The sequence below is a fragment of the Dipodomys spectabilis genome, unplaced genomic scaffold (genome assembly GCF_019054845.1).
Source record: "Dipodomys spectabilis isolate Male_0828 unplaced genomic scaffold, ASM1905484v1 ptg000110l, whole genome shotgun sequence".
Classification (NCBI taxonomy): Eukaryota; Metazoa; Chordata; class Mammalia; order Rodentia; family Heteromyidae; genus Dipodomys; species Dipodomys spectabilis.
Window position 1 is genome coordinate 3,827,259 of NW_024870787.1, and position 72,089 is coordinate 3,899,347.

General features: G+C 37.1%; 1 pseudogene; it reads right to left on the bottom strand.

Moving 5' to 3' along the window:
* Window positions 1-35,309: 35,309 nt before the first annotated feature.
* On the bottom strand, window positions 35,310-35,409 carry LOC122114783 (annotated as a pseudogene).
* Window positions 35,410-72,089: the final 36,680 nt, after the last annotated feature.

The window sequence follows — 72,089 nt, forward strand, 5'->3', positions numbered from 1 at the left end:
ACATTTAGAGTTGTGTTCAGACTCTATTGTTGAAGCCAGAAAGGGAAAAAATCATGTTTTTCTTCTTCCTTGAGTCACTCTGATTTACTTCATGTATTTCTGAAAGAATAAAATTCTGGCTTTGAAGCCTTTTCCTTGATATCCACAATGTCTCATTCTCCCTTTATTAATAGGAGAATTTGGAGAAAGGATGAGAATTCTCACTAGAAAAAGAGAAGAGGAAAAGAGAAGTGAGAAATCTACATATTTTGTTCTTGCTCATCTAAATCACAAGGTCTGGATAATGATTGTGGATGTTAGATACAGTGCTCGTGCGTGATTGAACACATTTATAGAGAATGCTAATTTATTAAAAAAATGTAATAGCATCAAACAGGAAGTGTTATCTATTTGTTTAGTACTTGTTTAGTATTTCTTAAATTCTGATGTACTGTAGTCAACTATCATAAAAGTATACAAGAATAGTAAGAAACTTATATCTTAATATCATATCCTAATATTAGCTTAATTCTTGCTGTGTTTGAGTTTTTCCTCAATTTCACATGCTATATTCTTCCAGTATATAAGTTGAAAGAAGATTCCCTCTGGAAATATGCTATTTTTATAGCTAAGGGAAAAGAAGTTAGCTCTTAGACACAGACAATGAGATAGAAATCTTCCCCTAGAAATAACCTTTCACCACTTCTGGTTTTTGTAAGCTGAAGTAAGTCACATGACCCATCTTTACATTGCAGAGTAGAGGTAAATCTCACCTACAGGAAGCTGATGCAGTACAGAATAATATGCCAAGATATGAAATATGAGAAGAAGAGGAAAAAGAAGATAAATACAATACAATCAGTCATACATGCCATCTATTATCTACCTTTGTTTCTAAAACTACTGAGATCTTCAAATCATGTCTTATGCTTGTATATTATTGGAATTAGGGAACATCTTGATGCTGAAACAGCATAAAATCTCAAAGAAAGCTGGAGAAATCATTTCAATACTGCAATTTGTTCTGCTAGGACATGAAACACTTTTATACACAATACTTTATACTAGTAACATTTTTTCCAGAACTGGATTCTGTTAATATATATGACTATCCACCAGAATAAATATCTTCATTTATCTGCATCTTGTGCAGACAGCATAGTCAAGTAGATGTGGGCGTTCATCAGTAGCACTTTTTAAAAATGCAAAAAATGTGGACTGGGAACCAATATACGTATTTTTCCAACATCACCTTCCACATCCTCTTTCTTCCTTCCTAGGAAACACACCCAATCAATAAAAAGACTTAGATTTTTGGCTCTTGAACTTGAAAGTGGAAGGAGAATGTTATGGATGTCGGAGATGACTGTTAATGCTTTTTTACATAATAATGTAAAATATTATGTAATAATGTAAAATGATAATTTCAGATGCAACAGCCCTATGATTCCTGAGGGTCTTAACACTGTACTTCTCTAGTGATGTGATAGGAATGTCAGCCTTACTGGTCTTAGTATTGCTTTCCACTTCCTTTTCTACCACTTAGCCTAAATTATAATACATAGTAATGTAATGAAAAAGTAATGTCATCTTAAGAAAGTCATTTAGGGCTCTGGTAATGTGGCTTCATGGTACAGTGATTGCTTAGAATGCATGAAACCCTGGGTTCAGTTGCTCAGTACCACGTAAACAGAAAAAGAAGTGGTGCTATGCCTAAAGTGGTAGAGTGCTAGCCTCAAGCAAAAAAAAAAAAAAAAGAAAAATCTCAGGAAGAGTTCCCTGGCCCTGAGTTCAAGCTCCAGGAATGGCAAAAAATTCATTTAGCTAGTAAATGCCAAATAAAGAACCTATACTTGGAATATAAAATTGCTCCTTCCAAATATGACCTAATAATAGTTCTTAATTCATGTACTTTACCTATATTAGAAGACAGTGTTGAGAAAAATAAACAAAACGTTTTGCTAGTAGGTCACAGAAATTAATGTCAAGTATGTGCTTAGATATCAAGTGAAGATTAATCTAAGTCTAAGTGAGATTTGGATATCTTTTTGGTCAGTTTTGACACCAAAAAGGCACCAGCTAATTAATAATTGTGATTGAAGTGAAGGAATAAATCCAGATGGAAGAAATAAATGATAATAATAACTAAATTATACCAGAAACTGTTCTAGGGAACCATAGTTGGTTACTAAAGAACTATCAAGTAGGCTTATTCCTCATTGCCTTTAGTATTCTTTTTTTTTTTTTTTTTTTTGGTTCCGGTCGTGGGGCCTGAACTCTGGGCCTTGGCACTGTCCCTCAGCTCTTCAGCTCAAAGCTAGCGCTCTACCACTTGAGCCTCAGCGCCACTTCCGGCTTTTTTCTTTTTGCTTATGTGTTGCTGAGGAATCGAACCCAGGGCCTTGAGCATGCAAGGCAAGTGCTCTACCACTGAGCCACCTTCCCAGCCCTGCCTTTAGCATTCTAAATTACTTAGGCTAGTTCTTAATCTCTGTGAGATAAGTTTTATCTCATTCTGTTTTTTTCTTTCATATCTGATCTTCTTTACTTTCTAAAAATCTCAGTCTTTCACTATTTCTCTACTAACAATTATTTATATTAAGTCCACCGATGCAGACCTCAGAGGATGCTAAAATAAGAGTCCAATAGCTCATGAGTCATTAATGTAACAACATGGAAAAGAATGACATATTTATTGCTACCTCAAATTTTCTGCAAATCTGCAATGTCATCATTTGATTCAAATTTCCATTATTTGTCTACAGTGTCATTAAGTGCACATAAATGCAAATATGAGCCGGGTACTGGTAGCTCATGCCTTTCATCCTAGCTACTCAGGAGGTTGAGACCAGAGGACGGTGGTGCAAAGCTAGCCTTGTCAGTAAGGTACATGAGACACTGATCTTCAATTAGCTACCAGAAACCCGGAAGTGGTGCTGTAACTAAAGTAGCAGAGCACCCAACTTGATCTGAAGAGCTGAGGGACAGTGCCCAGGATCAGAGTTCAATCCCCACGACCAACAAAAATATGAAATATACTTTAAGTTTCCCCAAAAGGAACTACGAAGTCAATAGTAATCTTCCCAAACAGAAAAATTTTTCCAATATGACTCAGTGCACATCCTTTTGTTGAGTTATTTAAGTTATGGCTTCTTTGCTGCACATATTCTCTTCTTTTAAAAATTGTCAAATATTGCCTTTATAATAAACTTCATCTAATATTTCTTGGTTCAAAAGAGAAGTCCATACAGTTGATGTGACTTGACTTTCTTACTATCTTAGTTCAAAGCAAACTAAGGAAGGAGAGTCTTTCAAACTCTTATCTGTAATTAAACACCAAAAAAAGCCAGAAGTGGAGTTTTGGCTCAAGCAGTTGAGTACTACTTTGGGGGCAGGTGGGCAGGAAAGACAACCATTCAGGGACAGGGTCCAGCCTCTGAGTTCAAGCACCAGAAACAGAACAAACTAAACAAACAAACAAACAAACAAAAAACCCCACATATTTTTTGGGCCCATCCTTAAAGCACTGCTTGGAAAAGAGGCTCCTTGTGCTGATCATACTCACTGGATCCTGCTTTTTGGAATCCTTATTGATATGGTGAACTCAGGACCAGAATAAAGGAATGGATATGTGGCTTTTGCATCAAGACACTCATCTCAGGAGTTAAATATCCATGCATAAAACATTTTAAAACCTCCATGTTTTTGTTTCTATGTAGTAGTACATTGTAAAACAATGTTATTTCCTTTTTTTTCTATGCTGGCCTTCAAATGGCATATTGTTTCCTTTTGTAATACTCTCACCTAGAAGTTTACAGAAAAAATTTATGACTAAAGTGCACACTCGAAAAAGTTGGGGACAGACTTTGCTTCAAGCCTTGGATTATTTCTTGTACAGTAAAAATGAGAGTACAAATTAACTTGAACTTTGTCATTTCTCTATGTTCAATTTCTCTCCTGGATTGTTTCTACTTCCTGTAAAGGTTCCTTCCACTTACTTCCAGTAACAATCTATGGTATTGCTCCTGGCAAAATGAAGGTTTTCTGGCTTCATTGAAATAACACAAAGACATCTTTGGACACAAGGTAGCACGTGTTTCAGAGACAACTTAGTAATGAGAAAATGTGGAATTTACATGGCTTATAAAATATTATCCACTTACATATGGCGGTATAAGACAATGTGAAATGTAATGAACCCCCAAATACGGACACAACTTATTTTTTCTTTCTTAGTATTGTTTCTAATGTATCTACCATGTATTATGTGATTTTTTGTTTCTCTTCTATTTTCTTCCTCCATGGTATAACCCATTTCCACTGTATTTGAGGTCGGTGAACTGCAACTTGCATATACATTTTTCTAATGTGGGGAGGGGAAGGGAAATAAAGTGCTGAAAGAAGTATAGAGTATGACCCGTTGTTACAATGAGATGAACAAGACACTATGTTGAAAATGAACATACAAGCTGGGGATTGGAGGGGAGAGTTGGGTCGGTGGGTAGAAAATGGATGGCAGGGGGAAAACAAAAGAGGAGGTAACAATGTTCATTAAATAATGTACTCATTAACTTACTTATGTAACTCTAGCACTTCTGTCCACCATTTTCAAAATAACATAAAAAAACATTATCCTGGAGTACATTAAGTTCAAATTTCCTAAGTGCTCTGTAAATTAAGACCAATTTTAAGTGGGAAGAAGGTTCGCAGAATCATTTTTTTGTCAGTGTTTTTATTGTGCATTATTACCCAAGTGTACATAAGTTAACAGAAGGAGAAACAACAGTAATAGGAGAAAGAGAAGTTCTGTGTTTAAGTATAATGGTTCAATACACTATAGAAGACTCTGCAAATGAGACAACTTTGAAACAATAAAGCGAAGGCCAGTATGTAGACCTATGGGAGTGATATGGGAGTGATATAGAAAAAGCATTACTCCTAAGTAGAACATGAAGAATGAGGCCACTCTCTTTCTTCTACTAGCTCTAAATCATGGTAGCTAATCATGCAAATTTGTAAAAAGTAGAATGGAAGAATAATTCTGGTTCCAAGCCAGTCTGATATAAGACCATGGACTTAACTGATTAAAAAAAAGGCCATGTTGAGAGAACAGGAATTATACTAGCAATGAACTGGTGGCTAAGATCACATTTCTTTTTCTTTTTCATTTCTTTTTTTTTTTTTTTTTGATGGTAGTGGGGCCTGAACTCCGGGCCCGGGCATTGTCCCTCTACTCTTCAGCTCAAATCTTGTGCTCTACCTGTTGAGCCACAGCACCACTTCTGGTTTTCTGGTAGGTAATTAGAGATTAGTGCCTCAGAAACTGTACTACTCATGCTGTATTTGAACTGCAGTCCTCAGATCTCAGCCTCCTGATTAGCTAGGATTACAGGTGTGAGCCACTGGCACCCTGCTTAGGATCACATTTCAAAGAGTGTACACTCACATATGTAATGTGTATGTTCATCTATCTTTATATGAAATCGAGTCAAAAATCTGGGCCACAGCTACAAAAATGTTTGTAGTTCAAAAGTTTATACTCCTGGAGAAATAAAACCTAAGAATGTAAAGGAGTCTGGGAAGTTCAGTTTGCATCCCGCCTGGGCTGAACAGTCTTGAGACACTATCTATAATTAACCAGCCAAAAGATGCACTGGAAGAATGGCACAAGTGATGGAATACTAGTTATGAGCAAGATTGCTGAATAAGAGCTTGAGGTTTTTGCATACATATATACATACAAACACGAACATACACACAGAGGCACTTATGTATTCAAACACACATATGAAAAAATTCTCAGATTGTGTAGTAAAGTTAGAAAATATAGATAAGACTACAATCGAGTGATAATTTTTAATATTAGAAAGTACTCAAGTGAAATTTCCCCAAAAAAGCTTGAGAATATTACATAGGTGGGAACAGAGATAGTAAGAAAGTCAAGTGATCATTAATAAAGGGATCAGATCCAGGGAGGAATAAATCAGAGACCCCTTCAGGTGCATCTGAAAATGTTCATATCCTGTGTCAAATGTTAGAACATCTTTGAAAATGGTACAGGAAGAGTCTGAGCCATCAGTCTAGTGGAAAATATTATTGGAGAAGTTCAGAATTACTAGTCTGTATCTAGATAAATTAAAAAACATACTATATTGGCCTGGGAAGATGGCTCAGTGGTAGAGCGCTTGCCTTGCATGCATGAGGCCCTGGGTTCGATTCCCCAGCACCACATAAGCAAAAAGGAAAAAAGCCAGAAGTGGCGCTGTGGCTCAAATGGTAGAGTGCTAGCCTTGAGCTGAAGAGCTGAAGGACAGCGCCCAGGCCCAGATTTCAGGCCCACGACCAGACTCAAAAAAAAAAAAAAAAAAAAAAAAACTATTGTAGCACAGTGTGATACAAACCAGGAATTCTAGCCCTCAGACTAAGACAGGTGATTAGAGAGTGCAATTACATAGTGATACATTCACTGGACTAGGTAGTATAATTTTGTCTCAATAAAACAAACCAAGAAAGGAATAAAAAATAAACAAGAAAGGAATACACAGTTGGAAGTTTGGGCTAATTTTGTCATTATGTTTTGAGAAGTCAAGTTTCCTATTGTAATGCAACTCATATATACTCCTCAGTTGTGTTTTAAATGTTCTCTTCAAAACCGAAGATTACTAGATGCAAAAGAGCTCATGATTCTCAACCAAAAATTTGAAAAAGTATGCATCATTCTGTTAGAGTCCAAGGAAATGATCAAGGATTACAAAAGCTTAAGCCTAGAGAAATAAGAAAGTTCATTTAATGTAGGAATTTGTAGACCTGGCTAAATTAGAATTTAGATTTAAAATATTTGTTTGTATTTTAATATTCTATAGGTTACTACAAAATTCTTTTTAAGTAGAAGATTTAATTTACAAATTCACAAATGAATCTGGCATTCTATTTGCCTAAAATATTCTTTCAAATGAGGTATAATTAGAACTTAGTTAATAGTTAATTCCAACAGTTCATGATAATATGAATAACCTAGACAAAGTTGCCAACAAAGTTACCCCTTTTTTGGCCCTGACACGAGCCTGTTTCAAATACTCATCACTGGTCACCTAGTCCTCAAACAACCATTTACAAAAGATGCTTTTTCCCCATAGTCTTTTCATATTGGTCCTCTACATCACCAAATTATTCTCCTTGTAAACACACGGAGTGACGTGCTCAGACACAAATTATAGTATCATTATTTACTCACTCTATTGATTGTTGGCCTTACATTTTTCATCTGTAAATGGATGTAACTTACCAGAAATATGGAAGAATATATTTGTTGACTTCTAGAGCAGGAAAAAGGAAAAGTGAAGAGTCCTCACGTTTTCCAACTTAGCTTTCAAATAAGGAAAGAGTCAATTTCAGTTTGTTGGTATAAAGTTACAAATTGTTTCATGCAGAAATAAAAATAATTATTACCTCCTGGCCCTAAAGCCTGTGTCCTTTTAAGACAGCTATACGTAAGTAAGTGTTATTATGTAAATTGTGTCATGTGTTCACAGATGTATTGAAGAACATAGTCTTAATATGTCATTGGAAAACATTGGTTATTGAATAGTATCTATATGAGAATGTTATTTGAACTAATCACCCTAAGTTGAAAACTATATCTTAGTCCATCAAAATGTGGAAATAAATGATTTTATTTATTAAAAAACAATACCAACAAGCCAGGCGCTGCTGGCTCACACTGAAGTGTCCACTTTTCAGATGCCCCCTCTCAGACACCAAGGTCCATGATCAATGCAAACAGCAAACAGTTGTCTATTGCAAGTTTGAGCTTGGTTTTCTGTGCACTCAGTAACCGGTGATGTTAAGAGGCCCGGAGCTCAAAATTAGCACAGATTTTATAGTTTCAAACAAACAAGTGTAAGGGGTTTCCACACAAGCGAGTTCACAAGCTCAGGGGGTTTCCACACAAGCAAGTTCACAAGTTCAGAGGTTTTAAGTTTTCCCTGATCACACTTCTCTTTTTCTGCTGGAACACCTGCGCAACTGTTCTCTTCCTTAAGGATGAACAGGGTTGGTGGAAACCAGTGATTTCTCTGAGAACTATTTTTCTCTTTGTCAGCACAGCTCTCTTTGGGGGTTACTCTGAGGGCAGCACAGCTCAGGGGGATTGATCTTAAAATGGAGTTAGTTCTTCACACACCTGTAATCCTAGCTACTCAGGAAGCTGAGATCTGAGGATTACGGTTCAAAGCCAGGCTGGGCAGGAAAGACCGTGACAATCCTATCTCCAATAAACCACCAGAAAACCGGAAGTGACACTATAGCTCAAGTGGTTGAGCGCTCCCCTTCAGCTGAAGTGCTCAGGGAGAGCACCTAGGCCCAGAGCTCAAGCCCCATGGCAGACTGAAAAAATACCCAAAAAACAACAATAAAAAAATACCACCAAGAAAAGTGAGTATACATTAGAGAGACTGCAGGAATAACATTAGGGTTTTTACTGTCTCTACCTGTTTATGTGATTGTATTTCTTGATCTTGAATCTCTCCTCTTGTTATTCTTATTGTGCCACGCCTACTCCGGTGGAGTCTGCTTAGCATGGGAAACCTGCTTTCAGACCTGAGAATGGGGCTTCACAGAGACCTATCTCTGAGAATGGGACTTCACCAAAGTCTACCTCAGAGAAGGGGGCTTCAAAGAGGCCTACCTCCTGAAAAGGCTGGCAAACCCCTGGGAAAGATGTGTTTCTGTCCCTGCTTTTCTTTTCTTCACTGTATAAGAGTGCCTATTAATCTTTTACTGTTTCTGCTGCTCATTGTACTTACTCATGCTCAACGTTCCCTTATTCAAAGCTCTTTCTTAAGAGTGTTGACGACTCCAACATCTGATGAGTGTCTTAAAAATATGACTAAATAAAATAAGTGCTACCCTGGAAGCCCCTCTTATGGAGGCTAGTAGACAAGTCAAAAGTAAATATAAAAGTATTGGGGATTTAACAACGTCACTTCAGCAGAAGGAATTGTTTGTAAGAGATTTACAAGAAGCTGTAGGCTGGCTAGAACAGAAAGAATGTATGACAATTGCTGGGAGAACTACTTAGGAGAAAGAACTTCCTATTACTCTCTTTTGTTTACTAAGAGACTTGCTAGATCTAAGCCTCCTTGGTGCTTACTATTAAAGAAGGAACAGGAAAGATCTTATGGGACAGGTAAGGCCTCTAAAAAAAAAGGTAATTGTTAATTGGTGATAAACATTGAAACCCATTGTATTTCTTAAAAATAGAGATAAGCCGGAAACAAGTGCCTATCAGGTGACCAACTGGTGACTACCCAAGAATGAAGCCCTGCAACAAGATTGTGTAACCTTTTGCCCTTTCTCCTGGAGACTTTTGCTATAAAAGTTTTTTTTATCCTCTGCATTAAATCACACTCAGCATCCACTCCTCTTGTGTGTGAGTTGTCTGTTTGCCATCTCCCCACCTATTCTAGTTCCTCCACTAGGTGTCCTCCGTTGTCCCGACAGAGCCGGTCCGCGGCATTATTGTATGTAATCCAACACCATTTATTACTATGATTTCACTGTGGGAATCTAGCTACAAAGATGTCTGAAGTTTTTTCCTTTCAATCACAACATTGTCATTATGCTACACTCTGGTCATCATCTTCATCAAAATTATTATTAGCATCATATGTGCTAATTATTGAAAGTCTGTTTTGTATCTATGATTTTGCTATTCTTTGTCATTATATTAATAATTTTAATGTTATCACAGTGCATGCATCCATATTAAAATTTTGAATGAAGAAAAAAAAAACTAAACCATATCAGATAACTTGACTATGTGCTTATAACAAATTATGGAATGGATTTTTGAAGCATTGCAAATTCCTAACCAATATGAATTAAGTTCCTCTCTCCCTGTCACTACATAGAAATATTTAAGAGTTTGAACAGAACTTTTCCAAGTGATATACTGTAAATGTATCTACAATATCATATGCATATCTAAAATTTCCTTGAAAGTAATAAACTCTACTTTCTATTGAAATATTCATTATTTTATTCTAGGAAACTTTTAGAAAAATAGACTATATATCTTTGAAATGAAAAAAGTCAAAAATAGTAGCATAAAAGTCTGTCCTCTCTCTCTCTCTCTCTCTCTTTCTCTCTCTCTCTCTCTATATATATAGTATAGAAAGATACATTTTTAGGGATTGTCATCAGAAATATATACATATATCAATCTAAATTTATGTGTAGAATGATATACATTATAGTGAAACAAGCATCTTAGAACATAATTACAATTTTTTAAAATTCATCAAACCAAGTGTCAGTAACTCACACTTATAATTCGAGCTATTCTGGGTGCTGATATCTTCGAATTGTGTTTGAAACTAGCCCAGACAGAAAAGTACTTGTTGGGATCTTATCTCCAATTAATCACTAAAAACAGGAGTTAGCTCTGTGCCTCAAGTTGTAGAGTGCTTTCCTTGAGCATAAAAAGGGATAGGGACAACGCCCAGGCCTTGAAAACAACATCCACAACAACAAAATATATCACATTAATTTCACAAAAGCATCTTTTAACTGCTGTGAACATTTCTTAGAAACATGAATACATGCCTTTGGAAAATGTTAAGTAAAAAGTATAGAATATTTACATCTATGTTAAAGACATGACTGTTTAGATTAAGATATTTAGGTAATGATTAGGAATTAAGAATAATGATAGGTAGGTAAAATATTGGGACTGTGTGGATTATAATGTGATGATGGGATGCCCTATTGTGGTCTGGTCGATTTGGGGTTCTAAAAGCTTCTTGTATCTGAATAGGCCTATCTTTTTGTATGTTTGGGAAGTTCTCTGCTAGGATCTTGTTAAACAAATTTCCTAGACCATTAACTTCTGTTTCTAGGTGTTCCTCTACACCCATTATCCTTAGATTAGGCCTTCTGATGGTGTCTTCCAGGTGTTGGATAGATCTATCATATTTCTTGGACTTGTCTTGGATGGTTGTATGTTCTTTCTCTATAATATCTAGGCTGTCTTCAATCCCTGAGATTCGATCTTCTGCATGGTCTAACCTGCTGTCAAGACTCTCTACTTTGTTTTTTATCTCTTTTCCTTCTAGTTGGTCAGCTTTGATGGCTTCAAGTTCTTTGTTGAAGCTCTGTTTTAGGTCTTGTATGAATTTCTTTACTTCCTTAATTTGGTGTTCAGTGTTTGTTCTCAAATCACTTAGTTGATTGGTTATGGTTTCTTTGGACTCCCATTCCTTCTGTTGGGTTCCATTCAGCATTCCTTTTGTGGTTTCCCTGACTTCCTTCAGCTCTTTGTTAATGGATTCCATGAATGCCTTTAGTGATCTTTGTGTATTCTCTACCTGGTCTCTCAATTCCTGTATTACTCTTTGATTAGCTTCCTCCCGTTCGTGGGATTCTTGTAGTTCTCTTTCCTCCCATTCGTGGGATTCCTGCAGTTCTCTTTGAGTGTTCTCAGCCTGCTCACGCCATTCCTCCCTTTCTCTTTGAGTATTCTCAAGTTGTTCACGAAAATCCTGTATCAGATTTTAAGTAGCTTCCTCATGCTTATTATATTCCTGTATAAGCTTTTGGGATGCCTCCTCTCTCTCCCTTTCACGCTCATACAGAGTCCTTTGTAAGTTGTCAAACTTCTCATTTATCATGTTTGCCAGCAGTGTTTTAAGAGCTATTTGGGAACTCTCCTCTGGATTATTCATTATCTGTTCTGACCCCTGATTATCAAGATTGGGAATTGAGATATCTGGATTTGCCATTTTTCTTGTGTTTTTCCGGCTTACTCTGCCCATTTGAGATGAAAATAGCACCAGTTTTGTGCTACAATACTATCTTAAAGCAACCATCAATCAAAGTTTGCATTTGTACAGTCAATAGTCTACAGATAAAATCTAGTTCAGCAGATACATCTATTCAACATCAAATAACTATATGTTAATGGGCTTCGAAACGCAGAGAAGAATTTGGAAAACCAGAAATTATTAGGGTTAGGGATTGATGTGGGTAAAAAATAGGAATAGATTGGTGTGGGGAGGCACAGGGAGAGTTAACTATGTCCTAATCCCAATGCAGGAAATAGGTTGGGTAGGATGCAAGTAGAGAGAGAAAAAAAAAAGAAGAAAGGGAAAGGGAAATGAAAAGAGACCAGAAAAAAATAGAAACGTAAAAATTAAAATTATTATGGAGATTTGAGATACCACCTCACTCCAGTTAGAATGGCAAAAATCAAGAACTCTAACAACAACAGATGCTGGAGGGGATGTGGACAGAAGGGAACCTTACTTCATTGTTGGTGGGAATGTAAACTTGTTCAACCACTTTGGAAAGCAGTATGGAGGTTCCTCAAAAGACTCCACATAGACCTCCCCTATGACCCAGCAATCCCACTTTTGGGCATTTACCCTAATGTTTACAAAAAAGACCACACTAAAGCTACCAGCACAAGTATGTTTATTGCAGCATTATTTACCATAGCTAAGATCTGGAACCAACCCAGATGCCCATCAGTAGATGAATGGATCAAGAAAATGTGGTATATATACACAATGGAATTCTATGCCTCCATCAGAAAGAATGACATTGCCCCATTGTTTAGGAAATGGAAAAACTTGGAAAAAATTATATTAAGTGAAGTAAGTCAGGACCAAAGAAACATAGGTCCCATGGTTTCCCTTATTTGCAATATCTAGTATATGTATGAGTCAAGTGGAAAACCTCAGATAATGTGATGTCAGGAAAATGAACCCTTAGATATGTATTTTAATGTTTTTTTCTTTCATGCATGTGTTTCTAACGCATTTATAAGATTATCTCTTTGTTACTTTGTATGTTCCTCCCCCACAGTATAACCCATGCTTTCACTATATTTGATTTCAGTATAACTTGTGGAGGAGATGGGGAAAAACCAGTTGTTTAAGGATACAGGTGGACCTGTTGCAACAATGAGAAGTACAAGTTGTCATGTCCAAAATGAGCTTTACAACGTCGGTGTGGGAGGGGGGGGAAGGGGGGGAAGGAGAAGGATTGGGATTGGCTGAGGTTGGAGGCTGGGAAGGGATGTGAAGGGTAAACCAAAGGAGGAGGCTGCAATGCTTGGTAAGAAATGTACGCATTATCCTGCTCATGTAATTGTAACCCCTCTGTACAGTATGTTCACGAATAAAATTAAATTAAATTAAAAAAATATTGGGACTGGTCTTTTATTCTATTTTATGATATTATTAAAATGATATTTGTAGTGAGTATATAAAATTACTTTTGCTTGGTATTTGAATTATAATAAGTGATAAAAAAATTTTTAAATGATATCCAAAGCAAAGGAGTATCAATTCTTTTGTAATTTCAAAACAATTAAGAAAGTTCTTGCCAGGCTAGTTCACTCTAAGACTATATTTGTTTTCTTGTTCTAGTTTTTATATGTTTGTAGAAATTCCAAAAATTCAATGGATGATGGTATCTAGGAACAGCTTCATAGATACTAATATTGGAGCCCCTTAAGTGGAATTCTTTTACTTCATTTGTTATTTTCAGAAATAAACCAAGATGATTGTGTATTTTGTTTCTTTTCACTGCTTTTGGCTCTTATCTTGAGAATACTTTTTTTCCTAGCAAAGTAGAGAAAAGCAACTGGATTGAGCAAGTAACGTATGGCTTTCATAAAATTCAGATGCATAGATTTGTGTCTTCTGTCATTTGCTAAAAGTTTCTTCCAGAAAAGGTTATCAATTACTTATAAGTGATGCATAATTCCTAGGTATTCCAGTTATCACATAGATTTTTAATTGAGTTATCTCTGTATAAATTCAAAATAACAGACAAAAAAACCTCAAAATAAACAGAAATCACATCTTTGTTTTAAACGCTGTAGTCTACAGAGATTTTAAACAACACCAAAAATATCTCTTTAGGTATTCTGCATTTTGTGTGAAGAATTTTTAACAATAGTTTTTTTTTTTTCTGACATGTAATTCACTTGCAATATATTACCTCCTTTTATTGTATACATTTTAGTGTTTTGGAAGTGAATTGTACCTTCATAGGTTTTCAAAGCCTAATTTTCACAAACTTGCATTTCTTCAAATAGATATCTATAAATTTTAGAACAGATATTAAAATAAATATAAAATTCTGTTACAGGAATTTGTCCAGCATGCATCCTCTATAGTGTGTCTTTTCAAAATTTGATTTTGGGGATTTTTTCCAGGGTCTCATACTATTCAAGTGCACTGTCAATGAACTACAATTCCCTGTCCAAACACTTTTTTTTTTTTACTTCACTTTAATACATTCATAGAATTCTAGTGAATGGATCTTATACAATTCTTTTTGAACTCTAAGACCTGAAAACTTGCTTGCTAAAATGATTGCAGTATTATACAAATCGATCATTATGAGGAATTTATCAATTTTTCCACAAATGCATTACTATATTTTGTGTCATCTTCTTATATTAGGGTCATACTAGTGAGTTTTCTTTTTCTTTTTTCTTAGATACTAAAGCGGAACTTATATCATATGCTCCTCTTATTGACTATTAATTTACAAATGTTCTTTAAAGAAATATCTTAGTCAGGAAAAAAATTATATAGAATTAGAAGATATAAAAATACTTAACATTCAGAATCATTGTAGCATTCACATTGTAACATTAACAAATATATTCCCTCTATCTGTTTGATATGCTTTCACTTCGGTTATAGTGTCCTTTGAATTATGAAAGGCTATCACTTGATAAAATCCAGTATATTCTTGCTTTTCTTTAGCCACTAGTGCTTTCCATTTAGAAACCTTTACTGATACAATGTCATGAATTTTTACGTTTATGTCTTATAGGTTTTTACATCTCACATTTAGTTTGATAATCATTTTTTATTTTAAATTTTTGTATAAGGATTGAGATAGGTCACGCCTGTAATCCTAGCTACTCAGGAGTCTGAGATCTGAGGATCACGGTTTAAAGCCAGCCCAGGCAGGAAATTCCATGAGACTCTTATCTCTAATAAACCACTAAAAAGAGAGAAGTGGTGCGGTGGTTCAAGTGGCAGGGTGCTCCCATTGAGCTGAAGAGCACACGGACAGCGCCCAAGCCCAGAGTTCAAGCCCCATGAGTAACAAAAACAAAACAAAACAAAACAAAAAAAGGATTGAGGTAGTAGTCTAAGATCATTCTTTAAATCTCGAGAGACAGTAGTGCCAATACACCCATTTAAGATATTATTTTTATTTCATAAAGTCATAGGATAGTTTTCAAAATCTATTGACCATAAAACTGAGAATTTATTTTTGATAAATCTGTTACATTCTTCTATGTGTCTGCTTTTTTAGTAGAACCATGTTGTCTTCACTACTAAACATGGTAATAAGATTCAAAGCTAGTATGAAGGCTGGAGCTAAACCATTTTACAAGATTGTTCTGACTGACCTGTATTCCTTGAATTTACATACAAGTTTATTGAGCAGGTGGAACAATATTCTACAGAGATATCTAGATGTTTGATAGTCACTCACATTTTGTACCTTGGAAAAACACAAGACCCCAGATATTATATATAGAAAAATGTATTTAGAGAGTAGTGGACACAACTAAAATTAATTCAGGAATGAGTTAAGATTTAGATAACACTGTAGCATAACAAAACTGAATGATAACAACTTGAGCTGTACAACAGAGGAGAGTGAGAGGGGAAAGAATGATGGACAACATAGGAGGTATATGTCATTGCTAAGGTGTTTCAAACAACAAAAAGCGTTCAGAGAAGAGAAGGAGAAAAATAAAGTGTCCTGAGACAAGTTTCTTTTTAATCCATCTAATAATTTGGAATAAAAGTCAGTGAAAATGGGAAAAAATAAAATAGAAAATAAAGCATTGTATATACCTATTACAATGTAAAGAAATTGTAATAGGAATATGATAATTAATTTCCAAAGAAATAAAAGAATAGTTAATCTCTAAATGGAAAAAGAATGAAGAGAGAAAAGAAGAACAGTAAAACCTTCATCAATAACAAACAGAAAAGATTGGAATTTGAAAGGCAGTGGAAATATTTTAAATAACAATAAAATTTGCTAGTGTGGATAGAATATGGATCACATGTTATCATATATAAGTTTGAAAAAGCATACTAGGAATGAAAGTTTGAAAGTCATGATTTAAAACACTATTTGGATTTTAACTAGACAGTATAGCTCAGTGGTAAACCATTGGCCTACCATATGTGAAGCAATGGTGTCATCTCCCAAGCATTAAAAAGTACACACACACAAAAACCACATAAACACACACACACACACACCACATACACACATTTGGAATATTGATATTATCATATTAAATGGAGGAAATTATCACAAATAGTAAAATATGTTAATATATGAAATCATAATATTACTCATACTATTTAAAAGTTTAGTAGAAATAAAATAGTCACAATATACTTGGATTTTAATAGATTAAGTAAATTGAAAATTAATAGAAGACATGAGAACCTTTGCAAATAAGTTTGAAATAATAAATATTTTGAAACTTTTGTCCTTTTATTTTGACAAAAGATTGATGTTACTGGTGTTTTAACTCAAGATTTAGAATATGTTAGCAAGGTGTTGTATATAACTCTAGGAATGGCTATATCTATAATCGTTTCACTCTGAATAGTTTTATAATAAGGTCTCATAGTTTCCCTGCCATAGCTAGAAAATGGATGCAACAAATTACCATGCTGATCTCAAACTTTATTTTATATTCAAGTGCAAATATTTCCAAAAAGTGATCAGGTAATGAAGCCTTTCTTAATAAACTATGTGCTTCTTGCAAAAACAGTAAGTATTTGTTACCTGTACAAATATGTTTATAACTATAAGAAAATGAATGTATTTAAATTCACTAACCATATAAAAATTAAGAAAATAATTTTTAAATATCCACATGTTAAATATTTTAAAAGCATAATATATGTTTCTGAATAATTTACATGTGTAAAAATCATGCAAAATTAAATTAACTGATCCTACAACTCTGACAAAAGAATTAGCCTAAAGAAACAAAAGGAAACATTTAAGCTCAAAATTTGAAATTTATAAAATAAAATGAAGTAGGGTCTGGGAAGGTAGCTCAGTGGTACAGCACTTACCTTGCATGCATGAAGGCCTGGGTTCAATTCCTCAGCACCACATAAGCAAAAAGAAAAAAGACAGAAGTGGCGCTGTGGCTCAAGTGGTAGTGCTCTAGCCTTGAGCTGAAGAGCTCAGGGACAGGGCCCAGTCCCAGAGATCAGGCCCCACAACTGGACCCCCCCTCCACAAAAAAAAAAAAGAAAAGAAAATGAAGTGTACTCTTTAGTTGACTTAAGTAAGTGTAAACGCTCTATATATCAATTTTATAATAAAAAATGCATGAACAAAGAATGCAAAAGTACCCATTGATCAGTAGCAACAGCAAAAGCGTCAGTAGTTCTTGTTTTGAGTGTACACAAATATCCATGGAAGATATAACAATGTTCCTTCCCTAAGAAATGTAATCATTACCTCATTTATGTAACTGTAACCCCTGTGTACATTACCATTACAATAAAATTAAATTGAAATTAAAAATAAACCAAATAATATACCAATTAAGAATTCATACAAGCCCCACAACCCTCAAAAAATGTTAAAAGAATTCTTAGAAGCCACTGATTAAAAACTTTGTAAAATACTGCTCTAAATACCCAAGGAATATACTTTGATGATACTATTTAAATACTTCAACTTCAGCAGAAAAGCAAAACGTTTAAAAACTGTTACAAAGTAAAGTAATAAATCAGAATATATTACTATTAATAATAATCATAAGACGAATTAATAATGGTAGTCAAATATGTAAGAAATGAGGCAATTTGCCATTCATTTGCACTTAATAAGTGAGAAAGAATTTTCTAGGTCTTTTTAAATTATCATAAGTTTAATGAAGAAATTATTCTGTCACATCATATGAGAATCAGATAAAGCTGATATTAGAACAAAGAACAGATTGTATTAAGTTTTTGGATGTTAATGTACATACTTATTTTGGTTGTTGGAAAATGTGGGGATTTCAACTTGGGGTATATTGTTCTTGCAGACCGGCATCATATCAGTGTTTAATTTTAGGATAGGGGTTCCCTTTCCACAAGAACATTCTCCTGATCTGTCCTTTTAGCCTTCCCATCATCAGTGGCATCAGAGTTGCACACCAACTTCTCTAGCTTGCGACCTTGACTCCCCTGGATCCACAGTCCTTCCAATCTTAGTCTCTAGATAGTGCACCATGGTGGAAATTATCCAATTCACCCAGCTACAGATTGAGAAATAAGCCCACTAAACTTTTGGTTTGGGTTCTGTTCTCAAGCCTCCTAAGTAGTTAAGAGTACACATGGGATCCCCTGGTGGCAAGCAGTAAGAGAATTTTTTAAAGCAACTAGACATATATATGTCTTAGGCTTGTGAATACCTCAGAAAAAGAATAAAAGAGCAGTGAACCATAGAGGACAGGCAGACTTTAACTTGCTACTCAGAGGCTGAATAAGCTTAGCTAGCTACTTGCGAGTCTGAGATCTGAAGACCACTGTTCAAAGCCAGTCCCATCATGAAAATACAAGCCATTATCTAAAAAAAAAACATAAGTGTAGCAGTTACTGAAGTGGTAGACCACTATCCTTGGGCACAGAAGCTGAGGAATAGTTCCCAGGCATTATCAAGCCTCAAGAATGATGAATGCATGCATGAGCACATGCACATGTGCGTGTGCATACTCGCACATGCATGCACACATACACAAACGCAAATGAGTATTTCAATGTGAAGTTCTTTATTTTTTTACCTTGCTGTAATTTATTTCCCTGTAGTAGTTCACAAATTAACAAAATCAGCTAAGGACCTATTTACATAAAATTCATCATGTTTCTCTAAAATTTACTCTCTTTTTGGAAGCCTGTTTTTATCTGACCCAAAAGTAAGTTATCCAGGAAGTCAATTCATCACTATTAAGTCTGTAGTATTAGATGATAGTTTAGGTTGCTCCTAGCAATATGATTTTGTCTAATCCTGCATCAAGCAATATATTTCTTTCCCTAGAAGAGAAACCTCTGTCAAACAATTAATAATAGCTTTTTCTCCTCTTGGCATTCATCTGTAGTTTTATTTTATTCATATATTTCATGATCTGTCTGTGTATGCCAAAGCCTGCCGTGAAAATAATAACACCCTTCTCAGTGCTTAGCATGTGTATACCATTCATAGATACCGAAATTGCTTTGGAATAAATAATGCTCACGTTGACTATCTTGAGAAAGAAGAATTTGTTTCTCAGCACTTTAGGTAAGAATTTGAGGGAAAGAAAGAAAAGGAAAAGTGAAGAACAACTCAACATATAGATTCAAATGAAACAAAACAACCCAAGAAAACACTAATTAATTCAGTACTCAAGAACCTGCAGGAAATGAAAGATTTAAAAAAAAAATCAGCTCTGACAAGCTTATGAAATTCGTGACTACATGGGAGTGCACTGTTGTGAGGACAGTGGCTAAAGCCCAGACTGAACAGAAAGTTCTGTACACAATGTCATGCAACTGTTGTTCTAAAGTACAGGAAGAATAACATCAGGTAGACTGAGGCTAAGATCATACACAAGTATGAAGTCAGTTTCTAGCTGAAAAATAATCAGGATAACTTAGGGCTGGGAACATGACAAAGTGGTAAGAACACCCATTTAAGGGACACAAAACACTCAATTCAAACTCTAATATTAGGGGTAATAAAGAAAAAAACTATGATTTTAAATAATTAGAACAATTGTAACACTTGAGTATTTGAGTAGAGAAAAATAAATGAGAGAGATAGAATGAACCTACGTTCCAATGCTTTCTACATTAGTGATAATGTTTAATGGTACTTCAGACAAAACAGAGTTACTTTGCAAATGAGCATGGATGTGCATTTGGGTAATGGAAATACTCTACACAGGTGTAAATTAAATAGATTTTTTTGGGGTAGATTGTAGTTCTTGAACTAAGAGCCTGGGTGATGTCCCTGAGCTTTTCCTCTCAAGGCTACACTCTAATACTTTGAACCACAATTCCAATTCTGATTTTCTATTGGTTGTTTGGAGATAAGAGGCTCATGGACTTTCCTCCCCAGGATGGCTTCAAACCATGATCGTCAGATCTCAGCCTCCTGAGTAACCAGGATACCAGGCATGAGTCGTAGATGATTTTAATAATTTAGTAAATTGTATAGTTACAGAAGTTATAAATTATCGTTGTAACCTGTGTAATATAAGTATGTATGTATAGATTAATGCATAGATAGAAATATTTCAACATATTTTTCCATCTACAGTAGATTTATGAAATCATCCTTCATTATAAAATAAAATGGAAACAAAAGTTAATAAGGAGCAAAACAAAGGGAATTGTTACACATATCTTTTTGTTGAATACAATATTAATTGTGAGAATCAGTTTGGGAAAACCATCTCTACTTTAGCAAAATGGATAATTGCTATTAATTCCAATCCATCTATTTGCCCATATTGTGCATCCTCACACATGAGTGTCAAAATCAAACCACACTTTTTGACTTTGTATTTAACTCACCTGTTATAATTTAGGCTATAGATGAAGTAATCAAATAAATACTAAAATAATAGTAAGCGAGGCTCTGAGTTAGAGCTGAAAAAGATTTTAAATATGATAATAGCTAATTAAGATGCATATTTTTTACTTTCACTCTGTTGTTATGTCTCTCATTCCCACATTAGGAACGTACATAGATGGTTCTCAGTAAATTATATGTACAATTATTAAAAATGTATTGAAAGAATATGGGCACAGTGTGGTTTTAGCTTTTTGAGACCTATATGGGGTAGTGTGTTTTCGAGGACTTGCAAAACGTTGTGATGGAGATGATGAGAAGGATGTGCTTATTCTGGAAAACAGGTTAGGGGATTGCTCCCAGAAAGATAGTGATGAATTCTTCCAAATGGATACAGTAAAACACTTTCACAACCATGTTCACTATTGCACTATTCACCATAGCCAAGTTATGGAAACAGCCCAGATTCCCTTTGGCGGAGAGATGGTTGGCAAAACTGTGTCATATATACATAAGTGTATTGTACCTATCTATTATGAAGACTGTTACATTATTTGCAATGAAATGGATAGATCTAAAAATATGTTAAGTAAACTAAGTCAGAGCCAGACACACAAAGGACCCATGTTCTGTCTCATATTTGGAAGCTAGAACTTTATACAAGTTTTCACAGCAATATTAACCAAATCATGCTATTTGCAGAGGAGTATTTAAATGATGTCATATTTTTTATAAAATTGAACTTTTAATCCAACAAAATTAATACCAGGGAACTATAACTTGGAAGATGTGAGGGGAAGTCAAAGGAAGGAATAAAGAGAGTTATGGAGGAAGAAAGTGAAGACATAATATTCAATGCAGATAGTATGAAACTAGAAAAAATTGAAGTGTGGTGAGGTTTTGAAGGGTAGGGAAAAGTTATATAAAGATCCATTATACATAAAAACATGATTTATTGAATGAAAATTCCCTTGTACAACTAGTTAAGATAATAAAAATATAATTAAAAACAATAGAGACATCTGATCTTAAACTGTGTTCTCTTAAGCCATGAAACAATATAATAGTTTCCTCCTCAGAAATTTTCTTTGCAAGTATTTTCCTTATAGTGACAGAAAAATGATCAATGCAATGAATATCAATACATCACATTGCACATCATAAAGAGACAATATAAAATCAGAGTAAAAATGTTAGAATTCATCACATGATAAAATAACAGGTAGAATTTGCCAAATGCTAATTGAGTGTTTTTCCAATACTTTACCTATGGTATCTAATTTAATCCTCACAATAATTGCATAAAGGGGAACTACTTACATTTTTAATTCTCAGATGATGATATTGAAGTCTTCAGAGTTGTAATTACTAGTACAACATTGCACACATGGTAACTGTTAGCCTGAGGTCCGTCTCCAAATGTATCAATTAACCTCATTCTATTTTATGACTAAAATACCAGGCTTTTGTCTACAAATTCTAGGAAAAATTCCCAGAATTATTGTGTACACTCATAATATTTCACTTTATCTTTGTTAGAAAATAGGTAACTGTAATATGAAAACTCAAAGTTCATAATCAATATATACCTCCCTGCTGAAAGGAACTGCTAAAGTATAACATTCTTGATTTCTAGGTCAAAATAACAGAAATCATATTCTATCCCTTCACTCAACACTGCACTGCCTGGGGACCCTATCTCTGTTTAACACTGTCTTACTGAAAGAATGACCTCCGCAATTCCTGATGGAAACAGACTGCAGGTCTTATACACCAATCATTTCCACAGTGTAGCTCACCTAGGTTGTTTACTATTAGAAGTTTTTTGATTGCTTTTTATACTCAACATTTTGAGAGAAAGGTATACTTTAAAATGCTATTAAAGCAAGACTGATATAAAAATCACCTTTGATCCCAGATAAATATTTTACCTTTCATGTACCCAAAAATGCAGACTGACCTATCATTAATGTTAGGAATGAGAGGATAAAAATCATAGACAACAAGACTTAAGCATGAATTAAAGCCTTTCCAACTTCTGAATACAATTGGTTTAAAAAGACATAAAGGGCTGGAAGGTGTCTCAGTGGTAGAGCGCTTGCCATGCATGCATGAGGCACTGGGTTTCATTCCTCAGCACCACATAAGCAAAAAGAGAAAAGCTGGAAGTGACGCTGTGGCTCAAGTGGAAGAGTGCTAGCCTTGAGCTGAAGAGCTGAGGGACAGCAACCAGGCAGAGTTCAGGCCCCACTACCAGACTCCATTCCCTAAAAACGACATCAATACTACTACATTTTTTCAAAATTTCTTTTTTTAAATATTTATTTATTTATTCATTGTATTTTCCCAGGAAAAGAAAGGTAAGGGAAGAGTCAGTATGTGTTAAAAAAAAAATGATTAGAAAAGGGGAAAGGAAGTATTCGGGTACAGCACAAATCAATCATGAAATAAAACACCCCAGGACTGGTATCATAAAAGCCCAAGGGAGCTTTAGTCTGCAGGGATCAGAGAAAGGACAGACAGGTACACACTTTCCCACCCTCCCTCCCCATAAATTCAAGATTTCTCACCAAGCTTTGGTTTCTAGCAGTAAACATGGCGTTACATTCGTCCGTCTCCCATTAAACAATCTGTGGCCACTTTGACATGACTTTTCTTGCACCTGTGTACAAGTTCCTGAGTGACTTGAACACACATTAATATTCCCTTTCCTGGTCTCCTGACCCCACTTTCTACATGGAAAGCCACAATTGATTTCCTCTAGTATTACAGAACAAACAGGTTTGGTCACAAATGTCATATTTGATGAAAATTACGTTTAAAAAACATGGACTCAGGGCTGGGAAGGTGGCTCAGTGGTAGAGTGCTTGCCTTGCATGCCTGAGGCCCTGGGTTCAATTCCTCAGCACCACATAAGCAAAAAGAAATAACCCGGAAGTGGCGCTGTGGCTCAAGTGGTCGAGCGGTAGCCTTGAGCTGAAGAGCTGAGGGACAGCGCCCAAGCCCAGAGTTCAGGTGCCACGACCGGACCCAAAAAAAAAACAAACAAAAAAAACATGGACTCAGGTTGGGAACAAGGTGTGTGTGTGGGCTGTGGAGAGGTTGGAGCCCTAGCGTCTTCAGAATCTTTGCATAAGTCACGTAAAAGATGAAGAGACACTCCAAGAGTCATCTGTGTATGGGCATGTAGGTTTTCTTTTGAGGGAGAAAAGGGTAGAGGATAGGGACTTATTATTATTATTTTTACCAATGAAGATCTAGTCCAAAATGGGAAATAGGGGAAGTGAGGGAACAAAAGAAAAACTAGTTCAAGATCCTCACTTTAGAAGGTCCCCCAACTTAGCATCAGATCCTTTTGTCTAGTGCATAACCTTCTGTCAAAGATGGTTTGGCTATTTTTCTCAATTCTAAAATAAGTTTGTAAACAATAAAACCTCAAAAAGAACATGGAGAAAAGACCCACACATTATTATTTACACAAACTAGGCCACCTAGCAAATGACCAACTCAGAAACTCAGTAAAGTCCTACAGAGCCTAGACAAATACAATTAACTAGAGGGGGGCAGCATTTGTGAGGAGACAAGAAACTAGGATCAGACACACATCACCCAATGCATTCTATTGCATTTGTCCTGTTTCAACACAGTGAGGTAGGTTTGTGGTGATCTCACAGCATGTAAACGAAACTCCCTTTTTCTCCTTTAGCTAACACAACACTATGAACAATTATGCAGCAGGGCAGGACACGGGCTCCAGAGAGAGGCCTTCACTTATGGATTTCCCTGGAAGCTGAGACTGAGGATTTTGGTCCTTGCTTTTTACAGAGCCATCCCTGCATGGCTAGTACAAGGTGGACACAAATCTGTGGTCTTAAAATCCAAACATATCAATTCCCATTCCTTAGAGGAAAAAAAATACACATACAGTTACTTGCACAGTTATCCCAGGCTAACCTAGTAAAGGATAGATGTGGTATATGGAAAGAAAACAAGTTCCAGAGCCACAGGATTAGACAATCATTACTAACCTTGGCTTCCTCTTTGGGCCTCTTCTACCTTGTCTGCACCACCATTTCCTGTTTAGACTAATTTCCATTCTTCCAGCGGAAGAACAAGTCATGGGGCTACCCAATTAAAAACCTAGTCTCCCATGAAACTTTTCCAAGGGTTGAGGGGGTTTCAAGAGGACCCTATGGCAGAAAAGCCAGCTCTAATTGGCAAAAATGAAGTAGTTCAATAGGCTATGCACTCCAAATGGTTGCTCTCCATGGTGATAAAAACAACAAACTCTTCCTGCTGGGCCGACCTGGAGCTGTTGCCCACTTATCCCTGAGATTGCTCATGTACCTGAGAACACATTGCAGGAACAAGGGCCTTAAGATTAAAATATATAAAAATACAAAACCAGAATATTTATAATAAGAAAAAAATTTTAAATGCACAAGATACGTCATTCGCACAGATAGTGCAGTTTGGCATCCTGGAGAAAGCGGGGACCCAAGGTGCAGTTATCCAAGGGAACAAATAAATTACAATCACATTGGCCCAGAATGGGGGTGGGGGCAGGGGTGGGGAGAAGCACAGAGCAGCAGGTTTGCAGGCATTCCCTAGTAACCCATGTTGCCTGTCATCACAACCTAATGCCTGAACCAGCTCTCCCAGCACTACCGCTAAAGATAGGGTGATGAGGAAACAAGATGTGGAGGAGAGGAGGTGGTGGAGAGACAAAAAACAAAACAAAACAAAACAACCCTGCCTTGCTCCTGACAGGCCCTCCTACCCGAGGAACTACATCTTGGGGATTTGGGCCCATGGATCTGCTGGTCTGATGCTTATTTGTTTCACACCCTGGCAAGAGAAATAGGACACATCCTTCTTTAAAGGAACAACTTGCCAATCTGGGTCATTTTTAGAAGCTGGAGGCTGGGGGGGGGGGGGAGGGAGGGGAAGCATGTAGGGCAGGTGAAGCTTATCATAAAAAGTATGCAGGTTTCAAAATGGTTCCCCCAAAGCCCCTCACTTGAATTGGGATAGATCATGATGGGATTCCTATGCATCACCCCTTCCCCTCATCAAAAGAGAAGATGGGGTGATGCTGGGACATCCCAGGCTGAGACAAATGGCAGTGCCAGCTACTCTCCAACCCATCCCCTATCCCCACTTTCTCCACTTTGCCGATTGATGCCTGCTCCTTGAAACTTCCTGCTGGCAAGAGTAGCCCCCCTGACTCTGGTGGCTCAATTTTGGGCCTCGGGGAGCAGGGCAGGTCTGTGATCTCTTCTTCTTATGTTTCCCTAAAGTAGGCAGGCTTTCACTGGGAACTGGGGACCTGCTGAGCCTTCAGTGGACAGGAGGCCACCATGTGGTTGATGCTTTGGCAGAAGTGGCACTTCTTGGGCTGTGGTGGCAGCTTGCATTCCTTGGCATGATGGTCTAGACCACCACAGTTGTAGCACCTGACTCCTTTGGATCTGCGCTTCTGCATGTTCTTCAACTTTGGCCTCCTCTCACTCCCAAAGAGAACACCCCACTGGGCCCAGTGAATCCAATGGATTCTATGCCTTTGGCAGACTTCTTAAAGATAAACTCCACAGCCTCTCCCACCCTCAGGCTCCAGAAGCGCTCCATGTGCAGCTTACACTGGTGCACAAAGACGTCCACCAGGGGGTCCAGCGTGACCATGGTGCAGGTGGTCATGGATAGGAAGCTGAACCCCATGATCATGTTGAACCACTTAAAGATGGGGGTGCTGTGCAGCAGCTGCGGCTCCTCGGCCACCTGAGCCGCATCCTCCGGCGCTTACTCCGGCGCCTTCTCCACCGCCTTGGCACAGCCACCTGCAAACTGCTAGTTGGACACCAAGCCCACGGTCATTGGCTGAGCCCTTGGTCCCAGGCCCCTGGTCGGGCTGCTGCTGGCCCCTGAGAAGTCCGGAGGCAAAGGGGAGGTTCGGAGAAGAGGCGGCTACATCTTTTTTTTTTTTTTAATTTATTTTACTTTATTTGTGAAAATACTGTACAGAGGGGTTACAATTACATGGGCAGGATAATGTGTACATTTCTTACCAAGCATTGCAGCCTCCTCCTTTGTTTACCCTTCACATCCCTTCCCAGCCTCCCCCCTCCCCCCCAGTCCCAATCCTTCTCCCGCAGCCCTGCCCCCCCCCCCCACCGAAGTTGTAAAGCTCGTTTTGGACATAACAACTGTACTTCTCATTGTTGCAACAGGTCCACCTGTATCGTTAAACGACTTGTTTTTCCCCATCTCCTCCACAAATTATACTGACATCAAATATAGTGAAAGCAGGGGTTATACTTTAGGGGAGGGACATACAAAGCAACAAAGAAATAATCATAAATGCGTTAGAAACACATGCATGAAAGAAAAAAAAACATTAAAACACATATCTAAGGGTTCATTTTCCTAATATCACATTATCTGACCTTTTCCGCTTGACTCATACATGTACTAGATATTACAAATAAGGGAAACCATGGGACCTATGTTTCTTTGGGCCTGGCTTACTTCACTTAATATAATTTTTTCCAAGTCTTTCCATTTCCTAACAAATGGGGCAATGTCATTCTTTCTGATGGAGGCATAGAATTCCATTGTGTATATATACCACATTTTCTTGATCCATTCATCTACTGAGGGGCTTCTGGGTTGGTTCCAGATCTTAGCTATGGTAAATAATGCTGCAATAAACATACTTGTGCTGGTAGCTTTAGTGTGGTCTTGTTTGTAAACATTTGGGTAAACGCCCAAAAGTGGGATTGCTGGGTCCTAGGGGAGTTCTATGTGGAGTCTTTTGAGGAACCTCCATACTGCTTTCCAAAGTGGTTGAACAAGTTTACATTCCCACCAACAATGAAGTAAGGTTCCCTTCTGTCCACATCCCCTCCAGCATCTGTTGTTGTTAGAGTTCGTGATTTTTGCCATTCTAACTGGAGTGAGGTGGTATCTCAATGTTGTTTTGATTTGCATTTGGGTGCAGTTTCTTGACCTTTATTGTGGTCTTATTGGTTTTCTATGTGTAGGACATTTTAAGAATCTTTTGTAGGGCTGGTTTGGTGGAGATGAATTGTTTCAATTTTTCTTTGCTATGGAAGGTTTTTATTTGGCCTTCAGCTATGAAGGAGAGTTTAGCTGGATTCTAAGTAAGCTCTCGCATAGAAAGCAGTTTTAGAGTTCCAATGAACAGTCCTAAGTCAGAGAATTACACCACGTGTGCGATGACAGGACAGAGAGTTAGGCCAGAGAAGGAAACCAAGGCAAGGAGACACTTCTGAGCACTTGCCAGCAGCTGCTGTGGTGGCGGCAGCTGTGGCGGTGGCGGGCAAGCACAGGCGCCATACCTGAGTAACAGAGAGTCCGGGACAAAGGAGCCAGACGCAGCAGGCGAGCGGATTCTACTCAACACCAGCAAGAACCGACAAGGAGCAGACATCTTCATCCTGCAGTTCCCAGACCAGAGACGACCCAGGAACTAAGACTCGGCGTGAGTAGAAGCCTGACCTCCTCACTCCTTCTCAGGGAGCAGAGGAAGGAAGGCCACCCCTCCCCCCCAGCACCGGTGATCTCCATCTTGGATACCGACAAAGCTCGGCGGAGCTGCTAGCTCCAACTCAGGCCTTGGAATAAAACGAGTCATTTAGCAGGTCACAAGAACTTAATGGCGGTGTGACTTGCCAGACTCAGCTACACCCAGGGAAAAGTCACCCAGCTCGGGTGCCAGCCCGAGGAGTGGGTTTCTTCACTGGGTAATCAGAGCCAGAGGCTGCCCCTCCCTCTAGCAGCCTGGACAAGCAATTGAAAAATCAGTAAACAGAAACCCTGAGAATGGCTCCAGGCTGGGCTCTGTGAGGTTTTCACAAACCAGCCCCGGAACAGCTACCAGAACCTAGCCTCATCACTGCATCCCCGTCTTTTGTAATACTCAAAGCAGATCTGTCTCCCAATGAACTAGCCTGGGAGGAGGGAGGAGGATCGCCAAATCCTGGGTAAAGCAGAGCATTTTACTGCCTGTTTGAACAAACTGACTTAAGAAACCAACCAAGCCACAGGAACACAAGCAGACCAGAGACTCCAACAAGAGGCTGGTTACGGACACAAGGGAGATACAAGATTTTTCCTACTCCTCCCAAAAAAAATCAAAGAAGTTTTTTGTGTTTTTTTTTTGTGTTTTTTTTTTTTTTTCTTTTTTCTCTTCTTCTTCGTCTTCTTTTTTTTTAATTTTTATTTTTGGTACCTTATATAAAAAAATTTTTTTCTTTTCTAAATCTTTTTTCAATCTTTAATCTTTGCCTTTTTTGATAAAAAAAAACTGTTTTCCAGAAACTTTCTTTTCCTCTTATAATTTTTGTTTTGGGGATACGGGAGTGTGCGTTTTTGCTTTCTTTTTCTGTCTTCTTTCTCTTTTTTTTTTCCTTTTAAATTATCTTTTTGTTTTTTGTTTAGCTCTACTGAACTTCTCATCTTTTTCTTCTTCCTTTCTTATCCTTTTCATCTTCTCCTCTCTTTCGTTCTTCTTTATGTGACTTAATTCTTGTCCTGCACATCCTCAAATAAACCCGTAGTTGACTATGAGACCCTATCCCCCATTGTGTACACACTTAATCCACAAATTTATTACTCAAATCAAAACCTCTAAGACTTAAATTCCTTAATAGCAGTACTACCTCTTTATACCTATATAATATTTTAAGCATTTTTATTTTTAAGTTTTTCACATCTCCTTTATATCCCTCCCCTTCTCACAATAAATTCACGTTCTTATCTAAATAGATTGTTATCCCTCTACATAATTTTATTAATTTCTTCCTTTCTATTTTTTCTGGTCTCTTTTCTTTTCCCGTTCCCTTTCTTATTTTTCTCTCTCTCTCTACTTTCATCCTACCCAACCTATTTCCTGATTTGAGATTAAGACTTAGTTAACTCTCCTTGAGCCTCCCTACATAAATCTATTCCTGTTTTTTTACCCACATCTCTCCCTAACCCTAATAATTTCTGGTATTCCAAATTCTTCTTTGCGGTTCCTAGCCCATTAACGTATAGTTGTTTGAAGTTGAATAGATGTATCTGTTGAACTAGATTGTATCTGTAGATTATTGACTGTGCAAATTCAGACTTGGGTTGAAGCTTGCCTTAAGATAGTGTTCTAGCACAAAACTTGTGCTATTTTCATCTCAAATGGGCAGAGTAAGCCGGAAAAACACAAGAAAAATGGCAAATCTGGGTTTCTCAATTCCCAATCCCGAGAATCAGGGGACAGAACAGACAATGAATAATCCAGAGGAGAATTCCCAAATAGCTCTACAAACGATGCTGGCAAAGATGATAAATCAAAAGACTGAAAGCATACAAAGGTCTCTGTATGAGCGTGATAGGGAGAGAGAGGAGGCATTCCAAATGTTTATAGGAATATCATAAGCGTGAGGAAGCTACTCAAAAGCTGATACAGGATTTGCATGAGCAGCTTGAGAATACTCAAAGAGAAAGGCAGGAACACTGAGAACACTGAAAGAGAACTACAGGAATCCCACGAATGGGAGGAAGCTAATCAAAGAGTAATACAGGAATTGAGAGAGCAGGAAGAGAATACACAAAGATCACTAAAGGCATTCATGGAATCCATTAACAAAGAGCTGAAGGAAGTCAGGGAGATCACAAAGGGAATGCTGAATGGAACCCAACAGAAGGAATGGGAGTCCAAGGAAACCATAACCAATCAACTAAGTGATCTGAGAATAAACACTGAACATCAAATTAAGGAAGTAAAGAAGTTCATACAAGATCTAAAACAAAGCTTCAACAAAGAACTTGAAGCCATCAAAGCTGACCAATTAGAAGGAAAAGAGTTAAAAAACAATGTAGAAAGTCTTGACAGCAGGTTAGACCATGCAGAAGATCGAATCTCAGGGATTGAAGACAGCCTAGATATTATAGAGAAAGAACATACAACCATCCAAGACAAGTCCAAGAAATATGATAGATCTATCCAACACTTGGAAGGCACCATCAGAAGGCCTAATCTAAGGATAATGGGTGTAGAGGAGCACCTAGAAACAGAAGTTAATGGCCTAGGAAATTTGTTTAACAGGATCCTAGCAGAGAACTTCCCAAACATGCAAAAAGATAGGCCTATTCAGATACAAGAAGCTTTTAGAGGCGGCTACATCTTACCCCACACAATTCATTTTTTCAAAATTTCTTATGATACTGAAGATTCAATGATAAACTATTAACACTTGAAAAGAACTCATTTTTGGGGGAGTAGGACACAAAACACAAGATTAATCCTAATCATTTTCAAAGACATTTATTTATACTACAAATTCACTCTTATAACTACAAAGATTCTAAAAATAACAAGCATAGTGTCACAAAGGACATAATTTAACTTCATCATGTACATTCAAAAGACTGTGCTAATAGAAAACAAAGTTATACTAATAATTAGCTCACCCAATTCACTTCCATTCTTTTATTCTATATCTTTTAGTTTCATAAAAACTGGCTTTTGATAAAATGATGCATAAAAAGGCTATATACCCATTTACATTTTCAGATTTTAACAATGTTTATTTCAGAAATGTTTTTAGCTGTATAGTCAATGAACTGAAAACCACGATCCTCAGATCTCAGCCTCAATAGCTAGGATTACAGGTGTGAGCCACCAGCACATGGCTGCTTTATTTATTTATTTATTTGTTTTCGGTTGTGGGGCTTGAACTCTGGGCCTTAGCTTTGTACCCAAGCTCTTTAGCTCAAGGCTAGTCTGCTGTTAACTTTGCGCCACAGTGCCCTTTCTGGTTTCTGGTGGTTAATTGGAGATAAGAGTCTCACGGCCTGGCTTTGAACTGTGATACTCCGATCTCAGTCTCCTGAGTAGTTAGTATCATAAAATATTCAAAGGGTTTTCAGAAATTGCAAGACTTGCTCTGGGATTTTATTTATATTGGAAAAGATATTAAAAAATCCTTATTTGTTAAAGTTGTGATAGTTACTCCCACAAAAGAACAATTAATGAAGAAACATTTGTATGTACAAAACAACTTCAAATACATCCACAATCTGGAGGTGACACATGCTTTTTGTTTGTTTTTGCAATGTATATCTAACAAACATATCCACAATATTGATTTTCAGTCAATATGATGGGATATTCAAACCTAAAAATACGGGGTTTATTATCTTAGTGTGAATAGATATGATCTTACAAAGAAAGTTATTTTCAACAGAAATCTGGAAAGTGTTTATCCACCTTGAGTTTCACAGGAATAACCAGAGTAATACCTGTTTGGTCGAGTTGGTCAAAATCACTCTATGAGTATATCTTAAAAGTATATCCAATTTAAGAGGTCAAATACATATTTTGTACTGACAGTCATCTTACAGCAATAACTCACTATGTAATTATATGTGTATCTTCTTGCCTAACATATACTAAGAACTGAAAGTGATCTCTTTTATCTAACTTAATGGTGTAAATGCTTTGATTATGAGGATGTTATTATTTGACAAATAAAATGTACAGAAGGGTGGTTCCACTCAAATGACAGGATGGAACACTGATAAATAACATTTCAACACAGCTCTTTTCAGCCTCACTCTGTCCACATTGGCAAGCAACATTGCAACCGCACACACACACACATACACAGACATGTGCGCACATGTACACACACATATACATGCATGCCAAACCCAGGGTTTATTGTATAAAAAAGTTCAAATAAAATATTAATGATTAGGGAAAATGATAATTTGCCTTATTACAAAATAATACATAATCCAGTCTCCACGATTGTTATATTTTACCTGCCTCTCCACATGTGACCACTTAATTTATTTTTAGTTAATTCATTCATTCGTTCATTCGTTTGGTGCTAATACTAGAGCTTGAACTCAGGGCCTGACTCTGTTCCAGAATTTGTTATTTTTTTGTTTTAGTTTTCTCAAGGCTAGCATTTTAATGCTTATACTACAGCTCCATTTCAAGCTTTGGTGGTTACTTTCAAATCAGAATCTAATGGACTTTTTTTTCTTGGTCTGGTTTCAAAGTACAATCATCAGATTTCATCTTTCTGATTAGCTAGGATTAAAGACCTGAGCCACCGGTGTGGCTCCTACTTTTTCCTATACTTATGTAATGCACATACTTAGATATAAATTTAAACCTGAAAGCATACAACCAAGATGTACAGTGATGATATTTTTCTGTCAGAAATTCAATTTAGTAATGTAAATTTATTCTTAAGAGCATATGCAAAAAATACTTAAGAAGAAATCTGATGATGTGTATGTGTATGTGTGTGTGTGTGTGTGTGTGTGTGTGTGTGTGTGTGTGTGTGTGTGGGCTGTTGCAATATGTTCCACATATAAGCACTGTACAGGGGTGTCCAGCCATTCACAGTTATTGCATGAATATCTGCCTTGAGCTACCAACTCATGGACAATGTCTAGTTGTCCACTCTAGGCTTCCCAATGAAGAGGGGTTTACTCACCCTCATCCCTATTATTCATATGTGTGGCCTTTTTGGAAATAGTCTCCGCTGTAGTAAGCTGCAAGGCAAGCACTCTACCATTGATCCACCATCCCAGCCCAAGTTTTAAGATTCTTGTTTGTAATTTGGTCAAAGTTCTGACTCTTTATGTAGGCTACTAAAAAGGTATTTACTAATTTCAAGTAAACACATATATTCTATTTCCATCTCTTTTAAAAAATAAAAAAATTGTTTGCTCTTTAAATTGATTAGAAGCATGGATTTTGTGGCTAGCTAGGTCATTGCACATCTGTATCTATTTTCCTCTCTCTCTTTCATGGTTCTCATAGACAATATGATTGCTCCATAATTATCCTAATTTATTTTGTTTTTATAATTTTGGTTGCATCAATTCACTTTCTGCTCTGCCATTTCCCAAATCAGCACCACATAAACAGAACCATCCAGAAGTGGTGCTGTGCCTCAAGTGGTAGAGCACTTGCCTTGATTTGAAGAGCTCAAGGACAGTGCCCTGGCCCAGAGTTCAGGCCCCACAACTAATTAAAAAAGAAGAATCTAAATACTTGATAATTCTACTAACAGATCTGACTAAAATCAGTTGAATCACACTTTTCCTGAACAATGAAGGAATAGGTCCAGGCTAGGAAAGAAGCTAGAGAAGGCAGGCTGACTGTATCTATGACAAATTTTTGTGGATAATGGTATCGAGGATTACTTACTGGTGATTCACTTGCACTGCAAGCATGATTCAGAACGGTTGCTTGCTGATTCTGAATTATTGCTTTGATCATTATATCCTCCAAGAAGAAAAAGTGAAATTTCATTGATAAAAAAGGACTACTAATACATTTTAACTTCTCATTAAGCATCTTCAATCATCAAAATCACCTGAAGACAATAGACAGGCCTATTTTTTAGATGAAAACAAATGTCTTTAAAAAAACAAGAATTTAGGTAGTCATGCAAAGGACTTCAATTTTACTACTGCATTATACATTTTTTCTAATGTTGAATACCAATATTAGAAAGCTATTAGAGAGCTCTTTAAGCCCATAAGTTGAATAGTGAGTTCTCTTACACTATAACTTGGTATTTCCCAAATCATGTACATAGAAGGCATTGTTTCCTATTTTCTCATTCCTAGAATAAGCTGCACATGAAGACACCACTGGTCCTCATTTTCAGTCTGTACCTTTGAATATTGAGGAAAATCTTTACTCTGCTCTCTATAAATTCCCTACTCTCCAGTTAGAATAATTTAGAGTAGTAAAAATGGAAAAAAGATAAAATAAATCATGGTGAATAAATATATGCAGAAAATTCACCAGATTTTTCTGACCAGTTCAACCAAAGTGCAATATTGGAGAAAAACATGGACATCTCATTCCCACTGGCACTCAAAGTCTCTGGTTAGGCAATTCTGACGAAGACAGGAAGTAAGATGAAAAAGTGAGGAATGGTATCATTTGCAAGAAAAAAATTGAGGAAGATCCAAGCAAATTTCTTCTTTTGGATCCCGAAAACTGCATTTGATATTTCCAAAAGGATAAGTAAGTATTAGTACCTCTTTGAAGTTGTGGAAGACTGTACAAATTTTTCTCCTAAGTTGTAATGGTTTGGTTGAGTTTCTTAAATTTCAAAAATGCCAGTCCATCCTTTGATGTCAAAATGTATTCAAGAGTTCTTTGTATACATCTATAATGATTTCTGCAGAGCTTGTGATTTTTTTAAATCAGAAATAATTTTAACTTATCTTTTGAAATAAATAGTATAGAAACTAAAGATGTTCATGAAGCTTTTCTGAAAAAATATATCTGTTTGTATAATGTCCATAATCTATTTAATTCACTCCTAGATATAATACTTTGAATTCTACATTGTTATATAATGTATATGTTCATTAATAAATGTGTCCTTTCAGATTGCATTCCATATAGAAAAAGTTTAAGATTCTTTTTTTCCTAGGTACTTGTATTATTTTATTTCTTTGGAATAAAATGACAATGTTAATTAACTAATTTCAAGTTTTGTAAAGGTTATGCTATGTAAAGGCCTTTCTCAGGTGAAGATTTAATATACTGATGTCAAACTAACCTTTAATTCTATGAATTAAAAGTATTGTTACACTTGTATTTTTGTAATGAACTTTTTAATAACTGTTTTTAACTGTTTTTCACTTCTTGCATCAGAAGAATGAAAAATATGGAATACTTCACAAATTTTCATATCATCCTTGGGCAAGTGCCATGTTAATCTCTGTATTGTTGTAATTTGGGTAGGCCTGCTGCTGAAACATGTAGTATCATCTAAATTTAAGTACTTAATGATGCTATCTTTATACAGGCATATATCCATGGTTGACTATTTATAACAAGGAACACTTATTGTTCCTAAAAATGCTATTGATCTTATTTCTCTAAAATTCTGTGTATAATGGGAAAAAACATATTGTTTGGTCGATTGCTCACATTTGAAATTTTTTGTCAATGACTATTTTGTCTTTTTCATTTTAAATTTTATCATACTTTGAAGCCTTTACAGCTAAGTCCAAAGGTGATAGCTTTTCAAGTATTTATTTATCAACTGAGTTAGCTTTGTGGAGCTAATGGATTCAAAGAAAGCCTTGCTTAAGAGCTACTTCTTAACTTGTGCAACTTAAAATTTCCCAAATGAGGTCTTGCTGGGACAAATGTCTAGCTGACCCTTTACCCTTCTTCCATGTAGGAACAGACCAATCAGAATATCTTACTCTGACAGCAAAGATTGTCCACTGGAACAAAACTAACCTTAGTTACAAGAGATCATAGAGAGATGAACAGTTCAGACAGAATTGTTTAGAATGGAAGGCATTTTATCAAAATATAATTGTTTATTATACTTATCATTTCAAAAGTAGCTAAAGCCAAGAAGGTGAAAAACTTGTTCATATGCATGATTACCTATTGTCCTTGCCTGTCTATCACCCAACCAGGCAGGAACTTACACTACTGACTTTCTATCACCAAATATTTCCATAGCTCCTGGAGAAGTCCATAAGTTTCTCCTCGATATTAGGCCTTAAATTGGTAATGTTTTAATCACAGTGTTTCCTCTTGCCTCTAGGCTCTAAATCAACAAATGGTAAAGCTTTAAGTCTAACTCTACCAAAAACTGAGGTAGAGATAATGGAAACAGAGTTTAAAACAGAGTTGCCTTTTTATATTATATATACTTATATATTTTATATTTATATGTGCTGATTTTAAATTTCACATAGTGAATCTTACTAGAATTGATAGTTTGACAAATATATTGACATTTATTCTCATAAATAGATTGGAATATAAATAATTAGGTTTAGAATATATATTAGAATATAAAAAGTATCAATGCAATGTCTTCGGTATAAACTTGTGATACCTTCTTTATGTTCGTGGTCTTCTGAATTCACATGGTAAAATAACAGTATTGTTTTCCATTAATGTATAAGGGATTTTACTCTGATGCTCTGTTTATTGTTTTAACTTGCTGGTCCCAAAGTGTTTTTCTCCATATTTCTGAAGCATTCTTACAGATTATACCCAAATTTTGCTGAGATGATGTCTAAAAGCTATTATTCTTCTGCAGGACCCACGGGTCCTAGGATACCAGGTTCAAGTTATCTGCATCATCAGATAACAAGGGCAAGACTTCTCACTTCGGCTCATGCAACATGTCAACAGAAAGTAATTGAAGACTAATCTCAATTTCTCATGTCCTATAATATTTCAGGTCCCCAATTCCTTACAGGAATTAGCAGTAATCAACTGTGAAATGCAAGGAAATTTGAAATGAAAGATGAGATCACAAAATATGAGAGAAAATACTGTAGTTCAAACTTTCAATTTACAAATGACCAGCCCATATGAGTGAACAAAATCACAAATGAACAAGATTATTTTTAATACCCCTCTCCTAATGATTAATGAAAGATTTCAGTGCAGCATAAGTTGGCCAAAAATAGTTTCTGGAATGATAGATCCATAATTGGTCTACCAAGGCTAGGAAAACTTGATTTAGAGGTCAAATATAATTTAGAAAAACATTAACTAAGAAGATCCTTAGTGCTTCAAAACACCGGCACTTCAGAAAACTAGGTTCTATACTATAAAAATGTTGTCATTCTCAAACCAATGATAACCTACATTTAATCTCCTGAAAGTATATTCTTTTTCAAATAAACTATTTAAAATCACATTTGCCAAAATAACACTTGACAAGTAGATGATAGTGACATTAGAAGGCTTTCAAGTGTAGAGAGCAAGTTTCAATAGAGTTGATTTACTTACCCAACACTAATACCAACCAAATTCATTCATTAAAATGTAGAAATAGTACCCCCACCATTTTTGTTGTTCAGTAGGTGCCTTCCAGAAATGTGTTAAATAGATCAGCCTCCCATATTCCAAACCCAAGTATTAGCTAATAAAGTAAATTTCATCACATAAGAATGTACATTTTAAAAAGTCACTAATAGTGCCCTTATCAAGTGTTGTTTTATGTTTTCCCTATCTGTCTAACATAGTAAGAAATATGACTTTAAGTCTTGCATTTGGGTACTGATCAGAGATGTGACAAACATAAAATCTGTCTTCTATTTCTATCATATTCCTCTACACTAGTAAATTTTAGTTTTCTTCTTTTTCCAAAACTTATAGGTAGTAGAAAATATTATCCTATGTAAAATAAAATAATCACACACCATTGTACAAAGCCATTTATAAAAACTGGTAGTTCTGAATACATTCTAAGTCATTTTTGAACTTTCTTCCTGACTAAAGATTAATCTTCCAAATGAATGAGAATAAAATCATGTCTAAATGATTCACATCTTCAGTCTTGCGAATTGTTATTGCAGATGAATGAATTATGGAAATATAAGCTGACATCAGTTCAAGTATATGTGGGATTGAAACTCCATGGAATGTATATAAACCTTTCAAAGTATTAATAGGCAGTTTAACAGAATGATTATCAGGAAATTGCAAACAGAGAGGAGCAATAGTAAAGAAATAGAATGAATGAAAAATAGAACAAGGGACAAGTACAGCTAGAATACTCAATGTACACATGTAATAAAGGAAGTGGTAAATCTGAAATAAATCTTGGAGAAAGGGTTGGTTCAGATTGATAGAAGGAGTGACTCTGATCCAGGAGCATTAGACAATTAGATGGACATATTTAATTGTAACACACTTGAACAACCTTTTGATATTCAGTTAAAAATCACAACAACAAACAAAAACATACAAAAATTACAACCAAACAGCAATCTCTAGAGAGTATGAATATGACCTCTCAACATTTTAAATAGTTAATGAAGGTCAGTCTTGGAAAAGCAAACAAAGCTGTGCAAAGAGGGCAGTTTGGAGTGTGGGGAGAATTTTAAACAGATTTAAATAGATAGTCTAAGGTTATAAATCACTTATATCTACTGCAAATATTTTCTTCTGCGAATGTTCTTTGTCTGAACTGGATACTCTTGTCCTGAGGCACACTTGATAGCTTGTGAAGACAGAATGGAAGAAACAAAAACAAGAACCTATTACTCCACTGGAGAGAAAGCAGTTCTCTTTGTTTTCTCTCAACCTCTTCACTACTCTATTTTCATACTTTTAATAAAGTCAAGAGATTTGGAATTTTATCTTTCCTTCTTTGTTGTCACAAAGTAATTTTTCAAAATAATTCATTAAATATTATTTGCCATTATTTTCTATCATGCTGTTTACTTGTCCAAACGAGTCCATTAAACTTGCCCTTTTCATTTGGTTGCCACGAAAATCCAACAACTACGTTAACGAAGACCAACACTAATGTAAATCTTTGTCTCCAAAAAACCAGTCCAAGAACCTGTAATCACAAATATTTCGCTATAATTTTTTTTCTTTTTTCTTTTACCTTGAAATCTTCTTGTGTCTAATGTGCCCACAAAAATAAGTAATCCACCCCTTTTTGGTTCAGTCACTTCTAACCTCAAAGATATATTTTGCTAACAAAATGCTTAGAGGAAACTGAAGAATAATCCATTTTTATCTTCTGTCTTACAACTTTTATCTTCTCTCTTAAGACTTTCCTTAGATACCATATTATGAACAGTGAAATTATTCTTTGCAAAATTATTTCAATAGATTATTTTTCTCTTGGTCTTGCTTTTGCTCAACAAGATGTATGGAGAAGAAGAGAGTTAAATCACCCATTCCTTGGATTACATTGTCTGTTACAAAGGACAATACTTCTATGTCCTACTTCTATTTCCCTTCTTAGCTCTTGCCTGATTTCCAATTAATCACAGCTTCTTGGCTTCAAGTCTAGTGAAGGTGAAGGACTATACTGCATCCGCCACTGCTACATCTTCAGGTTTCTCTTTTAAAACTCTTTTATTTGGAGGTGGAATTTATTTTCATGTGTTCATTCAATTTGTTCTGCATTATACTGAGCCAAATAGGCTCTGTAAAATCACTTTAGGTAGCAAAAACATTAAGACAATCTATATCAAAAAGTCTTGGCCCCCTCCACGGCTGAAGCCAGTACCCTTAGCTAGGGCTCCTAAGAACGCGTTTTCTTACCTTTGCAATTTGCTCAATTCTTTTCTGATCCCCAAACATTTTGGCTTATGTAATAAGAGAAGTCTTCACTATCTCATGTTAATGAGGATATTATATTTTTGAGCTACTTAGAAATGTGAAGTATCCAATCAGATTTTTTCTGTGTTTCAGTGCTTCAAGTGCAAAGACATTGTGGAATGTATTACAAACAGAAAAGTATAAACTCAATACGTTCTTTCATTTTGAAGGGCCCTTTCTCCCTAAATATTTTGACCAAAATTATCTTTTTAAGAAAATTACTATTTAGTTTAAATTCCACTACAACCTTGTTTCTCACAGTAAGACTATATTTCCTGGGTAAGGACAATTCTCATTTTAACCTACAGGATTTACAGCACGGTTTGTGAGGCTTGTTTGTTTATTGTAAAAATGAGCCATCTTACCCACATTGCTCCCTCTCAGCTAAGTCTCCTTGGATTTCTTTGCATGAAAGCCTATTTTCCCAGGCAATTTTAAATTTTAATAGGCTAAATTAAAAAGTTTGATCAATTAAAATTTACCTGTCATAATTTTAAAACTCTTTTGAAATTCCTTTATTAGAATTGTGTATTTACCAATCCTAATTCCACCTTTACCATCAGAAAGAGTTAACATGTTGTTTTCATGATATATTATCCATGAAACTATTATTTTTCCAGTTTCTTTGTTATGCATATATATGAACATATAAACTGATGCTGAGCAAAATGAACTCCAAGATACGGAGAGAGATATTTATTTGCAGTTGTTGTTTTTAATGTACTATGTGATTTCTATTGTCCTGGGGTTTTTCCCCTATGGGTTATCTCCTATTGTGTTTGATTTTGGTACCCTGTGTATTGTTTATACATTTACCTTAATTAGGGAAGGGAAGAGGAACAACAAATTGGCGAGACAAAGGACAAAGTCAAACCAATGCAATAGCAATACTCATAAGAAATTATGTTGGAAATGTACATTACAACTTGTGAGGGGTTTGGGGCTGAAGGAAAACAGTGAGAAAAATGAGAGAGGGGATAACAAGTTTGAACAGTTATGTATTCACTGCCTTACAATTGCTAACCCACTGCACATCACTTTCACATTAAAATTAAATTTAAAAAATATGCTGCATGGAATAAAATTTCACTGTATTGGTATAGTAAATATTATTCTTCATGTAGTAACTTTTAAAAAAATCCGTAATATTTGGCATCTAATTTGAATTAATTACCCCTTCTTTATCAGCGGGCCATCACCTTGAATGTTATATAACTTGACAATTTTTTCACAATATAATTGCCAATATTTTCATAAAAGAATAAATTAGTACTTTTTCATACTAAAACTGAAAACCGTTTAATTCTATAGAAACCCATAACTTTTAAAAGTAAATAAGTTGTTAAGAGGACAGAATATGTGTGTTCCTCAAAATAAGAACTACTAATAACTACTCACTTTCAAATTCTGAACATTCCATACCTGAGAGATTCAAAATAGTACCTATTTGCATGTTACGTAATTCTGCAATAGTTGCATTTTCCAATGGGGTGTTACACATTGAGAAGTGAACAGTGGCTATTGAAACAATCTGGTATAGGATAAAACTATGAAGCATGTTATAATTAATTCTTCAAGAGTAAGCAATTGTTTATGAGATTAAGCTATTATTTCTATGACCATCAATCCCAAAATTTATGCCATAAAGTCATCCTAGACCAACAGTTTCCAACTTGTAGGGTGCACCTCAAAATTACCTTAATTCACATCACAAATAATTATTTCTATTGGAAAAAATACTACACCTATGCTAATGTGATGCCCTCCGTGTTCTGGAAAGAACAACACAATAAACCGGGTTGCATCATTTTTCCTCCACTGGCATTCTTGAAAATATTATATATATTTATACTTTTTAACTATCATAGATATTCAGGATGCTAAGATTGGAAGATTACACTTCAAAGCCCACCCAGCAGGAAGGTTCCCTGGATTCTTATTTCCAATAAACTTCTCAGCAAAGCCAGACACAAGTGGTACAGAGCTTGAAGTGGTAGGCACAAGCCTTGAGCTTAACAGGCTCAGAGACAGTGTCCAGGACCAGAGTTCAACCCCTAGGACAAACCAATAAAACAAAAACAAAAATAAAAACAAACTCCAAACCCAGCATTTTTCTTATTGTATACAGAGGCATGTAATTAAGGAAATTGCTTCCTGTGTTACATACAGGTAGAAGAAAGAAGAAGTCACACAATTATTCTCTTCATAACATGTTATACCAAAGCCTCAAAAAATTGCCCTTTTTCTAAATTTATAAATTAATATCCATTTCTTGGCAACTCGGTCTACATTATTCACATTATCATTTTATACAGGAACTGTTGGAATTATCTATTAACTGAGTTCTAATTATAACTCTCTTGAAACAATATGCTAGGCAAATTGAATGCAAGAAACATTTGTAAATTTGTCAATTAAACACGCTACTTAAAAAGAATTTTGTAGTATCTTATAGAATATGAAATTACAAACAAAAACAAAATATTTATTTGAAGTCTAAACTCTAATTTAGCAAGATCTATCAAGTCCTACATTATATGAACTTTGCTATTCCTCCAGGCTTAAGCTTTTGTAATCCTTCATCCTTTCCTTGAAATCTAAAAGAATGATGATTACTTACTTTTTCTAATTTTGCATGGGAATCATGAGCCATTTTGCATCTAGGAATGTTCTGTAATGAAGAGAGCATTTAAAAGCAGAACTGAGGATTATATATGAGTTGCATTTCAATATGAAATGACTTCTCAAAACATATTGACAAAATTAGCCCAAACTTCCAACTGCCTATTCCTTTCTTGTTTGGTATCTTTTATTAAGACAAAATTATACTACCTGGTCCAGGGAAGGTATCACTATGTAATTCCAGTCTCTAATCTCCTGTCAGTCTGAGTGCTAGAATTGAAGGCTTGTATCATGTTGCCCCACCATAGTTTCTTGGTATATATATATATATATATATATATATATATATATATATATATATATATATATATATATTTGTTTATTTATCTATTTATTTTTGGGTCCGGTCATGGGGCCTGAACTCTGGGACTGGGTGCTGTCCCTCAGCTCTTCAGCTCAAGGCTAAGTCTCTACCACTTCAACCACAGAGCCACTTCTGGCTTTTTTCTTTTTGCTTATGTAGTGTTGAGGAATGGAACCCAGGGCTTCATGTATACAACGCAAGCACTCTACCACTGAGTCACCTTCCCAGGCTCTTCTTGGTTTATTTAATCTAGATACAGAATAGCAATGCTGAACTTCTCCAGTTATATTATCCACTAAACTTCTCAGAGTGTTCATGTACTATTTTCGAAGATGTTCTAACATTTGACACAGGATATGAACATTTTCAAATGCACCTGCGGGGTCTCTGATTCATTCCTCCATGGATCTAATCCCTTTAATATAGATTACTTGAATCTCTTACTATCCTAATCCCTATATATGTAATTTTCTCACACTTTTTTGAAGAAAGTTCGCTTGAGGATTTTTTAATTTTACAAATTATCACTTGATTCTAGTCTTACTCAGGACATATTTTCTATTGTTTTCTAACTTTTTTACATATTCTGAGAGTTGCTTCATATTTGTATTTGTGTGTGCACATATAAGTGTCTCTGTATATATGTGTATGATTGTATGTATGTATGCAAAAGCGTCAAGATCTTATTCAGCAATCTTGCTCATGACTGGTATTCCAATACTTGAGCCATGCTTCCAATGCAACTTTTGGCTGGTTAATTATAGTTTCTCAAAGACTGTTCTGCCCAGGCTGGATGCAACCTGAACTTCCCAGACTCCTTTACATTCTTAGGTTTTATTTATCCAGTGGAATCAACTTTTAAACTACAAAGATTTTTGTGAATGTAAAGTCTAAGCTGTAGCCCAGATTTTTAACTCAAGAATTCATATAAAGATAAATGAACATACACATTACATATGCTGAGTGTACAGTGTTAGAAATGTGATCCTAGGCTGGGTGGTGGTGAGATCTGAGGATTGGAGTTCAAATCCAGCCCAGGTACGAAAGTCCCGGAGACTCTTTTCTCCAATTTACTGCAAGAAAACTGGAAGCGGCAATGAGACTCAAGTGGTAGAGTGCTAGCCTTGAGCTGAATAGCAGAGAGACAGTGCCCAGGCCCCGAGTTAATTTCCAAGACCACCACCAACAAACAATATATAAGTAAAGGAAAGAAAAAATGTGATCTTATCCACCAGTTCATAGCTAGTATAATCCCTGCTCTCACAAGATGGACTTTTTCCAATTAAGTCCATGCTCTTATATCTGACTTGCATTGAAAACAGAATTATTCTTCCATTCTACTTTCAACAAAGTTGTGTCATTAGCAAGCGTGATTTAGAAAGGGAGTGGCCTCATACTTCCTGTTCCATGTAGGAGTAATGCTTTCTCTATATCACTCTCATAAATCTACATACTGGACTTGGCTTTATTGTTTCAACGTGGTCTTATTCATAGTCTTCTATAGTGTATTGAACCCTTATACTTAAACACAGAATTTCTCTTTCTCTTATTATTGCTATAGTTTACATGAGTTAACAAATTCATGTACACTTGGGAAATAATGCACAGCACATACACTCACAAAAAAAATGATCTGAGAAACTTCTTCCCCTTTAAAATTCGCCTTAATTTACAGAGAATTTACAAAGTTTGTACTCAATATACTCATGGATAATGTATTTATAAGCAATATAAATTTCATATTTTCCCTTTACTAAGTTGTCTCTGAAACTTGTGTTACTTCAGGTCCAAAAGTGTCCTTGTGTTATTTCGTTGAAGCCAGAAATCATTCACTATACCTCAAGCAGCACCATAGATTGTTCCCGGAAGTAACTGTTACTGGATGTGGAAACTGATCCCAGGAGAGGAATTGAACACAGAGGATTTACAAAGTTCAAGTTAACTTGTGCTTTTCTTTTTACTGTAAAAGAAGAGAATCCGAGGTCTTGAAGAAAACTCTGTCCTTGACTTTGTCTAGTGTGTTTTTACTCATATATAATTTTCCTGTAAACTTCTAGTTGAGAGAATTACAAAAAGAAATAATGTGCCATTTGATGGCCAGCATAGAACAAAAGGAAATAACGTTTTTTTAAATATGTTCTACTGCAGGGGCTGAGAAGGTGGCTCAGTGGTAGAGAATTTACCTTGCATGCCTGAGGCCCTAGGTTCGATTCCTCAGCACCACATAAGCAAAAATAAGCCAGAAATGGTGCTGTGGCTCAAGTGGTAGAGCACTAGCCTTGAGTTGAAGACCTGAGGTAAAGCGCCGAGGCCCACAGTTCAGGCCCACGACTGGACCCCCCAAAAAAATCTACTGCAAAGAAACAAAGACATGGAGGGTTTAAAGTGTTTTATGGATGGATATTTCACTCCTGACATGATTCTGTTATTGTAGGAGTCAGTTATCAATTCCTTTATTTTGGTCCTGAGTTCTCCAGAGCGATAAGGATTCCAAAAGAGCATCCAGTGCGTATGATCAGCAAAAGGAGCCATTTCTCACACAAAAATATCTGTTTTTTTTTTTGTTTGCTTTTTTGTTTAGTTTATGTTGGTTCTGGGGCTTGAACCCTGAGGCTGGACCCTGCCCCTGAACAATTTTCCTTCCTGCCCACCAGCCCCCAAATCCAGTACTCTACTGCTTGAACCAAAACTCCACTTCTCGATTTTTTGCTGTGTAATTACAGATAGGAGTTTGACAGACTCTCCTGCCTGGGTTAGCTTTGAACTAAGATAGTAAGAAAGCCAAGTGTCATCAACTGTACAGTCTTCTCTTTTCAAATGAGAAATATTAGATGAAGTTTATTGTGAAGCTAATATTTGACCATTTTTTCTTTCTTTTTTGTGAGCATACCATACAGAGGAGTTACAATTACTTGGGCAAGATAACGAGTACATTTCTTATCAATCATTGTTGCCTCCTCTGTTTCCCCTTCCCATCCCTTCACATATACCCCCCTCCCCCATCCGGTCCTCCCCCCCGACCAAAGTTGTAAAGTTCGTTTTTCGACATAACGACTTGTTACAATCTGTCCACCTGTATCCCTAGTTAAACGATTTGTTTTTAAAGAATATATCCAGCAAAGAATCCATAACAAAACTCAGCAAAAGTAGGTGCACTGAATCATTTTGGAATTATTTTTTTGGGGGGTTGGGAAGATTATTGATCTTGCCGTTCCTTTTGGAAAACTTAAAGTCATATTTCACCACATTTGTTCTTGTGGGGTTTGAATTCTGATCTTGGGTTATTAGCTACAGCACCACATCCTGGTTTCTGGTGATTAATTGAAGGTTAGGGTCTCATGTACTTTCCTGACAAGGCTGGCTTTGAACCACAATCTTCTGGTCACAACCTCCTTAGTAGCTAGGATTACAGGTGTAGACCACCAGCACCTGGCTCATATTTGCATTTATGTGCACTGAATGACCCTGTGTAGAAAAAGAATGGAAATTTTAACCAAATGATGACATTGCAGCATTTCAGAAAAATTGAAGAAGCAAGAAATATATCCTCCTTTTCCATTTTGTTACATTAATGACCGATGAGCTTTGGGACCTTTACATTAGCATCCTCTGCCATCTGTGTAGATGTATTTATATCAGGAAATTTTCATAGAGAAATATAGAAAGAATGAGATTTTTAGAAAACAAAAGAGATAAGGTATGAAAGAATAGCATAGAAGGAGACACATTTATCACACAGAGACTAAGAGCTAGCCTAAGAGATTTAGAATGCTAAAGGCAATGATGAAAAGCCTAGTTGGCAACAAGTTCTACAATAACCAAAAATGGTTCTCTAGAACAGTTTCTGGTATACCTTAATTACTATCATTTATTCCTTCTATCTGGATTTATTCTTTATTTTCTTTCACAACTATTAATTAGCCTCTGCTTTTTTGGTGCCATAACTCACCAAAAAGATTTCAAAATCACACTTAGCCTACCCTTCTCTTTGTGATTAGCAGTGACGACATATATCCTGGAATCATTGAATTTCCAGAATTAAACTTTACCTGACATCTAAGCACATTCCTGGCATTAATTGCTGTGACTTAATGAACAAAACTTTTTTAACACTGTATCCTAACATAAGTAAAGTACATAAATTAGGGACTGTTGTCAGGTGTCATTATGGAAGAAGCAATTATATATTCCAAGTATGGGGTCTTTATTTTGCATTTACTAACTAAATGTTTTTTGTTTTGTTTTGTTTTTTGTTCTTTTTGCCAGTCGAAGGGCTTAAACTCAGGGATAGGGAATTTTCCTGAGCTTTTATTTCTAGCTCAAGGCTAGCACTCTACAGCTTGAGGCACAGCACCACTTCCAGTGTTATTTTTTTTAATGTGTTACTAAGGAATGAACCCAGGGTTTCATGGCTGCTAGGCAATCACCGTACCATGAAGCCAAATTCCCAGAGCCCTTAATAACTTTCTTAAGATGGCATTACATTTTCATTCCGTAACTATATATCATAATTTTGACCAGGTTCTAGAAAATGATGTAGAAAGCAATACAATACAATAAGTCTAGTAAGGCTGGATGGACAATGAATAACTGTCACGGTCTCGCCAGGGAACAGAAGGACTTATCTCATGAATCTGTTTCAACAAGCTACCGAGACAGCTACTGACCCACAGCCCACCTCCAGATTGAGAGGGCAACCTTGAGTTCCATCCACATGGGGATGCTGGGCCCTCTCTTCTAGCACCCATTCAACCAGGTCTTGGGAAAGAGAGAGAAAAAATTCAGAATTACAATTAAGTTGGGTGCCGGTAACTCAGAATTCTAATCCTAACTACACAGGAGGCTGAGATATGAGTATCATGGTTCATAACCAGCCCAGGCAGGAACGTCTGTGAGACTCTTATCTCCAAAGAACCACTAGAAAATCAGAAGTAGTGCTGTGGACTCAAGTGGTAGACCACTAGCCTTTTGCTGAGGCTCTTGGGAACAGAGCCCAGGCCTAGAGTTTCAGCCCCAAGACTGACAAGAAGTGAACTTCCTAACACAAGAAGTGGACTGAATAGCACCCATTGTCCTAGGGAGCATGGTAGCGAAGTCAGGCAGAGCTTCCTGTGAAGCTGAAGTCATAAGTAGGTCACCTGGCTTCTCTGTCCAGCTGCAAAACTCAACACAGTGAAGGATCCTCTTCATCATGGGGATAGGGTAATGATGAAAGAGAGCCATGTTTTGTTTGATAATCCCACATCTGTTGCACGATTAATAACAGGGCCAACCTGAGCCATTTCCGGGTATCTTCCTGTCATTTGATCACAGAATTGCCGAGAACCTTCTCTGAAAGCTGCTCCCTCTGTGCCTAGCCATGCTCCAGAGATCCCTCTTTTCCTCACAACTGTCCTGTGAGGAGAATGAGGTTCGATGGTTGTGACCCTACCCAGAGCTTCCCCTGTGGTCAAGAATCATCTGCTGTGATTTTTCTGCCTGCTCAAACTGACTTAAGAAACCATTCAAGCCACAGGAAAATCAAAAACCACAAGCAGACCAGAGACTCCAGTAAGAGACAGGTTAAGGACACAGGGAGATACAGGATCTTCCTATCCCCCCCCCCAAAAAAAAATCTAAGAACTCTTTTTTTGTACCTTTTATAAAATTTTTTTTTCTAAAAGTTTTTTTTTAATTTTTAACTTTTAATTTTTTGTTTTCTATTAACTTTTTTCTTCCTATTATAATTTTTATTTTAGGGGTATATGTGTGTGTACTTTTTTTTCTTTTAAAATATTTTTGTTTAGCTCTACTGACCATTTGATGCTTTTTCCTTTCCTTCTCATTCTTTTTAATATTTCTTCTTTTTCATTCTTCTTTGCGTGACATAATTGTTGTTCTGCTCATCCTCAGATATGCCAACAGTTGATTATTAGACCTTACCCCCCATTGTGTACACGCTTAATCCAGAAATTTATTACTTAATTTAAAAACTATTAGACTTAAATTCCTTAAGAGCAGTACTACCTCTTTATACCTATATAATATTTTAAGCATTTTTACTTTTAAGTTTTTCACATCTCCTTTTTATCCATCCCCTTCTCTTATTCTATCCAAGTTCTTTTCTGAATATTACGTTTTAAAATTTGCATAATTTTTAAGTGTTGCTTTTCTTAATTTTTCATTTTTGTTTTTCTATTTTTTCTTGTCTTTTTTCTTTCTCTTCTACTTATTTTCTGTCTCTCTACTATCATTGTATCCAACCTATTTACCGCTTTGAGATTAGGATTGAGTTAAGTTAATTCTCCCACAGCCTTTCCACATCCCTATATGCTTATTTTTACCCATATCTCTCCTTAACTTAATAATTTCTGTTTGCCAAATTCTTCTTTGTGGTTCGTAGCCCATTAATACATAGTTGTTTCATGTTGAATAGGTATATCTGTTGAACTAGATTTTTGCAGTTTTTTGACTTTGCAACTACGGACTTTGGTTGATGCTTGCCTTAAAATACTGTGCTAGCACAAAACTGGTGTTACTTTCATCTCAAATGGGCAGAGCAACTGGGAAAAACACAAGAAAAACAGCAATTCCGGGTATCTCAAATCCCACTCATGATAATCAGGGGACAGAAAAGATAATGAATAATCCAGAGGAGAGTTCCCAAAAAGCTCTACAAACACTACTGCTAAACATGGTAAATGAAAATATTGAAAACCTGCAAAGGACTCTGAATGAGAGTGATAGGGAGAGAGGAGGCAAAACAAAGTTTAATACAAGAATATCATGAGTATGAGGAAGCTACTGACGATTGATACAGGAATTGCATGAGCAGCTTGAGAACACTCAAAGAGAAATAAAGGAATGTCGTGAGAAGACTGAGATCAATCAATGAGATCTACAGGAACTGCATGAATGTGAAGAAGCTAAGCAAAGGGTAATACAGGAATTGAGGGAGCTGGATTAGAATGCAGAAAGATCACTAAAGGCATTCATGGAATCCATAAACAGAGAACTGAAAGAAGTCAGGGAGACCACGAAGGGAATGCTGGATGGAACCCAACAGAGGAATTGGAATAACCAATCAACTAAGTGATTTGAGAATAAACAATGAAAACCAAATTAAGGAATTAAAGAAGTTCATACAAGATATAAAACAATGCTCCAACAAAGAATTTGAAGCCATGAAAGCCGACCAACTAGAAGAAAAAGAAATAAAAAACAAAGTATAAAGTCTTGATAGTAGGTTACACCATGCAGAAGATCGAATCTCAGGGATTGAAGACAGCCTAGATATTATAGAGAAAGAAAATACAACCATCCAAGACAAATCCAAGAAATATGATAGATATATTCAACACTTGGAAGACACCATCAGAAGGGCTAATCTGAGGATAATGGCTGTAGAGGAGAACCCAGAGACAGAAGTTAATGGTCTATGAAATTTGTTTAACAGGATCATAGCAGAGAACTTCCCAAACATGTAAAAAGATAGGCCTATTTGGATATAAGAAGCTATTTGAACTCCAAATAGAGTGGGCCAGAATAGGACATCCCACTGTCACATTAAAATCCACACAGGATCAATTCAGACCAAGGAAAAGATCCTTAAAGCTGTCAAGGAGAAAAGATCAATCACCTATAAAGGGAAACCAATTAGAATCACCTCAGATTTCTCAGCGGAGACAATCATAGCAAAAAGAGCCTAGAATGATGTTTGCCATGCCTTAAAGACAAACAACTATCAACCAAGAATTCTGTACCCAGATAAACTCTCCATAACTGAAGGTCAAATAGAAACCTCCATAGGAAAGAACACTTGAAACACTATATCTCCACCAAACCAGACCTACAAAACATTCTTAAAGGCGTCCTACACATAGCAAACCAACAAGACCACAATAAAGGCCAAGAAATTGCACTCAAACTGAGAATCCAATAACCTCAGGAAGAACCCAATTGCCTCAGCCCCCAAGAAGGTGGATAACATGGCAGGAACTCCCAAATACCTCTCAGTCCTACCTCTCAACATTAATGGACTTAACTCTCCAATGAAGCGACATAGACTATCTAGTTGGATTAAAAAGCAAGATCCTTCTATCTGTTGCCTTCAGGAGTCACATCTTGCCAATAAAAACAAACATTTTCAATGTGAAAGGCTAGAACAAAATCTACCAGGCAAACTGCCCCTGTAAACAGGCGGGAGTTGCAATCCTAATATCAGATAAAATAGACTTCAAATTAAAATTCTTGAGAAGAGGTAAAGAAGGTCGCTCCATACTAATTAAGGGATCTCTCCTTCAGGAGGATATTACAAATCTAAATATCTATTCGCCAAATAACAGAGGACCCACATTAATCCAAGAAACACTACTTTCCCTCAAATCCCACAGAGATCCAAAGACATTAATTGTTGGGGCTTTTAACACACCATTTTCCCCACTAGATTGATCAACTAGACAAAATCTCAACAGAGAAAGCACAGACCTAAACAACTGCATAGCTCATCAAGGTTTCACAGACATCTACCGAATATTTCAACCATTAGCATCAGAATACATGTTCTTGTCAACAGCACATGGAATGTTTTCTGAAATAGACCACATTATAGGTCACATAGCAAACTTGTCCAAATTCAGAAACATTGAAGTTATACCTTGCATTCATTCAGACCACAAGGGAATAAAATTAGATCTCAACCCCAAAAGCCACCAAAGAATGTCCTGTAACTCATGGAGGAAATTCAAAGGTTCGTGATATTCAACAAAAATGAACAAAGGAATTACCGGCTCCTCTGGGACACAGCAAAGCCAGTATTCAGGGCGAAGTTTATAGCTCTGAGTTCCTACATCTACAAATTAGAGAGATCTGAAACCAAACATTTGATAAGACATCTGAGCCTCAATGAAAAAGAGCAGCAAGATAATCCCCAATCCAGTAGATGGTAAGAAATAATTAAAATTAAATCAGAATTAAATTAGAAGCCAAAAAATTATATAGAAAGAATCAACAAAACAAAGAGTTGATACTTCGAAAAAATTAACAAAATGGACAATCTTAGCAAATATTATCAGAAAAAGAACAAACCCAAATAAATAAACTGAGAGATGAGAATGGAAACATCACCACAGAAACATCCAAGATTCAAAACATTATAAGGGAATACTTCTCAAAACTTTATGCTAATAAGTTTGAGAACTTGGCAGAAATGGACCTTTTCCTAGCAAATATTGACATGACGAAACTAAACCAGGATGAGTTAAACCATCTTAACAGGCCCATATCAAGCATTGAAATAGAAACAGCAATAACACACCTCCCATCTAAGAAAAGCCGAGGACCAGAAGGCTTTACAGCAGAATTCTATAAGGCCTTCAAAACACAGCTCACACCAATACTACTTCAACTCTTCAATTAAATTAAAAGAGAAAGTTCACTACCGAATTCATTCTATGAAGCCATAATAACCCTCCTCCCCAAACCAGACATGGACTCATCACAGAAAGAGAACTATAGACCCATTTCTTTGATGAACATTGATGCAAAACTTCTCAACAAAATTTTGGCCAATTGACTTCACAAATTCATTCAAGCAATTCATCATCTAACAGGATACATTTCAGGGATGCAAACCTGAGTCAATATATGCAAATCAATTAATATTATTCATCACATCAACAGGAGTAAGGATAAGAACCACATGGTTATCTCAATAGATGCGGAAAAGGCATGTGATAAGATCCAACGCCCCTTTATGATGCAGGTTCTGGAAAAATTAGGAATCCATGTAACATTCCTCAATACAATAAAGGCTGTATATGATAAAGCTACAGCCAGCATTATACTTAATGGTGAAACACTAAAGCCATTTCTTCTTAACTCAGGAACGAGACATGAATGTCCAAGCTCTTTACTTCTCTTCAATCTAGTATTAGAATGCCTAGCTACAGGAATAAGACAAGATGCAAACCTAAAGGGGATGCAAATAGGGAAAGAAGAAGTAAAACTCTCCCTCTTTGCAGATGTCATGATCTTGTAGTTAGAGAATCCCATAGACTCCACTCCCAAATTACTCAAGGTGATTCAAAACTTTGGGAAAGTAGCAGGGTATAAAATTAACCCTCAAAAATCAATGGCTTTTCTGTATGCCAACAATGAGGAAAGTGTGGCTGAAATTAGGAAAACAACTCCATTCGTAATATCCCTACAAATAATAAAATAACTTAACCAAAAAACTGAAGGACCTCTATGATGAAAACTTTAAAAACATGAAAAATGAAATCACAACAGATCTTAGAAAATGGCAAAAACTCCCATCTTCCTGGAATGGAAAAATCAACATCTTGAAAATGGCAATACTTCTCAAGGCTATCTACAAATTCAGTGCGATACCTATCAATATTCCAACCTCATTCTTCAAGGAAATAGAAGAGGCAATCCAATAATTCATAGGGAACAATAAATACCCCAAATAGCAAAAACAATCCTCAATAGAAGGAACAGTGCTGGAGAATGTCAATGCCAAATTTCAAACGCTACTACAAAGCAATAGTAATCAAAATAGCTTGGTACTGGCACAAGAACAGACCTCAGGACAAATGGAACAGAATTGAAAACCCAGAAATGAACCTACAGAACTACCTTCTAATATTCCATAAGGGAGCTAACAAAATGCAATGGAAGAAAGACAGCTTCTTCAGTAAATGGTGCTGGCAAAATTGGTTAACTACTTGTAGAAAACTAAAGCTAGATACGTATATATCACACTGAACCTGAATCAACTCCAAATGGATCAAAGACCTGGATGACAAAGCAGACAATCTGAAAACATTACAGGATGGAATAGGAGAAATCCTAGGTCTCTTTGGCACAGGCTGAAATTTTCTTAATAGAGACCCAGAAACACAACAAATCAAAAAAAGTTTGGACAAATGTCATTGCATGAAATTGCAGAGATTCTGTATGGTAAAGGACCTAGTTAGCCAGATCAATAGAAAGCCCACGGATTGGGAGAAAATCTTCATTAGCCATACAACAGACAAGGTTCTCATATCTACAATATACCTGGAACTAAAAAAAATTAAATCTACCAACAACAAATCTTCAAAGAAACAACTGCCCAATAAATAAGTGGGCTAAAAGCTTAAAGAGAATCTTCTCTAAAGAGGAAAGAAGGATGGCCAATAGACACATGAAGAAATGGTCAACCTCTCTAGCCATAAAAGTAATGTAAATCAAAACAACATTGATATACCACCTCACTCCAGTTAGAATGGCTATACTCAAGAACTCTAATAACAGCAGATTGTGGAGGGGATGTGGACAGAAGGGAACCTTACTGCATTGTTGGTGGGAGTGTAAACTTGTTCAAACACTTTGGAAAGTAGTATGGAGGTTTCTCAAAAGACTCGACATAGAACTCCCTTATGACCTAGCAATCACACTCTTGGACATTTACCCAAATGTTCACAAACAAGACCACGCTAAAGCTACCAGTACAACTATGTTTATTGTAGCCTTATTTACCATAGCTAAGATATGGAACCAACCCAGATGCCCCTCAGTAGATGAATGGATCAAGAAAATGTGGTATATATACACAATGGAATTCTATTCCTCCATCAGAAAGAATGACATTGCTCCATTTCTTAGGAAATGGAGAGACTTGGAAAAAATTATATTAAGTGAAGTAAGCCAGGCCCAAAGAAACATAGGTCCCATGGTTTACCTTATTTTCAATAACTAGTATATGTCTGACTCAAGCAGAAATGGTCAGATAAGTTGGTGTTAGGGAAATGAACCCTAAGATATGTATTCAAACATTTTTACTTGCATTCCATTTTTTCTAGTACATTTATAAGTTTATTTCTTTGTTGCTTTTTATGTCCCTCCCTCACGGTATAATCCCTGCTTTCACTGTATTTTATGTTGTTATAATTTATGGAGGGGAAGGGAAAGAAAATTATTTAGGGATTACAGGTGGACCCATTGCAACAATGAGATGTACAAGTCCTATGTCGAAAATGAACTTTACAACTTTGTTAGGGGAAGGTGGAGGGTCGGGTATGGGATGGGGAGAGGATGAGATGGGAAGGGGAATCAAAGGAGGAGGCTACAATGCTTGATAAGATATGTACTCATTATCTTGCCCATGTAATTTTAACCCCTCTGTACAGTATTTTCACTATAAAAAAAATATGAAGAAAAAAGAATCAGCTGCTGTGGACTAAAAGTTTGCGATAATCCATCTAAATCGATGACTGCGCATGTAGTTACATGTCTACCATCCCAACTCCAGAGGACTAGGTCTGGTGAAGCATACCTGTCATAGATAGGAGGACCTCGATCCAGCCCAGCCAGAGCATATCTTGAGTCTCTGTTTCAGAAATGCCCAAGACAGAAAGGTGGCTCCTCAGACCCAGGGAGAGGACACAAGTAGGGGGTCATGGTGTCCCCAGAGGGGTGTCTGACCCGGGGTTGGTGTGGTTTGGCGGCAGCCACTCACTTGGTCTGCTGGGAGAACTTGCTGTAGGCTGCTCCAGGTGGGGCGAGCAGCGATAGCAGTGGCATTGCAGACACATGGCCTCAGAGCAAAGAACCAGGGCCAGGGAGCAGGTTGGGGCTTTATGCGGCCTGGCAGGGTACCATTGCCTGATGTTTGAAATTCCGCAACTTGGGAAGGGGGGAACGAAGCCAGGGTGCGGGCAGGCATCTCAATTTCCTTCTATATTCCAAAGTTGCCTGAAGTCTCTTCCTCACCACTCAGCAATCTCTACCTTCCTCAATTCCTCATAGTGGTGTAAACTAACAGAGGGAATCCTGGTGCTACCAGGCAGCATGTAATGTGGGCGTGGCCACCATTCTTGTATCTCATTGGTCAGAAAGAACTATGAATTAATGGGGGTGTGGCCAGAATCCTGTGATGCAAGCAGCATGGGTGGAGTCAAGAAGATAGCAGCTCCCCCAGCCCTTTTCCCAGGGAACAATGGGTCCAATTCTGTTGGAAACCAGGGGGTGACCTCATTTAGCTGGATGGCTTTACAGATTGTTCTGTATGTGTGTTTGTTCCCAGTCCCAGACCTTGTACTCAGGATATGAGCACAGTCTGTGAGCTGCTTTTGATCAAGGCTGGCCTTCCACACTAGAGCCACAGGGATTCTGGCTTTATTGGCACTGAACTTGGACTTTCTTGCCTACGGTGACTTCGACCATGATCCTCTCATCACAGCCTTGTAAGTATCAAGGAGGACTGCTGAGAGCCACTGGTGCCTGCCTAATCATTGGTCTTGTTGATGTTCTTTGACAGACTGGTGAATTCCCTATCCTCGGGTTTAAGTGGTGGGAGCTGTAGCCCAAAGTTGGAATCTTGGTCCTGCCACCTCCAAATGGAAGGAGATCCTAAGAAACGTATTCCTGTCCATATGATTACCAATGGAATATGATGTATGTCATGATTGAAAGAGCAGTTCTTGAATGATTCTAGGATAAAATTATAAACAATTATGTTATAGGACACTGATCGATGTTAGTTAATATTTTATGAGGCATTTAAACAATCACATTAATAAAATGGAGGTATAATGAAATACCTTAGAATTACTATACTATTACATACTATAAAGGTGCCATTTTTCTGCCAAGACTGGGATTGGAACCCGTGGTCTTGGTAACTCTGTTGCACTGTGTGGGAAGGGGAAACTGGCCTCCTAGAAGTCAAGAAATTCATGTCTATTGCTTAGGCCTGAAATAGATCCCCACCATTACATGTACAATTTACATATATGATTTATATTTATATACATATGTTGACTCCATATTGCATTCAGTGCAGTTATTTTATTTTTTGTTTTATTCATGTATTGACCATTTATTTTGACTATTATGGCACATAAAACATTGATTACATAAGATAGAGGTCTGCGTATGTATTCCACCTCATACCTGACACCCAGGACTTTCACAGAAAAGGAAAACATGTGTCACCATCAACTTCTTACTCCACAATTCATTTTTGGGGAGTGCTGGCATCTGAACTCACGGCCTACAAGCCTACGAGGCCCAATTCATGAATGGTTGAATGTCAGCACGCCATCCTGGGGCAAATTGAGCTGACAGGCTGTTCCCAGGACCTGAGCTCAAGCCCCAGGGGTTAACAAAATAGGAAAAGATTGACATGCAGATGGAAGTATGCTAATAAATATGTTTTTACAGAGTGTCAGAGATGTCTATACATTATTCAGTTATATAGACTACATTCCTACTAATTCCTGGGTATTAATCATGTGTCCATGTAATTAATGTTATTGTTTTCATCTTTATACTATTAATGAAATCAATCAGTGTCCTGAAATTATTGCATTCCTGTAAGTAATAATAATCTTTTTATCCTTCATAAATATTAAAATCAATTAGCTTCCTGAAATGCTGCTCTCTAATTTTATAGGAGCATCATTCATGATCAACTCATTGAACCTTGACATTGATAATATTCCATTGTTCTTCCTATGGATGGGTACCGTTTTCTTAGTCTCTCCTGCCATTGGTTGGTGTTAGGAGGGGGATTCGAAATCAGGGCATATGTTGCCATGTGGGCCTATGGCTTCCCAGATAGTCTGCCAGCCTTCTGCATCATTGCAAGTTGAAGTACCCTTTGCAACAGTGTCATTCAGACCCATGAGGGTCACCGAGCAATGGAAGAAAACATAAAAAGGCCACATTTTTTTCTGTGAATTGCTTTCCCTGCAAGACCTGGGGGTCTAGGATCCCAGAAGCAGCTGTAGATCTAGTGTCTGCACCCCGGCCTAGGGTGATCGAATCTGAGTCAGAGTTGCCACAACCTGACTTCAAGCCCTGTACTGAGAAAAACAACATAAAAAATTCAGCTCCCTGGCTTGCAATTCACACAGTTTATTCTTACAGGCTTTGGATTTGAACTCAGGATCTGGGTAGATCTGCAGCAATGTGGATGAAGGGGAAGATCACTGTACTTGAAGATAAGAAAGTCAGGCCTGTTCTCTAGCCCTGAATTCAAGCCCCAGCCCTGGAAACATAGTATTTATATATATTGTAAAGATAGGATTTATACTTATCTATAGATGTTCAGTCCATACATGTTTGGATGGTTGTTCCTTGAATTTTTTCTTTATTCGTTTATTTACCATTGATTGTACTATGATGAAAACCATTCCATTTATTACATTGATGACATCCTATCACAGAGCATCGAGATTTGTAGAAATGTTCTCCACCATGCCAGGATTCTCAGGATCACCCAGGATATTCAGACAAAAGGAAAACAAGTTTCACACTTGGCTTCTTACTCTACAACACACTTGTTGGTAGTGCTGGGATCTGAACTCAGGGTCTAGTAGGACCAATTGTCCAATAAGTCAAGGTGAACACACCAACCTGTGAACTAAGGAGCTCGGCCATTCCCAGGATCTGACATTGATCCCCAAGGTGGTCCACTATAGTCATAAATTCATAATTTAAACATACAATCTATATTGACATTCATGCATCAACAGCATCTTGTGTTTAGTGAACTTCTCCTTATTTTGTCTCTTTTTCATGGAGGTATTGTGTATTTTACTAAATATGGTGACAGGTATAACTTTGCTGACATGGATGACAACCTGTTCCTATGGTTATAGGGTTGCCTATGAATTCCCCTTCTTGGTTGAGACTCAGGACTTTCACAGGAGAGGAAAACGTGTGCAACAACTGGATTCTGACATCAGGATGAATTTTTTGTCAGTGCTGGGATTTGAACTCAAGGCTGGGTATCTCTGTTGCACTGTGGGGGAAGGGGAAGCTCACCATCTTTGAAGACTAGAATTCCCGGCCTGATCTAGGACCTGATTTGAAGCCCCAGCACTGGACAAAATCACAAGCCCACCTTTTTTAAACATAGGATCTCTCTTTACCTACAGGAGTGGTATGCATATTACATTCAATGTCATCCATGTCTTATTCATTGATGTATTGTGCATTTTATTGAATATGGTGACAGATATAACTGTGCTGACATGGATGACAACCGATTGCCATGGCTATAGATTTGCTTATATAGCATTCTCCTTCCTCGATGAGACCCAGGATATTCACAGAACAGGAAAACATATGCAACCTTGGTTTTCTCACATCAGAATGAATCTTTTGGCAGTGCTGGAATTTGAACTCAATGCCTATCAGGCCCAATTGGTGAATGGGTCATGTTAAGCACAGCAGCCTCTGAGCCTCTAAGGAGCCAGGCCATTCCTGGGACCTGAGATTGAGCCCTGGTGCGAGGCCAATGTAGTCATAAATTCATAATTAAACAAAGGATCTATATTTCCAAACATGGATGGGCTGCATCTTGCGTGATCTTGGCATCTTGCTGCATCTTGGCTGAGACTCAGAAGTTGTACAGCAAAGGAAAACAGGTACAATGACTGGCTCCTCTCATCAGGGTGAATTTTTGGCAGTGCTGGGATTCGAACTTGGGGCCTAGGTGGCCCAACTGCCCATTCGGTCCACGTGATTAAACCAGACTGTGAGCCACTAAGGAGATGGGCTCTTCCCAGGAACTGACATAAAGCCAAAGGGAGGCCAAAATAGTGCTCAATGCATCATTGAAACATGGGATGTATATTCACATCCGTGTGTGAACTGCATCCTGCATTGAGTGTACTTATTGTGTTTATTTTGTATGCTATTCATGGATGTATTATGTATTTTCTTATGTATATTATGAGAGGTATAACTGGACTGACATGGATAACAACTTATTCCCATGACCACAGGGTCGCCCATGCATTCTGCATCCTAGCTGAGACTCAAACTTGCACAGGAAAGGAAAATACATGCAACAATTGACTTTTGACACCAAGATGAATCTTTTGGCAGAGGTGGGATCTGAACTCGTGGCCTAGCATGCAAAATTGGTGAATGGGTCAACATGAGCACACCAGCCTGTGAGGGACAAAGGAGGTAGGCGTTCCCAGTACCTGAATTTGAGCCCCCCCTGGGGAGAGAGTGGCGAGCACAATAGTCACCCATTCATAAGCTGAAGGTAGAATGCAAATAAGTACATATTTGTATAGAGTAGGATTGTGGTGACCTGTGATGGAATCCAATCTGTGAATACCTATATTTAGATCTTTTCTGATGCATCCATTTCATGTATATGATGAATATTGTCATGCTTCATCAACTCTTCTTTACAAATAATCTATACCCCATGAGTCTTATGTATCATTTCCTACTCACATCATGCACGAACTACTCATTGAAGGATGAGATCTTTCGCATGCTATGGCTCTTTCTAGGTCCAGAAATGAGTATCTCAGGATCTCCGGCCATTCCCTCCTCTTAGGGGGACTGAATTCAAGCCTTAGTCCTGGAAAAGATACTTCTTATATACATTTTAATGATAGGATTTATACTTCCGTTCAGATGTTCAGTCCATATTGTATTTGGTGCATTTATAAATTTTATTTCTCGTTTTAATCATTTATTTACCATTTATTTTATTGACTCTGATGACACCTCTACAATTTATTACATTGTTTACATCCTATCACATAGAATCTAGATTTTAGATGTGTTCTCCATCATGCCTGGCAATGTGAGGATCTAAACTCAGTGCCTAGCAGGCCCAATTCATGAATGGGTGAGTTTGAGCATGGGAGCCTCTAGACAATGAAGCTGTCAAGTGGTTCCCAGGCACTGAGATCGACCCCCATGTTTGGCCAAAACAGCAATACATGGATAGGCAGACGGTGGTATACAAAAAAATATATATTGTTAAAGAGTGCCAGAGCCGTCTATCTATGATTGAATGATACCTACTACATTCCTACCAACTCTTAGGTATTTATTATACCACCATTGAAGGAATATTATTCTTTTCATGCTTAATAAACTATACGTTAAGGTCAATCAGCATTCTAGGACTATTGCATCCAAATTTAGATTAGACGGATGCATGAACTACTCATTTAATTGGTATTCCCATGCATAGGAATGAGTCTCTTGTGATCTCCTGCCATTGGTGTCAGGACTGGGATTTGAACCCAGGGCTTATGTTGACAGGTTGGCCTATGGCTTCACTGAGAGCTAACCAGAATCAGCAATGGCAGGTCAGGTCCACTTTGCAGCCATATCATTCAGACCAGGATGGTCACCATGCCCCCCAAAATCGCAAAATGCCAGCCCTCTGCAGCTCACCACTTTTTGTGCTTTCCAGCTTTTTTTTTCTTCCTGCAAGCCCTCTGGACTAGGATCTCAGGATCAGCTATGGGTCTGGAGACTGCACCCCAGCCTAGGGAGATTCAAGCTGAGGTAGTGTTTCCCCGACCTGAGTTCAAGTCCCATAGATGGCTAATAAATAAATAAATAAATAAAAATATTAATAATTTAACTAAATAAAAAATAAAGCTCCCTGGTTTGGAATTTCTGGCAGTTTTCTTTCCTAGCCTGGGATTTGAACTCAGGGTGTTGGTAAATTTGTAGCAATGTGAGGGAAGAGTTGCTACTACTTGAGTTCAAACCCCATGCCAACCACAAAATAAAAACTAAGTCACTGACCTCGGCAGGGTGAAGTAGTTGTGGAGATGGGAGGGAAGGGATGGTATGGGGAAAACAAAGAAGGAGTCAATAATGCTCAATAGGAAATGTACTCATTACCTTGCTCCTGTAACTGTAACCCCTCTGTAAAACACTTTTGCAATAAAAAAGTACAAAATAAGAGAAACGCTGTCGTTCTCAGAGAAGCAAATGTTATTAGAACAGATTGACATGCAGATGGTAGTACAAAAATAATTATTGATTTTTATAGAGTGCCAGAGATGTCTATATATATATATAGGCTACATTCCTATCAATTCTTGGGTATTTAGTATACATCCATGTAATTAATAGTATTGTTTTCATCCTTAATTATTGATGAAATCAACCACTGTCCTGAAACTATTGTGTCCATGTAATTAATAGTATTCTTTGAATGTGTCAAAAATATTCATTAAAATCCATTGGCCTCCTAAAATCACTCTATTCATATAGTAGTATTCAGAAAAAAAACTACTTCAACCTTGCCATTCATAATCTTCCATTGGTATTCCTATGAATAGAAGCGAGACACTTAGGATCTCCCTCCATTGGTAGGGGTCAGGACCCGGCTTCAAACACAGGGCCTACATTGCCATGTTGGCCTATGGCTTCCCTGGTAGTCCGCCAGCCTTCAGCAATGCCAAGTTACCAACATTCTTCAACCGGGTCATTGAGACGCAGGATGGTCACCTAGCAAAGAAAACAAATGTAAAACTGGTAGCCATCTGCAAGTTGCCAGTTTTTTTTTTTCTGTGTCGCATTAATTACGTTTTTTCTTGTCAGCCTTTGGGTCCCAGGAACCCAGGTTGGGCGGTGGGTCCTGTGGCTGTACCCCAGCCTAGAGTGATCAAAGCTGAGGCAGAATTTCCATGAGCTGAGTTCAAGCCCTGTGCTTGACAAAAGAAAAATACCTACCTACCTACCTACATACATACATACATACATACATATAGTCATTAAAAATATTTTAAAAATTATGAGGCTCCTTGGCTTGGAATTCATGCCATTTTTTCTGCCAGGCCTGGGATTTGAACTGAGGGTCTGGGTAAATCTGCAGCACTGTGGGGGATGGGGAAGATCACCATTCTGGAAGACAAGAAAGTCAGGCCTGTTTCTAGGGCCTGAATTCAAGTCCTAGCACTCGAAAAAATAACATTCATATATATTATAAGTACATGAATTTTATTGACCTACAAATTTTTACTGCATATTGCAGTTAGTGTATTCATTTTATTTTGTGTTTTATTTGTTTTTATATATTTTAGTGAATATGATTACACATATAATAGTTTTTGTATCCTATTACATAAGACATAGATTTGCCTATGCATTCTACATCGTTCCTGAGTCCCAGGAATTTCACCAATAAAGAAACCAAGTGGGACAATTGGCTTTCCACCAGGATTAAGTTTTTGGCAGTTCTGTGAATTGAAGTCAGGGCCTAGGAGGCCCACTTCATGAGTGGGTAAATGTTAGCACACCAGTTTGATGCAAGAGAATTTGGAGGGCAAATTTGAGGACATGAGATCAAGCCCTAGGAATGGCCAATATATAAACAGATAGATGATTAGACTGCAGTGTGTGTGTGTGTGTGTGTGTGTGTGTGTGTGTGTGTGTGTGTGTGTGTTGTGAGATGCTTTTAATCAGGGCTATCCCTCTACCACTGGACCACTGGAGCTACACAGCTCTACTTCTGGCTTTGTTGGCACTGAAGTAGGACAGGGATTTCAAGGACTTTCCTGCCTAGTGTGAATATGACTATGATCCTCTTATCACAGCCTTGTAAACATCAATAAGGACTTCTGAGAGCCACTGGTGCCTGCCTAATCCTTGGTCTTGCAATTCTTATACAGACCAGTGAGTTCCCTATCCTCGAGTTAAAATGGTGGGAGCTGGAGCCCACAGTTCGAATCCTGGTCCTGCCACCTCCAAATGGAAAGAGATCCTTAGAAACACATTCCTATCTATATGAATACCAATGGAACATGATGTATGTTATGATTGAATGGGCAACTCTTAAATAATTCTACGATAACATTATACACAATTACATTATAGGACATTGATTGATTTTAATCAATACTTTATGAAGCATTTAAACAATCACGTTCATTAAATGGAGGCATAATGAAATACCTAAGAATTGGGCGTCACATAATATAAAGGTGCCACTTTTTCTGCTAGGACTGGGATTGGAACTCATAGTCTGGGTAAATCTGTTGCACTGTTTTGAAAGGGGAAGCTAGCCTTCTTGAAGCCAAGAAATTCATGTCTGTTCCTTAGGTCTGAACTCTATCCCCAGTACTAGAATACATCCTACTTGTGTACATTTTAAATATATGATTTATATTTACATACATAGGTTGACTCCATATTGCATTCAGTGTAGTTATTCATTTAATTTTTGTTTTATTCATGTGTTTGTGGGGCACATGGGCAGCAATGATGGTTCTGAGAGGAAGTTGAGTGGGCACAGCCCAATTGTTTACCTTAAAAACTGACTGGATAAAGCTTAGGTACATGATAGGGTGTGACCTTTACAGTGATTGGTTGGTTCCTTTCCCTCCCCTTCCATGCCTTGCAGTTTTTCCCTTTAAAAGGTGTTTGCTGTGTGGTAATAAACGAGTTCTTGCTTGACTTGACTCCCCACTGTGTCTGATTGTCTCCTGGGCTAAGGGAGACTGGGGAATGGGCGAGTGGCGTACTTACTATTCCTTGGGCCCCATCCATTTTTCAGGGGCAAACAAAGACCCAACATGTATTGACTGTTTATTTTAATGACTAATATGGCACATAGAACATTGGTTACATTGATTAAGTAGGATATAGATCTGCATATGTATTCCACTTATACCTGACACCCAGGACTTTCACAGAAAAAGAAAACATGTGTCACCATCAGTTTCTTACTCCATGATTCATTGTTTGGGCATGATGGCATCTGAACTCAAGGCCTACAGGGCCAAAATCATGAATTCGTGTGTGGCAGATGCCATCCTGGAACAAATTGAATTGATAGGCAGTTCCCAGGATCTGAGATCGAGCACAGGGGGTTGACAAAATAAGAACAGATTGACACACCGATTGTAGTACACTAATAAATACATATATCTTTACAGAGTGCCAGAGATGTCTATCCACTGTTCACTTATATATATACTACATTCCTACCAATTCTTGGGTATTTATTATGCCTCCATGTAATTAATATTTTTTTATTTTTTTTATTTTTTATTGTGAAAATAATGTACAGAGGGGTTACAATTACATGGGCAAGATAATGAGTACATTTTTTATCAAGCATTGTAGCCTCCTCCTTTGTTTCCACTTCCCATACCTTTCCATCCTCCCCTGTGCCCCGCCACCCAATCCTCCCTGCTCCCTCACCACCACCACCCCCGCACCAAAGTTGTAAAGTTCGTTTTCGACATCACGACTTGTACATCTCTTTGTTGCAATGGGTCCACCTCTATTCCTATTTAAACGATGTGTTTTTCTCCTTCCCCTCCACAAATTATACTGACATCAAGTACAGTGAAAGCAGGGGTTATACAGTGGGGGAGGGACATACAAAGCAACAAAGAAACAATCTTATGAATGTGTTAGAAACAATCACATGAAAAAACAAAAACATTTGAGTAGATATCTTAGGCTTCATTTCCCTAACATCACCTTATCTGACCTTTTCTGCTTTACTCAGACATATACTAGTTATTGCAAATATGGGAAACCATGGGATGAGGCACGAGCCTTGAGCTGAAGAGCACCCAGGCCCAGAGTTCAGGCCCCAGGATCCACAAAAATAAATAAATAAATGTTTATTATTTTGATATTTAATAAAGTATTAAGTAAATCAGTGCCCTGAAATTATTGCGTCCATGTGAGAAATAATATTCTTTTAATGTTTCATAAGATAATAAATAAAATCAATCAGCCGACTGAAATCATGAAGTCTAATTGTGTACAAGTATCATTCATGAGCACTTCATTCAACTATGACATTGATAATATTCCATCATTATTCCTGTGGATGGCAATGAATTTCTTAGGATCTCCCACCATCTGGAAGTGGCATGACTGTATTCAAACTGTAGGCCTATGTTGCTTTGTGGGACTATAGCTTCTGCAATAGCCCTCAATTAAAAAAAAATATTTAGCTCCCTGGTTGGCAATTCATGACATATATTTTTGCCAGGCCTGGGATTTGAACTCAAGGACTGGGTAAATATGCAGCATGGTGACGCAAGGGAATCTGAACATGCTTGAAGACAAAAGTCAGGCCTGTTCCCTAGGCCTGAATTCAAGCCTCAGGGCTGGAAAACATACTCCTTATATCCATTTTAAAGATAGGATTTATATTTCCATACAGCTAGTCAGACCATATTTTGTTGGGTGTGGTTATTCATATTATTTCTTGTTTTATTCATTTATTTACCATTTATTTCATTGACTCTGATGACCCCTCTACCATGTATTACCTTTTTTATATCCTATCACAGCATCCAGATTTGTAAATATGTTTTCCATCATGCCTGACACACAGGACTCTCACAGAAAAGGAAAACATGTGTCACATGTGGCTTCTTACTCTAACATTAAATTTTTGGCAGTGCTGGGATGTGAACTCAGGGTTTAGCAAGCCCAATTCATGAATGGATGAGTGTGAGCATGGCAGCCTCTAGCCAATGAAGCTGTCAGGTGGTTTCCAGGTGCTGAGTTCCAGCTCTAGTTTTGGCCAAAACAGTGATACATGGATAGGCAGAGGGTGGTATACAAATAAACATATATTCGTAAGGAGTGCCAGAGCCATCTATCTATGATTGAATGACACCTAAGACATTCCTACCAACTCTTAGGCATTTATTATACCGCCATTGAAGGAATATTATTCTTTTCATGCATAATAACCTATTAATTAAGATCAATCAGCGTCCTAGGATTATTGCATCCAATTTTAGACTAGACCCAAACATGAATTACTCTTTCAATTGGTATTCCTATGCAAAGGAACAAGTCTCTTGTGATCTCCTGCCATTGGTATGTGTCAGTACTGGGATTTGAACACGGGGCCTATGTTCACAGGTTGGCCTATGGATTCCCTGATAGCCTGTCAGCCTTCAGATATGGCAGGTCAGGTCCACTTTGCAGCCATGTTATTCAGACCCAGGATGACCACTGTGCAAAGAAAAAAAAGGAAAACCCTCAGCCCTCTGCAGCTTGCCACTTTTTGTGCTATACTACGTTTTTTTTTTCTTCCTGAAAGCCCTCTGGGCCTAGGATCCCTAGATTGGCTATGAGTCCGAGGGTGCCCCACCCTAGGGCGATTGAAGCTGAGGCAGAGTTGCCATGAGCTGAGTTCAAGCCCCATGTTGGCAAAATACAGAATAAATAAAAATATTAATTAATTATTTAACTAAATTAAAAAAGGAATAAAGCTACCTTGTTTTGAAATTCTACCAGTTTTCTTTCCTAGCCTGGGATTTGAACTCAGGGTCTTGGTAAATATGTACCAATGTGAGGAAAAGTGCAGATGTGGCACTACTTGAGTTCAAACCCCATGCAAATCCAAAAATAAAAATTAAGTCACTGAGCTCGGCAGGGGGAGTAGTTGTGGAAATGGGAGGGAAGGAATGGTAGGGGGAAAACAAAGGAGGAGGCAACAATGTTCAATAGGAAATGTACTCATTGCCATGCTCATTTAACTGTAACCCCTCTGTACAACATTTTTACAATAAAAAAAATGAAAAAAGTAGTACTCAGACAAGCATTCTGCGGTTAAGAAAAAGGTGTCTGATAGATATACAAAATTCTACACTGCTTTTTTTTAATGTTCAATACGTAACTGAATAAACAAAACTACTACCATTAAAAAAAAATTAAGGCACTGTCTTGGAACTGGGGCCAGTATTTCCATCACTGCTGGGATTTGATCTCACCATCCAGGTAACTCTTTTGCACGATGGATGAAGGCAAAGCTCACTGTCCTTGAGGAAAAGAAATTCAGGCTAGAGTTGCCAGTGTCTGAATGAAGGCCCTGCAATGGAAAAAAAAATTCTATATATGTGTAATATATGATATATATTTACTTATATATGTTTATTATATATTATAATTTTTATGATTGATTTTGTATTTATTTTATTTTTTACTTTTCATTTACTTATTGTTTATTGTATTTAGTATTATTATACACATAATGTTTAGTACATGTTGTACATCTATTATAAATTTATACACAATAATTTAGGACATTGACTCGTTTTTATTAATATTTTATTAAGTGTTGAAACATGATACATAATTAAATGGAAGCATTTGTCACAGTCTTCACATGTTTAGGGTCTCTCTTAAATATGAACTTTGTCTTCTTTATCTTTAGAACCTTCCTATAGGAATTTCTTTAGATGATTTTTACTTAGAAGCCTTTTCTTGGGGATAGGTAAGTTGAGGGATAAAATTTTAAGGGTGGGGCTAGAAATGTGGCTTAGTGGTAGAGAGTTGGCTCAGCATGCATGAATGGTAAGGTTTGAATCCTCAGTGCCACATAGTCAGAAAAAGCCAGAAGCTCTGGAGTGGCTCAAGTGGTACAGTGCTAGGCTTGAGAAAAATGAGCTCAGAGACAGTACCCAGGCCTTTAGTTCAAGCCCCAGGTCTGGCAAAAACAGCAGGCCACATGCCTATGGCTCACAGAAGGAACCTTAGCTTCTCAGGAGGCTAAGATCTGAAGATCACAGTTCAAATACAGCCTAGGCAAGGGAAACCTGTTAGACTCTTACCTCCAATGAACCACAAAAAGACCACATGTGGTGCTGTGTGTCAAGTGGTAGAGTGTTCGCTTTGAGCTGAAAGGCTCAGCGACTGTGCCCAGGCTTGAGTTTGAGACAGAAAACTGGAAATAAAGTGAGGGTTAAGCAAATTACCTTTCCTATTTGTTAATTAGGAAAACATTCTCTGGAAAAATGAATGTTCAAGTACACCAGAATTGGAGTTAGAGCTCAAGCTGCAATAGTAGCCCATCCATATGCATAGCCTCTCAGACTCTAGCATTATAACCTTATGTCTGAAAGGTCCAATGTTGAAAGAACAAATAAGATGCCCAAGCCCTTTGTGATAAGCAGTTGACTTGTAATGCCAATGTTATTACAGTTCTGAACCTAGCAGAGCACCAGTAGCTCAAGCCCATTACGCTAGCTCAGGAGGCTGAAGTCTGAGGATCACAGGATGAAGCCAGCCAGTGCTGGAACGTCTATGCCACTCTGACTTCTATTGCTGACAGGTCAGATGTTCAAGATCTTCCTGTGTTTCCCTTGGTAATGAGAAGTTACTTGCACTCTAAATGTTCTTAGAGTTCTTGAGTTATAAAAGCAGGCAAGAAACATCATTGACCAATCCTGGGTTCACATGAAGTTCTCAGCTTCTAAGCCATAGACCTCTTAGCAGGAAGAACTCCAGTGTAACAATATTTGAAGGCAGAAAACAGTTTCAAAAGCCAGACTAGGTGAAGAGACCTAGGCCTACAGGATTACGAGACAGAATTTACACAATCAACAGGTAAGTGAGCTGCAAAACCACTTCAGTCCTTCCAGACACGGCCACCAATGAGGGGTAACCTGAAACATTTGTCAGAGTTACACAAGGATCAGGCTTTTCTCAGCCTCTTCAAACAATGACTAATTAACCTTCCTCCCCCAGGTGAAGGGAACCCCAGGCTATCTTTAGGTTAACAATAGAGAACCTTGCTGCTTGGTCTTAGGGAGTGGGTTTTTTTCTATTGGGATAATACTGTACAGAGGGGTTACAATTACATGGGCAAGATAGTGAGTACATTTCTTATGAAGCATTGTAGCTTCCTCCTTTGTTTACCTTCCCAACCATTCCCATCCTCCCTTTCCCCCCAACCCAATACTCCCCCCCAAGTTGTAAAGTTCGTTTTCGACATGACAAATTGTACTTCTCGTTGTTGCAACAGGTCCACCTGTATCCTTATTTAAACGACTTGTTTTTCCCCCTCCCCTCCACAAATTATACCGACATCAAATACAGTGAAAGCAGGGGTTGTACTGTGGGGGAGGGATATACAAAGTAACAAAGAAATAATCTTAGAATTGCATTAGAAACAAATGCATAAAAGAAAAAAAAACATTAAATATACATATCTTAGGGTTCATTTTCCTAACATCACCTTATCTGACCTTGTCTGCCTGACTCATACATATACTAGATATTGCAAATGAGGGAAATCATGGGACCTATGTTTCTTTAGGCCTGGCTTACTTCACTTAATATAATTTTTTCCAAGTCTTTCCATTTCCTAACAAATGGGGCAATGTCATTCTTTCTGCTGGAGGGATAGAATTATATTGTGTATCTATACCCCATTTTCTTGATCCATTTATCTTCTGAGGGGCATCTGGGTTGGTTCCAGATCTTAGCTATGGTAAATAATGCTGCTATATGCTGACATAAAGGGGATACAAATAGGGAAAGAAGAAATAAAACTCTCCCTCTTTGCAGATGACAAGATCTTGTATTTAAAGAATCCCATAGACTCCACTCCCAAATTACTCAAGATGCTTCAAAACTTTGGCAAAGTAGCAGAGTATAAAATTAACCCCCCAAAATCAATGGCTTTTCTGTATACCAACAATGAGAAAAGTGGGGTTGAAATTACAAAAGCAACTCCATTTGTAATAGCTCCACAAAAAATAAAATACCTAGGAATTATCTTAACCAGAGAACTGAAGGACCTCTATGATAAAAACTTTAAAAATCTAGTTCAACAGATACATCTATTCGACATCAAACAACTATATGTTAAAGGGCTTCGAACCGCAGAGAGGAATTTGGAAAACCAGAGATTATTAGGGCTAGGGAGAGATGTGGGTAAAAAATAGGAATAGATTGGTGTGGGGAGGCACAGGGAGAGTTAATTATGTCCTAATCACAATGCAGGAAATAGGTTGGGTAGGTTGCAAGTAGAGAGAAAAAGAAGAAAGGGAAAGGGGAATGAAAAGAGACCAGAAAAAAAAATAGAAAGGTAAAAATTAATGTTATTTTAGAGATTAAAAGACCATCTATTTATAGAGGAATATGAATATGTTGAGAGAAAGGGAGGGACATAGAGGAGATGTGAAAAACTTTAAAAAAATGCTTAAAATATTATATAGGTATAAAGAGGTAGTACTGCTATTAATGAATTTAAGTCTCAGAGGTTTTGAATTGAGTAATAAGTTTGTGGATTAAGTGTGTACACAATGGGGGATAGGGTCTACTGGTTAACTACAGGTTTATCTGAGGATGTGCAGGACAAGAGTTAAGTCACATAAAGAAGAACAAAGAGGAAAAGATGGAAAGGATAGGAAAGTGAGAAGAAAAGATCAGAAGTTCAGTAGAGCTAGACAAAAAACAAAAAGATAATTAAGAATGAAAGAAAAAGAGAAAGAAGACAAGAAAGGAAAACACACATTCACGTATGACTAAAAAAAAAATTATAAGAGGAGAAAAAAAAAGTTATTGGAAAACAATTATTTTTTCAGAAGAGGCAAAAATTAAAGATTAATAAAAGTTTTAGAAAAGCAAAAAAAATTTTTTATATATATAAGGTAACAAAAAACGAAAAAAAAACAAAACAAAAAAAAAGAAAAGAAAAGAAGAAGAAGAAGAAGAAGAAGAAAAAAAGTTCTTTGATTTTTTTTTTGGGGGGAGGGGTGGGAAGAGTCCTGTATCTCCCTTTTGTCTGTAACCAGAGTCTGGTTGGAGTCTCTGGTCAGCTTGAGGTCCTGTGGCTTGATTGGTTTCTTAAGTCAGTTTGTTGGAACAGGCAGAAAAATGCTCTGCTTTACCTAAGATTTTGAGATCCCCCTCCCAGGTTAGTTTACTGGGAGGGTGATCTGCTTTGAGAATCACAAAAGAGGGGGATGCAGTGATGAGGCTAGGTTCTGGGTAGAGTTGAGGCCTTTCAACAAACAATAGCTTTTCCCTGGAGCTATTTTGTGAAAAAAAACTCACAGCACCCAGCCTGGAGCCATTCTCAGGGTTTCTGTTTTTCAATTGATTGTGGTGGCTCAATAGACGCAGAAAAAGCATTCGACAAGATCCAACACCCCTTCCTGATGAAGGTTTTGGAAAAATTAGGAATCCATGGAACATTCCTCAATACAATAAAGGCTGTATATGACAAACCTACAGCCAGCATTATACTCAATGGTGAAAAACTAAAGCCATTTCCTCTTAACTCAGGAACAAGAAAAGGATGCCCACTCTCTCCACTTCTCTTCAATCTAGTATTAGAATGCCTAGCTACAGCAATAAGACAAGATGCAGACATAAAAGGGATCCAAATAGGGAAAGAAGAAATAAAACTCTCCCTCTTTGCAGATGACATGATCTTGTATTTAAAGAATCCCATAGACTCCACTCCCAAATTACTCAAGCTGATTCAAAACTTTGGCAAAGTAGCAGGTTATAAAATTAACCCCCCCAAAATCAATGGCTTTTCTGTATGCCAACAATGCGAAAAGTGTGGCTGAAATTAGGAAAGCAACTCCATTTGTAATAGCCCCACAAAAAATAAAATACCTAGGAATTAACTTAACTAAAGAAGTGAAGGACCTCTATGATGAAAACTTTAAAATCTTGAAAAAGGAAATCAACACAGAACTTAAAAAATGGCAAATCCTCCCATGCTCCTGGATTGGAAAGATTAACATCGTGAAAATGGCAATACTTCCAAGGCTATCTACAAATTCAACGCAATACCTATCAAAATTCCACCCTCAT